Raw genomic sequence first — 57077 nt, 5'->3', positions numbered from 1 at the left:
ATCTGGATTCTAACTCAGACCTATAGGACTAGGAGCTTAAAGTCTTTTCTACCTCCCCTCCACCCCAAGATTTCTCCTGAAGGCAAAAGCCCAGACTCAGGCCCTCTGAGGCCACGTTGAGGACCACCTCACCCCTCACGGGGCTGGAACTGGACTCAGACCTGGTGGGGGGTTGGTTCTTGAGGGCAGGAGCTGGCCTCTGCTGAAGGATGGGAGGCCCTCATCTGTGGCTTTGTGGGGCCAAGGAGGAGGCGGATTTAGGATGAGGAGGGAGGAATGCAATGAGCTCTTCCTTGTGCCCCGTCCCCATCAGTCACAGAGGATGAACAGCGGGCAGGAGTCCAGCTGGGGCCCTTGCCCAGCAATAGGCCCCTGGGGGAAAAAGCTCAGCTCTGTCTGGAACTGATTGGCCCGAAGTGAGGGGAGGAGGGGGCTCTGGACCATTTCCTCAACATCCCTGGAGCAGCTGGGAGGACCCCAGGAGTGTCCTCGGCACCTCTTCCCACCTCCATGTGTCCACCCTGCAACGCCCCCTCCCAACCCTGACCTCTTCTCCTGTCCCTCTGCTTCGGCTAAAACTGACCTCCTTGCTTTCTTTCCAACCTGTCAAGCTCCTTCCCGCCTCAGGGCCTTTGTACTCAATGTTCCCTCCATCTGGATCCTTCTGCCTCCTGGACTTCCTAGGGCTGGCGTCTTATCATGCATCTCCAGAGTGATCCTTCCTGCACAAGTTGCCCTACTTAATGCCCTTCCTACCAGCCAGCACAAAGGAGCCAGATGGCCTGGGTTTGAATCTCGGCTCTGCTGCTTATTAGCTGGGTGGCACTGGGCAAGTTACTTAACCTTTCTGTGCCAGTTTCCTCAGCTATAAATGGGGCTGATAACAATAGTGCCTAGCTCATAGAGTTGTAGTAAGGATGATACTTTCTAAAAATGTGTTGCCCGTGTTAGATGCTTTATAAAAATGTGCTGTTATTCACAGAGCACTCATCCCATTCTGAAATTATCCCTATTACTGATTTACTTGTTACCCCAATTAGAATGTGAGCTCTGGACTTCCCCGGTGGTCCAGTAGTTGGGAGTCTGCCTGCCAATGCAGGAGACACGGGTTTGATCCCAGGTCCAGGAAGATTCCAGATGCCGCAGGTCGTGTGCGCCACAACTACTGAGCCCTTGCGCCCTAAAGCCTGAGCTCTGCAACAACAGAAGCCACTGCAAGGAGAAGCCCACGCACCTCAACTAGAGAGTAGCCTCGTTCGCCACAACCAGAGAAAGCTGGCCTGCAGCAACATGAAGATCCCACCCAACCAAAAATAAATAATAAAAATTTAAAAAACTATAAGAAAAAGAATGTGAGCCCTGCACATTGAATCTGTCTATGTTGGGTCACTGCTCTGCGCCCAGTAAGGGCCTGGTCCACGGTAATACATGTGGGTTGAATGAACTGAATGGACAAATAAGCCAGGCCTGCTAGATGATTCTGCTTGCAGCTCCCTGAACATGCCGTGCTCCCTCTCATTTCTCGACCTTGGTGTTTGCTGTTCCCTCTGCATGGAGCCATCCCCCAGAGGAAGGGAGCAGAGCAATGAAGAAAGACTGCCTTGCAGCCATCCAGGTTTCCCTCTTACCCTCTCCTCCACTGCCTTCTGCATGAGGCACCCACAAGAGAGCAGGGAGTGAGAATCTAGACTCTCTGGAACTAGAATCACCTCTTACTACCTTCTTGTTCTGGAGCTGGGGAAACTGGCCCAGAGAGGAGAAAGGACTGGGCCAAGGTCTTGCAGCCAGTTGAGGGCAACCTTCTCACCATTGGACGCCCTGGTATGTCACCTGGAGGTCCCTTCCAGTGTCCATGCTGGTCCCGCCTCCCTGCATGGGGCCGGAGACAGGTGGCGAGTGAGGGGCTTTGGCTACTGCCCTCTGCCCCGGGAAGGAGGGGCCAGGGCAGCTGGGCCTAGTGAAGGGACACACTTCTGACTCTTCTACTTCATAATCTTGTGGCCTTGGACTCTCTGAGCCTCAGTTTACACCCCTGGAAGATGAGGAGATGGAAACCCACCTTCTGGAGTCGCTGGGAATATTTGCATTAAAAGCCCTCATGCATCGAGCACGTATTTGCAACTACTCCTTGGGGAAGGAATGAATTTTATGCCCAGCTTCTGGATAAGGAAACCAAGGCTCAGAATGGGGGCAAAATGACTTGTCCAAGATCCCAGAGCCAGCAAGAAAGAGCGCAGGGATTCAAATCCAGCAGGCTGACTACAGAGCTCCCGTTCTCAGCTGGGCACTCCATCCTAGGCAGATGGTAGACATCCAACAGAGGGTAGTTACAGGTAGGTACCCCCTGATTGAGCTCCTAGGAAGACCTCGTTTGAGGCTGGCACCATCTTCGAGGACAAGAGCACTGCAAACCACATCTTTCCTTCATTTTCCTCCCCTCCAATCCCCACTTGGAGGGCTCTCACAACCTCTCTCTGATGAGATTTTCGGATTATCCCTTCCCTGATTAGTTTCAGAGTCTCCCAGCAGAGGCACAAGTTATTTTGGGGACTTGATTGCTCCCTCTGGCTGCCTCTGACCTCCCCTCACCACCCCCCGACAGTTGCAAACACCTCTGTCAGTTCGTTTAGGGTTCATTAGCTGCCTCCCCGCCGCTCACTTTCTGCCCCTGCGGCTCAGACTCTAGCCCAACACCTGCTCTCTGCTCCCCTCTCCCGCCCCACAGCCACTTCTATTTGGTAGGGGTGATGGAAGTCAACTCTCTCCTAATCCTTGGCCCCCCAAGACTTTGCCTCAGAGCGGTGACCCTCCCTCCAACTTCAGGGTTTTTCCAGCCAAACCTCACGCACCATTTGGATGCAAATAATTTTCTCCCTATTGAGTCCCCAGTGTCGTTCAGCACGTGGTGGGAATAGCTCAGAAATTTCCAAGGCTAAATTGTATGGTATGTATATTTTGCCACAATTTAAAAAATCCCCAAAGGGACGCAGGATGGGGGAGGGGGTTGCCCGTGTTATGTGGCAGAGCGCCGGGTCGGCGTCACAGGGGCGTGGTGTGGGTTCTGCTGTCGCTGTCTGTCCTCTCTGCTTCTTGCTCTCCTTTCCACCTCTGAGCTCTGCCAGGGCTGCCCGCAGGCCTTGCTTGCTTTTCAAAAATAACTCCGGAGTCTCTTCCTGAGGTGGGGGGCCTCTTCCTTGGTGTCCCAGGCTGTGAGTTAATCCTTTCAAGGCAAGACTTCCTGAAGCCAGCTCAGGTTGGGCCGGTTGGGGGGAAGGTCTTCGGTGGTCTGTCTGAAGTAGTTCAGATGCCAGCATCCGGGTCTAGCATCTTTTACCTTCAAGGAAGCAGGGTCCTCCCTGGTGCCCACCAGGTCATTCATTCATTCATTCAACAAGCATCATTAGTGCCCGCTGGCTGCAGAACTCACCTCTGGGTGGCCTCTATTCTTCCCTCCTTTGTTTTTGCTTCTCTTTGAATTCCCACTTCCTTCTCTAAAGTAGGGGATCTTAATTAGGGTGGCCAGTCGTCCCACAAGGAAACAGATGGCGTGCTCAAAATTGGGCAACTTGAGAAAGACCGAATAAAGGACAGTTTAGGTGTGAGCAGAGGGTAGGGAAATTGCTGCCACCTTGCTAGGAGCAGTTCTTCCCAGAAGGAGTTGTGTGCAGAGGGCCACCTTTCAGAGAAGCTGTGACCTTCTTTTGCAGGAGCAGCCAGCCTGAGGTGTCCTGCAGTTGGAGGTACAGATGAATAAGCATCCTGACTTCCTTTTCCCTTCCCATCTCCACCTCCTCCTGAGGGCTCCCCATTGGCCAAACCTGATTAGAAGCCAAAGGACATGGGAGATTGTTGAGTCTGAAGTGGTTGGTCTCCCTGGGCACAAAGCAGGTTGGGGGAAAGTGGAGCCTGCTCCTGGATGGATGGATGGACGGAGGGTCATCAACTTGATCACCATCTGGTAGTAAACAGTAGGAGTCACAGTAGGTCTCATGACACATGCTCAATAAATGTCAGCTACTATTATTAGTGCTCGTATTTAGTTATTTACTATTGTGTAACAAGTTACCCCAGAGGAGTCCCTGGTGGTCCAGTGGTTAGGACTCCACAATTTCCACTGCTGAGGCCCTGGGTTCGATTCCTGATCAGGGAACTAAGATCCTACAGGCTGCACAGTGTGGTGTGGCCAAAAAAAAAAAAACAAAAAACAAACCCAAAACGTTGTCTGATAATTTATACATGTGCATTTTTGCCCCACACAAACCTCCAAGTTACTGAAGAACTTAGTGGCTTAAAACGAATACATATTACCTCACATAGTTCCTATGGGTCAGCTGGAACAGCTTCGCTGGACGGTCCTGACTCTGTCTCTCCTGAGGTTACAGCCAAGCTGTCGGCCACTCATCTCAAGCAGTTCACTCCTGAGGCTAGCGAGGCGGTGCTGGCTGTTGGCAGGAGGCTTCAACTTCTTTGCCATCCAGATTTCTCCACAGGGCTGCTTGAGAGTCCTCATGGTGTGGTGGGTGGCTTGCTTCCCTCAGAAAGAATGAGCCAAGAGCACAATCCTCAAGATGTTTTCTGACCTTGTCTGGAAATCCACAGACCATCATTTCAACAATACCCTGTAGGTTTTACAGGTCAGCCTATTCAATATGGACAGGGGTGGGGTGCCAGGGAGGGGCAAGCAGGAAGAAATGCCAGGAGGCAGGAATCATTGCAAGCCTTCTTGGAGGTTGGCCACCACAGTTCCCAATACATTCACTCATTTAATCCCTTCCAAATCCCTGATGTGAAGAGCCGACTCATTGGAAAAGACCCTAATGCTGGGAAAGATAGAAGGCAGGAAGAGAAGAGGACAACAGAGGATGGACGGCATTATCGACTTGATGGTCATGAGTTTGAGCAAGCTCCAGGAGATGGTGAAGGACAGGGAAGTGTATAGTCTATGGGGTTGCAAAGGTTGGACACGACTGAGTGACTGAACAACAACAACAAAAGTCCTAGGAGGTTATCCAAAGAAAATGAAACAGAAACCCTCTGAATATTATTATTATTGTCACTTTTCTGTTGAGGAAACAGAGGCACAGAAAAGTGAAATAACTTGTCCAGAATTATACAGCTAATTATACAGCCAAGCCAGGAATCAAACCCACATGGAGTATTTTTTTTCAATCAATTTTATTCAGTTCAGTTCAGTCGCTCAGTCGTGTCTGACTCTTTGTGACCCCGTGGACTGCAGCATGCCAGGCTTCCCTGTCCATCACCAACTCCAGAAGCTTGCTCAAACTCATGTCCATCAAGTCGGTGATGCCATCCAACCATCTCAGCCTCTGTCATCCCCTTCCCCTCCTGCCTTCAATCTTTCCCAACATCAGGGTCTTTTCCAATAAGTCAGTTCTTTGCATCAAGTGGCCAAAGTATTGGAGTTTCAGCTTCAGCATCAGGCCTTCCAATGATTATTGGGCTACAGTAAAAACACTCCAATATAGATATAACCATTTTTGTTCCCCCAAATTTTGTCTCTTGCAGAAATTAACTCCCTTTGCAGTTAATCCTCCTGGGCCCTGCTCCAGGCAATCTCTGATCTGCTTTCTGTGACTATAGATTTTTGCTTTGTCTGTTCTAGGACTTCATATAAATAAAACCATACAGTATGTCCTTTTTTGTAACTTGCTTCTTTTTTGTTTATTTTTATTTTTTGCTGCACTGGGTCTTTGTTGCCGTATGCAGGCTTTCTCTGGTTGCAGTGAGCCGGGGGCTACTACTCTTCATTGTGATGGGCAGGCTTCTCACTGCGGTGGTTTCTCTTGCTGAAGAGCACAGGCTCTCTAGGGCACACAGGCTTAGTTGCTCTGCGGCATGTGAAATCTTCCCAGACTAGGGATGGAACCCGTGTCCGCCGCATTGGCAGGTGGATTCTTAACCACTGGACAACAAGGGAAGTCCAACTTGCTTCTTTTGTTGAACTAAATGTTTATGAGATACATCTACCTTGTTACATGTATTGGTAATTCTTTTTTAAATTGCTGAGTAGTATTCCACTGCATAGATATGATGTAAATCTTTTATCCAATTCTCCTGTTCAATGGCATTTGGGTTGTTTCCAGTTTGGGGCTATTATGAATAAAGGCGCTATGAACTTCATGTAAATGTCTTTATATGGACATATGTTTTTTGTTTATTTCAGGTAAATAGGTAGGAGTCTACTCCTATAGCCAAACCATATGGTAAGTTTATATTTAATGTCATAAGAAGCTGCCGAACTTTTCCAACGTAATTCTACCATCTTATACTCCCACCAGAAGTATATTGGAGTTCCAGTTACTCCATATTCTCACCAACATTTTGTACCATCGGTCATGTTAATTTTAGCCCTTCCGTCTGTGTGCAGTGTACCTTATTGTGGCTTAAGTTTGTACTTCCCTGTCAACCACTGAGCATCTTTTCACACGCATATTGGCCATTTGTTTGTCTTCTTTCAGAAAGTGTTTGTTTAATTCTTTTGCCTATGTTTTATTGGGTTATTTGTCTTCTCGTTATTTAGTTGTAAGATTTCTTTATATTTCTGGATAGAGAAGTCCTTGTGAGAGACACACACATAATTAATATTTTTGCTTAGTCTGTGGCTTACAGTTTCATTTTTTAATAGTCTTTTTTTGAAGAACAGAAGTTTGAAATTTTGATTAAATTCTACTTATCAATCAATTACTTTTATTGTTTACTCTTTTTTGTGTCCTAAGCAATTTTTGCCTACCCCTAGGTCACAAGTTTTTTCTTATGTTTTCTCCTAAAAGTTTTTATGTATGATATGATGCAGGGGTCATAGCTCTGTTTTTCCTTCTGTGTTGATATATTTCAAAACTAGCTTCCTTTTTCCACTGAATCATCGTGGTATTTCAGTAAAATAATCAATTGATTGTATGTATGTGGATTTACTTTTGGACTTTATTCTGTTTTGTTGATCTATATGTGTATTCTTATATTAATACTACATTGTCTTGGTTACTACAGATTTATAGTAATTCTCAAAATCGAGTAGCATTAACTGCTGCAAATTCATTCCTGTTTTCAAAAATTGTTTTGGCTACTCTTTATTTTCATATGTATTTTATAATCTACTTGATAATTTCTACAAAAAAAAAAAACTCTGCTGGAATTTTGATCAGGATTGTATTGAATCTGTAGATCAATATGGAGAGAATGACAGTTTACACATGAACGTGGTATATCTCTCCATTTATTTAGCTCTTTAATTTCTCTCAGGAAGGTTTTGTACTTTTCAGACTGCAGATCTTACATGTTATGTTAAATGTATCCCTAAATATTCTACATTTTTTCATGCTATTGGAAATGTTTTTATATATTTAACTTCTCAATTGTTTGTTACTAGTATAGTCTGCCCTCCTATATCTGCATGTTCTGCAGCTGCAAATAGGGAGAGCTGGCTGTATTATCTCATTTTTGTATAAGGGACCTGAGCATCTGTGGATTTCAGTATCCATGGGCAGGTGGTTCCCAGATCCAATCCCCCATGGATACCAAGGGATGACTATATAGAGAATTACATTTTTCTATAGTTACCTTATATCCTTTGATCTTATTAAATAAAATGATTAATTCTAGTTTTGTTTTGTAAGTTCTTTAGGGTTTTCTACACACATCATCATGTCATCTGCAAATAAAGATCATTTCACTTTACCCCTTCTCCCTTTTTTTTCTTGTCTTATTGTCTTGGCTAGGACCTCCCAGTGTTGCATGAAGTGGTAAGAGCAGATATTCTTGCCTTGTTCCCAATCTCAGGGAGGAAAAATGAAAGTGAAAGTCACTCAGTGGTGTCTAACTCTTTGTGACCCCATGGACTATACGGTCTATGGAATTCTCCAGGCCAGAATACTGCAGTGGGTAGCCTTTCCCTTCTCCAGGGGATCTTCCCAACCCAGGGATCGAACCCAGGTTTCCCGCATGGCAGGCGGATTCTTTACCAGCTGAGCCACCAGGGAGGCCCTCAGGGAGGAAAGTGTGTAGATTTTCAGCATTATATACGTGAGGTATTTTGCAATATGTTAAGGAAGTTCTCTTCTGACACCGCTCGTTTGTTTGTTTTTAAATAATGACTAGGCATTAACTTTTATCAAATGCTTTTCATATCAATACCATGTAGTCAGCCACTATGTGTGTGTATATATGTAAATTGAGATGAACATAAGATTAACACACAATTAATCTTTTATTTATATTTTTGGCTGCACCACACAGCATTCCAGATCTTTGTTTCCCAACCGGTATCAAACCTGTGGCCCCTGCAGTGGAAGCATGGAGTCCTAACCACTGGACTGCCAGGGAAGTCCCATACAATTAATAATTTTAAAGCAAACAATTCAGTGGCATTGCATGACCACCATCTCTCTCCAGTCTATAAAGACAAAATATCTTTAGTCAATACAAAAGGAAATCCTGCACCCAGTAAGTGATTATTATGCCCCATTCCGTCTCCCCAAGGATGTGGTAACCATCAATTTGCATTCTGTCTCTACGGGTTTGCCTATTCTGGAACTTCATATAAATGGAATGTTCGACCTTTCATGTCTGGCTTCTTTCCACTTAGTATATTTTTGAGGTCTATCCACATTGTAGCATGGTCAGTACTTCATTCCTTTTCATGGATGAATAATATTCCATTATATGGACCACCACAATTTTTTTAAATTGAAGTATAGCTGATTTATAATACTGTGTTAATTGCTTCTGTATAGCAAAGGGATTGAGTTATATATACATTCTTTTTTATATTCCTTCCATTATGGTTTATCATAGGATATTGAATATAGTTTCCTGGGCTGTATAATTGGAGAAGGCAATGGCACCCCACTCCAGTACTCTTGCCTGGAAAGTCCCATGGACGGAGGAGCCTGGAAGGCTGCAGTCCATGGGGTCGCTAAGAGTCGGGCACGACAGGGCGACTTCACTTTCACTTTTCACTTTCATGCATTGGAGAAATAAATGGCAACCCACTCCAGTGTATAGTAGGGTCTTGTTGTTTATCCATTCTATATATAAAAGCTTACACCCGCTAACCCCATCTTCCCACTCCAGCCCTCCCCTAGTATCTTCCCCCTTGGCAACTACCAGTCTGCTCTCTAAGTCCATGATTCTGTCCCTGTTTCATAGACAGGCTCATTTGTGTCATATTTAGATTCTGCATATATGTGACATCATATGATATTTGTCTTTTTCTTTCTGACTCACTTCACTTAGTATGATAATCTCTGGGGCCATCCTTGTTGCTGCAAATGCTATTATTTTGTTCTTTTTATGGCTAAGTAGTATTCCACTGTATATATGCACTACACCTTCTTTACCCATTCAGTTGTCAATGGACATTCAAGTTGTTTCTATGTCTTGGCTATTGTGAGCAGTGTTTCTGTAAACCTAGGGTTGCGTGGCCGCATCGAGTCTTAGTTGCAGCAATCAGGATCTCCGTTGGGTCGTGAGGGATCTTTCCCTGTAGTGCATAGACTGTCTAGTTATGGTGTACAAGTCTCTGTTGCTTCGTGGCATGTTGGATCTTAGATCTCTGACCAGGGGTTTAACCCATGTCCCCTGCATTGCAGGGTGGATTCTTAACCACTGGACCATCAGGGAAGCTCCTCCCAGGTAGATCCTTAACCACTATTCTATGCTATCTCTCAGTGTGCCAGGTGGTGTCTTTAGCTCTACAGATATAATGGGAAACCAAGGAAAACTGCTGCTGCTGCTGCTGCTGCTGCTAAGTCGCTTCAGTCGTGTCCAACTCTGTGCGACCCCATAGACAGCAGCCCACCAGACTCCCCCGTCCCTGGGATTCTCCAGGCAAGAATACTGGAGTGGGTTGCCATTTCCTTCTCCAATGCATGAAAGTGAAAACTACCTTTGCCCAAAGGGAGCTTAAGAATTTTTTGGAACTAAAACAAAAAAAAAGAATCTTCTGGAACTTAGTCCTCTCTGTGGCAATTATGTGTGTCCATCTTTGATCACACTGGGGGCCCCAAGTGTTCTTGCTCATTTGTCTCCATAGCCCCAGTGTCTAACCCAGTGCTGTCACCTGAAAAGACAAGTTTTAATCTGGGAAGGCTTCATGGAGGAAGCAGCTTTTGCGGGGAGTCTTAAAGTTTGAGGAGTTGAGAGGTTTCCTTCAGCCCACAGTGACTGATAATGACAGCCACTATTTGTGTGCCGGGCATGGTAATGAGCACATCAACCTCCCGGGGGGCAGCCAGCTCCTGAGGGGCAGAGGAGAGACTGGATGTGAACCCAGACCCCCACTCTTAATAAATGCCTTACACGGTCTTTCCAAGCCTGGCTCCAGATTAACGCTGGGGTCTTTCTTCTCCATATTCCGTCCCCTCGTCTTTTCTTCAGGGATACCTGGACGGGACTAGAGAGTGAGAGGATGATGGGCAAAGCCTGGACTTGGATCACCCCAAGTCCTGGGAAGAGTTCAGCTCCTACCCTTCCAGGTCCTTCGGACTTGGTGGAGACCCGGGCCCCCGGGAGACGGCACTGTCTGTCCCTCCCATGGCTCTTTCCTCTCCTACCCCTGTCCTCCTCCTTCCTTAGCCCCTCTAGCTCATCGGGCTGTGCCGGAATCTGTGGGGAAAGGAGCAGGATTTCAGCTAAATATAAACCAGGCTGTTCCAGTTTCCAAATAGAACAAAGGAGCAGGGTGTTAAGTTGATTTTTATAAATAAAGAGAGAGGGAGTGAGAGAATATTTTTTCAAGATGTTTAATAAAATCGCCTTGTGAGAGGCAGGAAAATCACTGGGCTGCGGTGGGAGGGTTTTTTTGGGGGGGAGGGATTGAGAAAGAGAACGGGGAATGCTTCCTCCTTCCTGCTGTGACACTTGCCAACTCCCGGTCCTTTTCCCGGGACCAGGAAGAGACGGTGGGGCAGAGGGGGGTAAGACGCAGGGGAAGAACATGAGGGTCCCTGGGAGGAGGAGGAGGAGGGCGAGGAACACTCATCATCGTGATAGTGACTGCATATTGAGCGCCCACTATATGCCAGGCTCTGTGCTAGATCTATGCATCATCTCCCCAAATGCAGACAAGCATGAGGAGTTGGGACACTCGTCACTGGGAGCTCTGCAGACTAGCCCCTGCCTACCTGTCTGACCTCACCTCCCTCTCTCCCCACCCTGGCTCACTCCAGTCCCACCACACAAGCTCCATATATCAAGCTTATTCCCTTCTCGAGGTCTCCCTGCCTCCTCTTTCCTTGCCTCTAGATCTCTCAGCTAGTCAGGTCTCTAGGTCTTCTCATCATTCAGGTCTCAGAATAAATGTCGCTTCCTGTCTGACCACGTTGCTAAATATGCATTAGCTAAATGATTGAGGCTCAGAGAGGTGAAGTGACTTGCCCAAGGTCACACAGCTAGGAAGTGACAGAGACAGGAGGGAGCCCAGATTTACCTCACTGCCAAATGTGTGCCCTTTCTACTATTTTATAAGGCTCCTAGCATGGTGGGGGCAGGGGAACAGGGACTTACGGAGATTTTTCTGGAACTTGGAAGTTTTGGAGGATGACCAGACAAAAAACCCTGGAGGATCAAAGCTGGGGGATGGTGTCAGGGAAGTCGGAATGTCACCATCACCTTCATCCTTAATGTATGTAACATATAAAAATTATTAAGCAGACAATCTTTTGGCAGCCGTTAGGCAGAGAGAGTTTTATTCAGTATCACCCAAAGGAGAGCTAGTCCAGACTTTAGGGAGGTGGCACAGAGAGGGCTTCTCATCTCAGGAGGTGGGAGGGATGGTTAGAGAAGCAGAGATATCTTGCACCCCTGCCCACCTGCCTCCCTTCTTTCCCTTGACCCCTCCACTTCCGCTCACTGGCACATCACGTGTGGGGTGGGCTAGGAGAGAGTGTCTGCACACGTCCCCAGAGTCAGAGGGGGCTGGCTAAGCCTTTCTGCTGACGTCAGATGTTGCCTCACCAGGGCCCGTGGGGCTTGGACAAGTCATCCAGCTCTCTCTGAGTCTCGGTTTCTTCCTGTGTGAATGGAGATGGTGAAATTTGCTTGGTTATGAAGATGAGAGATACAGCATTATATGTCAGGAACCCATACTACAAACACCTGGAAGATGCTCTGTAGACTAGATGAAAGCTGTCATTTTCTAACTTATTATTACCCTTCTCCAGATTAGAATCTAATTGAGCACAGCGACAGTCACTCCATTAATTGATGGCCACTACATGCCAGGCTCTGGGCTAAGCACTCTATGTGGAGTATCTTGTGAATTCCCAATATCAGTTCCATGAAGTAGGTGCCGTTATTATCATCTAATATCACAGTAGTATTATTACCATCATACTATTACTGTTATTATTCCTCATTATTGAATGAGGAATATGGGGCTCCCAGAGTGAAGTGACTTGCCAAAGGTCACACAGCCAGGAAGTAGCTGAGTTGGGCCTGGAATCCAGGTAAGCCCAAGTGCAGATCTTGAGCTTTTAAATATTATACAATCCTGCCTCCCAGAACTAATGAACCAGTGGGTCTTCTGGTGCTCCAGGGGGGTTGAGCCTGGGGTCAGGGGAGAGTGACAGGGTCAGAGAGAGTCATGGTAAAAAGCAGAGGCCAGGCCTTGATTAGGAGGTCAGCAGGGGAGCCCGGGATGGAATGGTGGGATTCAGTAGTGATGCTGCAGTTTGGGGGGCTCTGGCTCTGAGTCTCTGACTCATTCAGACTGAGCATCTTGACTCCCAGCCGCAGGAGATACTATTTATAACCTGCAGGTTCTAGCAGCCTCCAGATCACGGAGCCCTGCAGCTACCTGGGGCCCTTGGCCCTGGCCTGCAGGGCAGAGAGGGAAGGCAAGTGGTCGGGGAAGGCCATGGCCCGGCCTCCCTTCTCCTTGCTCTGGACTCTCCAGTCAGCACAAAATACACCCTCAAGTGCCCTGTGGTTCACTCTGGGGGTGTCTGGCTTGTCATCAGCAGAGTACCTGGTACCTAAGAAGCTTGAATGAATGAATTAACAAATGAGCGATCATCGCTTCAGACTTTTTTCTTGGGCCTGATGACGTCATTTCTCTGCCCCAGACTCTCCAGTGATTTTCCATCTCGTCTGGAGTAAAAGCCATAGGCCTTACCAGCAGCCTACAAAGCTCCTACCTGACGTGGCTCCTTTCCTTCTCCTGGGAGCGCGGGTGGAACATCCCTGTCTTGGGGTCTCGCTCTGCTTCCTCCTCCTGGGACCCTCTTCCCTAGATCCTGGCCCGTCTTCCTCCCTCACCTCCTTCAGGTCTTTGCTTCAATGCCAGCTTCTTAGTGCTGCTTTCCTTGACCCTTCGACTTCAAACTGCACCTACACAGAATACTCCTGATCCCCTCTCCTGTTTCATTTCTCTCCATGGTGGCTGCCATCATCCAACACATTACATACATTACTAATTTATCATTTTATTGTCTGTTTCCTTCCATTAGAACATCAGCTTCAGGGGAACAGAAATTTTTGTCCATTTTGATTACTGCCGTAACCCTAGTGCCTGGCACATATATGGCACTCAAAGAGTATTCGTTGGCAGCATGAATTCACTGGGATTTTTCACAGACTTGCTGTGTGACGTTGGACAGCTAATTTCACCCCTCTGGGCCTCAGTGGGCTCCCAGTTTGGATAGTCATTGGGCTCTATCCCATCATCCTGGTTCCTGTGATATACTTTTTTAAAAAACATGTGTGCCGAAAGGAGAGCTGGCCAAGGCCGGCTTGATATTTTTCTCCCAGACTAGGCTTCTCTCTGAAGAGCTCTGGGGCCTGGAAGCAGGCATATACCAACACTCTTGAACCTACATTAGGGACTTTGAGCAGATGCATCTGTGTGAATGAGCCTCTACATGTGTTCAGGCAGAGATGGGACATGGCAGCAAAATGTCAGCACACGCTGACATCTTCCTGCTTCTTTGTTCTCAATGGAGCAAAAATCAGACATTTCCAAGGGCATGGCAGACCCTTCTGCAATTCACTGATGGGAACACCCACTTCTCTGGAGATGCAAGGGAAGAGCTTGTTGGCTGTGAATCCTCATACCTGTAACAGGCTGTGGGTAGTTCCTGAGAGGAACCCACTGCAGCGCTGCCCACTGTTGGATGACGGAGGCCCACTGGCGCACGGCAGGCTTCACCGGGACGCCAGGCCCCATTTAGATCTCATCTGTTCTTAAGGGGAAATGGATCCAAACTTGCCCAGTTTTCTTCCCTCATCTCCTCAGGTTTTTTTTTTTTTTCTCAAATCCTGACATCTCAGGAGAGATCTAGCCCTGACCCTTCTACGTAAAATCTTACCCATGCAACACACTCCTTATTCCCTCTCCTTGCTTCATTTTTCTGCATGGTACTTGCTATCATCTAACTCACTACATATACTGGCAGAACCCTTTTTTAAAAAAATTTATTTTTGGTTGTTCTGGGTCTCCACTTTTGCACGGGCTTTTGCTCTAGTTGCAGCAAGCAGGAGCCACTCTAGTTGTGGTGTGCAGGCTTCTCACTGAGGTGGCTTCTCTTGCTGTGGAGCTCAGACTCTAGGGCACACAGGCTTCAGTAGTTGCAGCTCCCGGGTTCTAGAGCACTGACTCAGCAGTAGTTGTGCACATGGGCTTAGTTGCTCTGTGGCATGTGGGATCTTCCCAGATCAGGGATCAAACCTGTGTCTCCTGCATTGGCAGGTGGATTCTTCATTCACCAGGAAAGCCCCCTCCCATTTTTTTTTTTGGCTACAATTCAGTTCACTCAGTTGTGTCCGACTCTTTGCAACCCCATGGACTGCAGCATGTCAGGCTTCCCTGTCCATCACCATGCCTACTTCCCTGTCCATCACCATGTCCTACACCAATCCCCGAGCCTACTCAAACTCATGTCCATCGCGTTGGTGATGCCATTCAACCATTTCATCCTCTGTCGTTCCCTTCTCTTCCCACCTTCAATCTTTCCCAGCATCAGGGTCTTTTCAAATGAGTTAGTTCTTCCCATCAGGTGGCCAAAGTATTGGAGTTTCAGCTTCAGCATCAGTCCTTCCAAAAATATTACACCAAGGGGCATTCAGGAATCTGTTTCTTAACTAGGGATGAAACCTGCATTCCCTGCCGTGGAAGCATAGAGTCTTGATCACTAGACAGCTGAGGAAGTCCCAGAGCCCATTACATACATTACTAAAGGGCTTTGGAGTTTATTAGCCTGTTCATACACTATCTCATTTACTCACACGATCGCTTCTGTTTTTGCACACCCCGAAATTACCTAACACAGTACCTGGCATCTGGTGGGTAGAATTCATTTTTCTGAGTAGTGGAAGGCAGGCAGGAGTGTCATTTTATAACAATGATGAGGCTCAGTGGTGACATGACTAGTTCAAAGTCATACAGGTAAGACATGAACCAAGGCAGGCAGGCAGCTCTGCGTTACTAGGGAAGGAGAGCAGGAACTCCTGTCCAGTGATGACCACACTTCAGGAAAACAAACTTTACTTTTGAAGGAGGAACAAGGGCCTAAGAGAGCTTGGGTGTTGGGGATCTAGAGAAACTTGGGTTCAAATCCCAGGACTGTCATTACCGGTGGCTGTGGACAAGTCCCCCAAGCCACAGGAGCCTCATTTTCTCTATCTGTAAAACGGACACATTGGTCCCTACTACACAAAGTCCTTGAGGTCATTTAGTCCAATGCCTGTCACTGGGTGATGCTCACTACAGCCCAAGCCCGCCTCAGTGACCTTCTGAATCTCTCTCCCATTCCAACACTGCCTCCTGTTTTCAGTCGGACCAGGCTGAAATGTGCAGCTCCAACAACTGGCCGAGGGTGGAGAGATAACACGATAAATCATCCTCTCGCGCACGCGCAGCATCCACAAGCCATGGGGCCGGAAGCCAGACGAGTCCAAGGCGCCAAGCGGGAGGCACGTTATGCTCCCCCTGGGACACTGGGCACTGTCGTGTTCTCCCCTCATCTCAGATCTCGGAGTGCCTGGGTATACGCCTGAGGGGAAGAGAGAAAGCAGACGCCTTGTAGAACCTAGAGGTGCTTTTGACCTTTTTCATTATTGAGGGATGCTTTGCCGGGCCCCGGGGACCAAAGGAAACCTGGGTCCAAAAAATTGGTAGAGAAATGGCCATCACCGGGCAGGGCAGGCCTCCTGGGTTCAGTTAGGCAACAACTGAGCATTCAGCTCTTCACTGGTGTTCCGATCTGGGGGTGCAGTGACACCCCCAGCTGGGGAGACACACATTTCCTGGCAAGTGTCAGCCGAGTGGAAACCGGACGGATGCGTCTCAGTCTGGAGAAGAGGGGAGAGGGGGCCTGCTGACAGATATGGGAACAGAGCAGGGCCTTCGAGTGGGGAGAAGCCGGGATGGTTGAAAGAACTGAGGCGGAACGGTGGCACGCTGAAGAATTTTGGGCTTGATCCTATGAGCAGTGGGAAGCCATTCAGGTTGGGGAATAACGCAGTGTTATGGCCCTGCACTGGACAATATTTTTGCCTTGTTTTCTCATTTAAAAAAAAAAAGTGGATTTTTCAATTCCATACCTGCCAAAATAATTTTTTTTTCAGAAGGAGAAAATAAGGGAATGATAGAATATGCATTTACCTCCAGGATTAAATGTGCTAACAGATGCAAATTGCCTAGCATTCTATGTGGTCTATAAATGGTAGTTCCCTTATCTTTCCTCTGAATTCCATTTCACAAATTCTGCTATTCGGAGAGCACGGAAGGAGACCAAGTCTCCCTACAGACTAAAGATAAATTTCATTTGAAGTATTCTGGATGGATGAAAAAAGTGGAATTGGTTCATAAGATCAAAGGGTGATTATTTTACAAAATTGTTATTCAAATAGTGAGGTCCCCCTGATCCAACTTATTACTTGATTTATGGAAATACAGTCCCTATTCAACTTTTTAGGAACACATTTGTTGCATAAAACAAGACCACATTTCACCATGTCAGAGCCCATGGCGATGTTATTCCTCACTGTGAGATTTCCATCTTTCTGGCCATGTAGTAGACATTTGAGTACTTGCGTGGTTGATTTAAATACTGGAAAAAATCTGCTAAATCTCAAGTTGGGGGCATCAGTTCTATAGCTCTCTCTTTATAGTTGTTCACATGACTTTTGATGGCATGAAAAATCTTGTTCTCGATTTATATTTAGCTCATACAAACACTACTGCACAATTATGTTGTAAGGAGGAATTAGGTTTTATCTTTAAGTTGTTATTATAGCGTTGTGGAAAGGTGAACATTGAGAATAACTATAAAGTAGTAGCATATTGTATTATTCATTTGGATACTCTTAAAAAAAGAAACAACTGTGGTGCAGGGCCTGGAAGAGACCGACACGTGTGTAGGTGTATCAGTCAGGCTCTGTATAAGGAGCGGATGGCATGCTCAATTAGAAATTAGAGGAGGGCTTAACACAGGGACTATTTACAAAGGTTTGGGTAAAGTGTAGGGAAATCATAGGGGTAGTGCAGTGTCCATAAAGCTGAGCACCAAAAAACTGATCCTTTAGAACTGTGGTGTTGGAGAAGACTCTTGAGAGTCCCTTGGACTGCAAGGAGATCCAACTAGTCCATCCTAAAGGAGATCAGTCCTGAATATTCATTGGAAGGACTGATGCTGAAGCTGAAACTCTAATACTTTGGCTACCTGATGCGAAGAACTGACTCATTTGAAAAGACCCTGATGCTGGGAAAGACTGAGCGCAGGAGGAGAAGGGGATGACAGAGGATGAGATGGTTCGGTGGCATCACCGACTCAATGGACACAAGTTTGAGCAAGCTCCGGGAGTTGGTGATGGACAGGGAAGCCTGGCATGCTGCAGTCCATGGGGTCGCAAAGAGTTGGACAGTACTGAACTGAGTGCAGTATCCAGGGGGCTAGGAATAACTGGGGTCTTTACCATTCCTAGAGCTAAAAGTTGAAAGGGAGGGAGAAATTCCAGAACCCAGAAAAAGAGCTGTGTGGAAAGGGCTGCCTTGAGAGGGAGCAGTGACCTTTTATCAAAAGACATAACCAACCTGAGGCCACCTGGCAGAGAGGGAACCAGGGAAATAAATACAGCACCCTCAGTGTCCTTCTGCCCTCCAGTCTGCTGCTGCCACCTCCCACTGGCTGTACCCAAATGGAAGCTAGAATGTCAAGTCTATGGAGTCTGTACAGGGGAGCATCCCAGGTCAGACAGTAGAACAGGAAGGGCAAATGGAAAAATATCTGGTACAGCAGGCTTCATTTCCAAGCTGAATAAATACCTGACATTTAAATCTTGATGTCTTAGACAATGAAACCTTTAGGGATGGCCCCGTGGCAGGAGGTTCAAGGTTATCATGTGTTTATGCTTTGGATCTACTGAACATTCTATAAAAAGAATTAAGCTGGACATTTTGATAGAAGCCCAGCTTTGACAAAAGAATCCCAGAAATGCAAGGAATTCTTCTTCCCGATGCACGTATTTTTCAGAACACCTGCCCACCCTATCAAAGAAGCACTTGTTTAGAGCTTGGAATATACCTATGACCCTACTGGACGCAAAAGTAGATGCTGCTTCCCTCCCCAGAAGCGAGCGAGTTCAGTTCAGGCAAAGCGCCCAGGATCTGAATCTCGTGGCTGGCAATTGGCAATTATGTTCCTTGTGTGTTGGTACCTCTTAGGTAGTGGCTGAATAGTCATTTTTCAGGCCAGAGGACCAGAAGTGGGTTTGTCAGTGCAGTTCCGGAAACTGGACTTGCTCTTGTGAATGGAGTGCATCGTGGTCTCACATTTTCTGATTCTGTGAAATCATCCCCCTCTTTAATGAAGTCCTCTTAGAAGAGGAGGGAATGGGTCTCCTTTACTGACATGACTCTGACAAGCAAATCAATTCGTTCCATTTGTTTCCTCTTTGAAAACAGCAATCCTCGAGCATTACATAATCTAATCTTCATGCCTCGCTGGTTTGTTCTGTCCTCCTGAGGAATTGGCAGATGGTGCCAACGCGGAGACCCGCACACACGCCTCGCGAGCCTCATGGTAATGGGAGAGTTGCTCACGGTGTCTGTCTCTTTGCTGTGGGGTCCCTCGCTGGCATTTGTTTCCCTGGCTCAGTCTGCTCTTTAGCATTCCTCAGGCACTGCTGGCTTCTTGCCTGGGGCTCTCATTCCAAGATTAATTGGAAATACTGAAAGCAGATAAAAAGAGAACAGAAAGTGAAGTTGCCAGGGCAGAGAATTTGCCGCATCTCTTCTAAACGCCCTCCTCTGTTAAAGTCTGAAGCATCTTTGGCAATTTTAGCTCCAGACCTTCCTCACCCAGCCCGGTCCCCGGGACCATCCTTGTTGCCGGGTTACACATAGCCTGGGGATGGCGCTGGCTGTGTCAGAGTGGGGAGAGCAGAGATCTGCTTGTTAAGGTCTCTGAATTTCTTTCTCTCTCTCTCTTGCTCGTGTGAGTCACATACCTGCAGGAATGATTGTTCCCCAGATAGGGCAGTTGCCTGGATCCGCCTTCAGGTCAGTGATGTCATCTTTGCTTAAGGAAAATTATCTCAGCACTCTGTAAGGGAAGGAGCTTCCCAGCAAGGCCCTGTCAGTGAAACCACGGTGTTTAGGTGTCCAGGCAAAGATGCTGCCTATGTAACTCATCTAAAAGGTAACAAAGGCTTCTCCAGCAACCTGTGGTGGAGGCAGTTCTACTGATATTAATACTTAGGACCGGAAATGAGCTGATATGCTCCAGTTGTGAAAATACTGAAATACTTCCATATCAATTGGTAAACAGTTCCACCTTTGCGCTTCCAAGTGCCTCACATCCTTCTGCTAATTTTTAAGTCTGTTGAGAGGCTGTTATTTTAGGTGATCGCATGAGCAAGCTCTACCTTTCCATGCAGCACTGTGAGTGGCCATTGCTACTTAGTTTTCAACTGTGCAGAACCTGGAGGTCTGCTCGGGTGCCGAGCCAGGCTCGACTCCAAGTGCCGCAGATGTAACCGCCCTGCTCACAGACTGCACTGTTGGCTGGCTCGAATTTTGGATGGAACCTCCAGGCAATTAAAACATAGAACCCTCCTGCCTGTGGCAAAAACATGCCTGGTCCTTAAAAGGTCACAAGTACCTTTACGCTGGCTGGTCACTCAGGATCCGGGCTGCACATACAGAGGATAGACACGATCTGTCTGATGGGGGAAAACAAAGCAAACCACGTGGAATGTTCTTCAGTTCCATTTCCCCACCACTGAGTCCAAACAGAGGGAACTAATTTCTCTAAAAACAACAAATGTTTTGCTGCTTTCAATTTGTGACTCGTTCACTCAACGTCAGGTGAGCACCTACTGTGCTATTATGTGTCGGTCACCTTGCTAGATGCTGGATCTCCAGTAGTGAATAAAAGCCTGTCTCTGCTTTCATGGAACACACAGTCGAGTGGGGGAGATAGATTATAAAGGAGGCCAGCATGGTTGGAATGTCCTTAGGTCGTCTCAACATGGGTTGCATTTCAGCTGATGGAAACTGTATGGATGTAATAGTGATTTCCGGTGTGTTGTATATGGAGTGTATGTGTCTACGCAGTGTAGGGGTGTGCCAGGGGTGTGTGGCAATCGTATCAAAGGAATAACACATGGCAGGGCGAGGGTAGGGGGTGAGATCACTTCCTGTATCCAGCCAAGATCTGAGAGAGGCTGAGAACTGCTTTGGGTTAGGGGAAGACAAAGAGGAATGCTCTGAATAAGAATGATGGTGATGATATATTTAATACTTGGAGATCAGATAGGCTGTCCTTAAAAGAAAATGGTAACCTCTGACCAGTCATCTGTTCAGTTCAGTTCAGTTGCTCAGTCGTGTCAGACTCTTTGCGACCCCATGAATTTCCCTCATCTATGCTTTTTATCTCCTTTGCCCTTGAAACAAGGGAACAAGTAAACAAAGAATTTGCTAGCTAGGAGGAGGGGTACAAACTGCACCCCCAAAACCATGGATGGCTAATGGCCTACATAGGGATCAGTTGGTGAAAACCCTGGCCTCACCGTCAGAGCCTCTTCCAATGGAATTCAGTCCCCACTATTTTGAAAATCATAATTCATGTCCCTAAGACAGTCTGGTAGTTGGTTCTACTTGTCAGTGTTAATTATTTTTGTTCTGTCTGTCCTGCTTGCTTGATTTTTCTTTGTATTGAGTTATAATTTATACACAGCAGGAGGTCTAGTTTCAAACGTACAGTTCAGTGTTGACATCTGCATATATATTCTTATAATCCACATCCCTTTTCATTTTATTTTAAAAATCTTGGAATCCTCTTAAGTGATGAACATTTGGGTCCAAAGGCAGATATCTGAAAAGGAACCCCCTCTTCAGTTCACTGACTGTCCCCTCCCTGCCGCCCAACCACTTGAAAAAAAAATTCTCATCTAATCCTTTCTCGAGTTCCCCAATCACCACAGAGGACTTAAAGCCATAAGAACATTTTGTAATCCCAGCTTTCTGAAACCTAACAGAGAGATTTTGTCATCTGAAAACAAGGGAGAGATTAAGTACAAATTTGGTTCTGACAGTGGCAGAAAGGAGCCAGCTCGGCAGGAAACATAACGAGACTTAATCCGAGCACCGCTGTCCACCTTTTTCAAGACTCTGAACATGACATAAGTTCTGGTCAGGACACAACAGTTTTTAAAGGAGTTTGCTACAGGGACATGACATCATCAGACTGAGGCATTTTAAATGAGAGATCCGTGTACATTTTAAAACCTTTGCCCTTAATCCTGCTTTGCTCCTCTGAATGCATGCTGCTAGAAATGAGACACCAAGACAGCTAAACACACTGTTCTCTCTAGACTGATGTGGTCCCAGACCCATCTTCTCTTTTTAACTGTCCTTTTGTCTTTCCAGCACTCCACAACAGCTCTTCTTTTGATAACTTCCATCAAGGGTTATGCAGTCAAATAACACAACATATAATTAGTTAATAATTGCAATTTGTATAACATTTAAAGGCAAGTGAGAGGCTTTATGTGACAATGCTTTTAATGCTTTTAAAGCTATAAAAATATGTATAATCCAAAAGGATTATTTAAAAAATTATTTCTACATGGCAGGATACTTTGCAGTAACTATACCCCCATTAATGGCAAAAAACAGAGAGGCAAGCCATTCTTATTTTCTATATCCAGAACTTCCCATGGCTTAACAGCGACATTTCTGAAATATTTCCTGAATCTGACCCAGAGTCTACTTTTAGTCCTTATTACCTCCCCATCAGACTTACAATCCATAAAGAAAGGCACAGTGTTCCCATTATTACTGCTCTGTTTCCAATGCCTAGCACATGGTGGGGACTTGAGCATTTATGTTAAAGAAATGGACCTAATTTCCTGGTTGGTCCTGCCTTCAGTGTCCTTTTAGTCTATTCCACAATGCATCATCATTTTCTTCAAAAACACAACCGTCAAGGCATCTGTCTTGTCTGTAGACTAAAGGACAGATTCTTGACTATATCACATTCCAGAGCCTTCACAGTTTCGTCCAATCACCTTTCCAGGCCTGTCTTCCAGCCCTTACCCCTCCTCCCCACAAACCATAGATAGTTCCCAAAATCCCTCTGCAGGTTCACACTCTCAAGCCTTCACAGAAGCTGTCCCCCTTCCTTGGAATGACCTTCCTTTTACCTTCCTTATTCACCTGGTGGAATTTCACTTCTTCAAAACGCAGCTCAAATGTCACCTTCTCTGATGCTTCTCCAGCTCCCTTAAGGGTTCTGCTTGGTGCTCCCACATAACCTAGCTTGTCCTGCCCTTATTGCACATTTCCCATGATATTATAGCAGGGTTTATCCTTTTTTTTTGTTTTTGCTTTTGTGTGTGTGCAAATTCCTGGACAGCAGGAACAGAAGCTTACCGTGATTCTTTACGAATCTCCTGACTCTGACCGTCCCTTCCTGCCTCCCCCATTTTTGGCCTAGTCCAAGCCACCCTGCTCCCTCACCTGCTCCACGCAACAGCACCTGGCCAGCTCACACTGCCATGTCTCCATCCGGGCGACAGACTTGCTGTGAAGCCACCAATGCTCCTCGAGCAACCAGGTGCCTCGTCTCTACCACAGACCTGCTAGTGGTTTCCCCTTGATATTTAAAAACTCCCAAAGCCCTGGACTCTCTGGCCCCTGCCTTCCTCTCCAGTTTCATCTCTATCGCTCTCCTGCTTGCTCACCCCAGCCCCACTTGTCTCTTCTTCTCCGGGAATGTGCCAAGTCATTCCCTCTTTGGGACTTTCTTTCTTTCTTTCTTTTTAACTTTTTGGCCACATCATGAGGCATGTAAGATCTTAGTTCTCTGACCAGGGATCGAACTCTCACCCCTGCATTGGAAGCTTGAATCTTAACCACTGGACAACCAGGGAAGTCTCCCTTCTTGGGACCTTCGACCTGTCTCCTCTCTGCCAGAAAACTGCCGGCTCTGGATATATGCCTGGCTTGCTCCCTTACTTCACTTTGATCTCTGCTCAAACGTCCCCTCCTTAGAAACTGCCTTCCTAACTACAGTCAAAGGTAACACCCTCCATTAAGTCTTCCTCTCCTACCCGCTTTATATCTCTTCACTGCACTAAATGCCACCAGTTGGTCACCATTAATTATCTGTGCATCTCCAGTTGTCTATCTGTTGCTAGGGATACAGAGTTTTTGTTTACCACCATGTCCCTGGTACCTAACATGGTGCCTGGCAAACAGCAGGCACTCAAGTGTTTGTGGAATGAGTGGATGAATCTTTATATCCCAGGTGACTAACACAGCACCTGGTTCTAGAAGGATTTGTCAAGTCAATGTCCAAATTAACAAATTTTACAGATGAAATGGCATCTTGGTCTATATCCAGGATAATCTAGGATCTGAGGGCAAGTGTTTCATCCATCTGTCCTGTGAACATAATCTTAATTTGTTTTATTTAAGATCATAAGTGATGCAACCAGATTCTTCACTTTTTCAGAAACTGGTCACTAACAGAGGTCTTGCCCAAGAATATTGAGGGAATATCAGAAAGCTCATCAAGAGGGGGCACAGTGGGGATTTAGAATACCCTTCAGCCCACTGCTTTCAGGAGCTCTGGAAGGATTCGGATAAGGTACTTTATCTCCTGTGATTTATCCAGAATGGACATTGGTTTTTAATCCTGCCCAACACTGATTACTCTGAGGGCTGGAACAGGTAAGACACGGACTGACCTGGGACTCCGAGAGAGTGGACTTGGCAATGAGGCACCCGAGCCTGCCTCAGCATTTGTTCTCCAGGAACCTGATGGCTTTGATGTGGCAATTCAGGCCCTGAGAGTAGGCGAAAGTGAAGAGTGAAAGTGCTAGTCGCCCAGTCATGTCCCACTCTGCGACCCCATGGAACCCTGCCAGGTTCCTCTGTCAGTGGGATTGGCTGCGGGGAACAAAAGGAATTTCCCTTGTTCACTTTGGCTTCTGGGCAGCGGTTTCTCCCATCCTGTTTTTCTTAAAACCTTGCGTATGGAATGAGATGTTTGCACAGGCAGACAGTACAGAGAGGGGTGAACCCTCAGCAGGGGTGAAGTGTAGCTTATTGGCAATCTGTCCATCTGTCCTTCTGTGGAGTCGAAGCTGTGATCAGACTTGCCCTGTTTGCCTGCATGGATGGGTTTCCCTGGTGGCTCAGCTGGTAAAGAATCTGCCTGTAATGTGGGAGACCTGGGTTTGATCCCTGGGTTGGGAAGATCTCTTGGAGAAGGGAAAGGCTACCCACTCCAGTATTCTGGCCTAGAGAATTCCATGGACTATACAGTCGCAAAGAGTTGGACACGACTGAGAGACTTTCACACTTTCCTGCATGGATGGCATCATCCATGTGATTTGGAGAGACCAGAACAGGGAGAGCCTGGGAGGTTCACACCCCATCCTTTCAAGTCTCTGGTATCCCATTACTAAACAAGAGTAGGGGATGGGGCCTCATAAGGTGCAGAGGGAAGGGAACTTCCTGAACTGCACTTGCGGTCCTGCTGTGAACACTGGGCTAGGCCTTTATGTGATAGCGTCATCAGATGTTACCGAGAAATTAGTTATGATTATTATCTGCATTTTACAGAACAGGAAAAGAAGGTTCAGAGAGGCTGATGACATTTGCCCAAGATACCCAGATGGTAAGTGGCAGAGCTGGGGTCTGAGATTCAAACCAGGCCTACGGAACTTCCTGCCTGCCTACCAAGAGCAGAAATTTCTTTACCATCTATACGGGCAAGAGGGCAGGAGGAGGACAAGAGCTGGAGAGGCAGCAGATGGGTCCTACCTGAGACTTGAGCATCACCAGACCCTGCAAAGTCCAGGTTATGCGGGTGCCACCTGGCTTCTCTTCGGTTCTGAGAACTGTCATCCTGGTTCCATTCCAGGGTACTGGGAATGGGTGAAGCCCCCATAGAGGGGAGCCGTTCCTTCCAGCAGTATCCTTCCACGCCATTCTGGCTCCGGGGTTCAGGGTGACGGTGTCATACACAGCCTGCCTTCACCCTCCTTGCGTATCGAGTTTACTTCCTTCACTTCTCTCGTCATCTTTTCGAAAGTTGTATCCCCTGGACAGTGCACCCCGCCAGCATTTCTGGAGGTTCCGGAGGTTGTGGGTTATTTGGGAACCTCCGGGTGTGCTCCCGGGCACTGCCGGCGCCACCAAGGTCTGGGCGTCTTCGGGGCCCTTCGCCGAGCCCCTTCCCTCGCGCGTGCGACTCCGCCGCAGCGCCCCCTCCGCCGCCAGGGCCGCCCGGAAGCGGGGCTCCTCGAGCGCGGGGCGGGGCAAGGGGCGGGGCGCGGCGGTACCTGGGCCGCCGGGGAGCCGGGGGTGGACTCTTCGGGGACAGCCGGCGGCCCCCCCAGATTCGCACCGCCAGCCGCCGGGGAGCTCGGGGCTCCGGGCGTAGAGGCTGCGCTGTCACATGGGCGGCGGCGACGGGGCCGCATTTAAGCGGCCGGGGGACGGCGCCCGCCTCCAGCGCGTCCTCGGGCTCGGCTCCCGCCGGGCGCCCCGCTCTCTACCCGCCGGGGGCCCAGCGCCGCGCCGCACCGCGCCGCCCCCGCCGGGCCATGCGAGCGCGGGCCCCGCCGCGATGAGCTCGCACATCGCCAAAAGCGAGTCCAAGACGTCTCTGCTGAAGGCGGCGGCGGCGGCGGCGAGCGGGGGCAGCCGGGCTCCCCGCCACGGCCCTGCCCGGGAGCCAGTGCTGCCCAGTCGCCGGCTGCCCGGCCCCTGCCCTGGCACGCCGTCGCCGTCCGGGGACCCCAGTTCGCGGAGGCCCCTGTGCCGGCCGGCGCCGCGAGAGGAGGGCGCGCGGGGGAGCCGGCGCGGGCTCCCCCAGGCGCACTGCAGGCCCCGGGAGGCGCCGCCGGCCGCGGCGTCCCGACCTTCGCCGCCGTCGCCGCTGCCGCCGGCCCGCGGGCGGGATGGGGAGGAACGGGGTCTGTCCCCGGCGCTCGGCCTCCGGGGCTCACTGCGAGCCCCGGGTCGCGGGGACTCCGCTCCAGCCGCCGCGTCCGAGGCAGACCCGTTCCTCCACCAGCTGCGCCCCATGCTCAGCTCCGCCTTCGGCCAGGTAAGGGCCGCGCCTCCCACCCGCTCCCTGGAGAGGCGCTCGGGACCCTGCCGCGACTGCGAGCCCACAGCCCTCCTCCCGCTGCCCGCGGCCCCCCAGGTCACGCTCCTTTGGTCCTCCCGCCGCCTGGCGCCCTAGTCCGCGCGCCGCCTCCTCCCCCGTGCCTGATTCAGCACCCTGTGCGCTGTCCACGCTCCGGGCCTCTTCCGGGCCAGGCACCACCGCTTAGACTCCCTCCACCTGCCAGAACGGGCCAGTCTTGGAAAGGAGCGACCTCCACAAACCGCTTGGAAATTTGCAGGGGTCAAGGAGGGGTGCTCCGAGCAGGTGGCGCCAAACCCACTCTTTTGGCCTCTGACCGAGAAGACCAATGAATGAGCATGGAGTCTGGGGGTCAAGAGAGGGGACTTTGGGGTACACAGCCTTGTCAGGCGATGAGGGACCCTAGCCATTGCTTGTGGTGGCCCCAAAGACCTGGGAAAAGTTAGGAGAACTAAAAAATGTAAGAAAAGAGAAGTGTGTGGGTAGACATGGAGGGCTGTAAGAACTATGGCTCAAACTGGAACTTTGAGGGTATTTCAAGGAGGTTGTCATCTAGGAATGCCACAAGGATGGCCGCGGGCAGTTGTCGAGTTGTGAGACGTGGAAGAACACCCAGAGATCCCTAGTCTGAGTTAGTGTGCATTCTAGGGTCAGAAAGGTCGCTAAGGGGTCTCGAGTGGCTCATTTTGTTTCTTTTCTCTCAAGAGCCCCAAGCAGCTGGGCACCTGCCCTTTAGAAATGGCCCCGTAGTCATAATCCAGATCTACAGTTTGAGGCCGTGCTGCTGGGGAGAGAAGCTCAGCAGAAACGGACCTGTGAACTCCCGAGCGAAGCCAGGATTTTGTCTAGTTCCAAGTCCATAATTAAGTTGAACTCGTTGGCACGGCGTGGACACTGTTCTGCGGCAGCTGAGGAGGGGCGTAGTGCATAGATGTGATCAGAGTGTTTGCATGGTGTGTGGGGGATGGAGGGTGGGGGCGGGCCTGTGCGTTTCTGTGCTGGGATGTAGCGTAAAGAAGCCGTTTCAAGCTCCTGGCTTGCCAGGCTGGATCAGAACTCCAAGGAGGCCGTGTGTGTTTTGCTTCAGATGTGCACAGTTCCTTTTCAAAATACTACTCCGCTGCGGCTGATGCCAGTGAAGGTCTGACATGAAGGCGGCTGCACGTAGGCTCGGGTTGCGCGGGGCTGCGGTGGTGGTGTGATAGGGCAGCAGTCTGGCTTTGTTCCTACCAGGAGCCCTCGTTAGTTGAGGCAGTTGGAAACAGTTTCTCCAGAGTAGAGATGTGGATGCAGAGCTGTGACAGTGCAGCGCTGTGTTGACTGCGGTGGCATCTGTATGACTGAGGGGGTGTCAGGTGTTAGGGCAGGAGTGGGCTGGCTTGCGAAAGGGATACCGTGCCAGTTGAATCGGTGACAACTATCGGTTGCATTTATCAAATATTTTTTGATCACCTGCTTTGTCCAGGCGTTTGCTGGGCACTATGGAGATGAAAATAGAGAGGGTAGTGGGGTCCTGACTATTTTGGAGATTAGCAGTCTAGAAGCTTGGAAGGGTAGGTCATTGAGGATCACACACTTTCTGGTTATTTAGTTTGCCAGTGATCCGACTTCGTTCCTAGAAAAGGAGCCCTTTCTTTCCAGCCTTGCAGAATTTGTCTGCCTGGGCCCTTTGTGAGCACAGAGCATTTCAGCTCATGTGCTTTTCTTTCTTCTACTTTCTCAGTCATGAAATGAAGGCTGTTCTCCGTCCAGTGTTCTGAAATGTCACCAGGGTCACCTGAGTCAGGAGGAGCTGGAAGGTCCCATCAAATATTTACTACCTCCCCCTGGAAGCTCTTGCCTCTGGAGCTGCCGACTTTCTCTTTAAAGCTGGGCACATCCAGTCTGGGCTTCCTGCTGATGGCTCTAAGACATCTGCTCCAACGACAACGACAACAATAAAACCCAGCCTGGGACTTTGGATCAGAATCTCCAGTCTCCCGAAAGAATTAGTCTTTCTGTCCCTTCTCTCTGCATGGAGATTTCTGTCCTTAAGTCAGAACCAAGAGAAGGGAAATGAGGTTCTGAATATAGAAACTTTCAGATAGGATCTGCTTTGGGCAAAATATAGCCCTGGGGAAATATATTTTTCATGTCTCCCAAGTTCTTCTTTTTTTTAACCTTTGGTGAATCGCTCAACCTCAGTAAACCTATGTTTCCTTATCTGCATATTTGGAATAATCATAGTATCTAAGGTGGTGCAGTGGTAAAGAACCTGTCTGCCAATGCAGGAGACTTGGGTCCAATCTCTGGGTCGGGAAGATCCCCTGGAGAAGGAAATGATAACCTACTCCAGTATTCTTGCCTGGAAAATTCCATGAACAGAGGAGTCTGGCAGGTTACAATCCATAGGGTCCCAAAGAGTCAGACGTGACTGAGCATACACACACAGAGTATCTCAATGCGTTTGGGGGGGAATTAAAAGGGATGTGAAGATATACACAGAGCTTGGCCTAGAGCAAGGGTCTATGGATGTTATTATTGTTGTTGTTGATTCACTACCAAGGGCTGTGTCAGAACCTGTTTCCATTTGTAACAGAGTCAGGGAGGGCCAGGGGCCAAAGTGACACTGAGGGTATCAAGATAGACTCCCTCACGAGGGGGAATGGGAATTAGGGTTCTCCCAGTGACCTCACAGAGCATCCTTACTGCCTGCAGGGAGAGCATGTGGTTTTGAGGTTAAGGCATGGAATGGTGGGTTGGGAGATAGAGCTGAAGATTCCTATTCCAGCAATGTCACTTCCCACTGCTGTGACCTTGGGCCTGTTATTTTCTCTCTCTGGTCTGGGTTTCTTCATCCAGAAATGAGACTAACAACAACAACAAAAAGCTACCTTGCAGAACTCTCATGAGGGTTATACAAGGTTAAGGATGCCAAATGGCCTGGCTCAGAGTGGGTGCTGGAAGAGGGCTCAGGCTTCATTCATGTTATTATTATTATTAATAGAGTGATTGTCAAAATGAGGGCCTGCCTAAGGTAGTCTGAAAGCTGTCTCTGAGCCAAGTGAGGAAGGCCACTAAAGGAAGGAACTGAACGACCAAGGACCTTCCCTGGTATCCTCTTTGTGGCCAGCTAACGGCGCACCACCCAACTGCCTAGAGGGAAGATGTGGTACCAGGCAACTCTTGGCATTGGGTCTTGGAAAACTAATTAAAAAATTTTTTTGGCTGCACGGCATATGAGATTTTAGTTCCTTCACCAGGGATTGAACCTGCACCCCCTGCAATAGGAAGCACACAGTCTTAACCACTGAGCCATCAGGGAAGTCCAGAAAACTACCCAAAGGATAGTCTTTCTGTTCCTTATTTTAAGTTTGGGAAGAGAAACCTCTTTAGAGGAGGCAAATATGAATAAAACCCATAGATCCGTCCCATCCTTCCCCTTTCTCTAACTATAGGGACATCTCTTCTGATTTGAGTAGGCCAGCCCAATTCCTAAACTGCTTTGTGCATAACAGGATCAAAGATACTTAATGTATGAATGAATGAATGATGGGTGTCTCCAGCCTCTGGACTTTAGAGTTTCTTAGTTCCCATAGTTAAGATGAGGGAGACAGACCATGACAATTTGGGTCCTAACAGATTCAAGTGCACTAGGCCTGTGTGCCTAGGATGACGGCTCGGGTGTATTACTTACTCCTTCCCAGTCAGGTCACTTCCTACTGCTCTCTTAGAGGGCTGGGAGCCCCTGTGGCCTTTCTCTGGGGCCTGGGAAAGGGGAAGAGAAGGCCCGTTTGTGGTTGACATAGATTATAGATGATACTAGTGTCTTGGTGTCAGTTCGTAGGTTTTGCAGAAGCAGCATTGGCACTTTAGATCTCTGTCTAGAGCCCAGTAAGAAATGGACAAAGCCTCTTCTCATTATAAGCATCTTCTCATTATAAGCATCTTCTCATTATCTTATCTCCATAGCAAACTGAAATGTAGCATCATCTCCCCCCATTTTAGAGATGAAGAGACAGGCTCAAGAGAGGAGAAGTAGGTTGACCAAAGGTCCCAGAGTAAGTAAGAGGCAGGATTGTGACATGCTGTGTCTCTCTCCAGTCTGCCAGTGCCACACCATACTGGCTGGTAGAAAGTCACAGAAGTGTGTTTCCTGTTTGTCAGAAGTGTCCACAAAGCACCTCTCAGGTTACAACCCAGCTTTCCCCAAGTGTCTTAACACTGGGCTGCCATCCCAAGTTCAAATGCTGGCCTTAGGACTGCTCAGGGCCCAAAGCCAGCCTCCCTCCTAATCAGGAATAATCAGCAACGGGTTTATCCTTCTCATCCCTCTGATCCTATTATCCCATTCCAGAACTCTAAGTGTGGCTTCCGAAGGCCCAGGCCTGCTGCCACAGTGCATAGGGATGGGAAGGTGGGGGCCATGCGATGTGCTTTGCTCCTTAAGGAAGCCTCCACCATTCAGCCCTTTATAAAATTTTCTGCTGAAGGTCAAGCCATCTTCCTCGTCAAGATCAGTAGCTACTCCTGTCATGCAGAACCACCACCACCCCATCTGTCCAACCTAAAATAGCTTAAGCGAGCTCTGGGTTTGAATCCCAAATCCCTTTCTTCTGTTAAGCCCCAGGCTACTGTCGGCACCCCCTCTGCTAAAGAAGGATGGGATTTCTTCAAAGTAGGCAGATTTTTCCATAGGGGGAAAAGTCCTGTCTCCTGTCTCCAAGGACAGAAGCAAATTCCAAGGTTGACAAATAGGTGCTGTGTCCTGGACTGGCCTGCAGGGGGCAGGAGTCACCAGGTCTGACCTAGTGGGGGTCCTGCTAGACCAAGGCTGCTGGGCAGGGGACAGGGCACCTTCCAGGTGCTGGGCACTGTGCCAAGCCCTTTGCAGGTGTGATCTCATTAACTCCTCATAAGTCTTACAGGGAAGGGTTATTAGAGTACCCGTTTTATAAATAAAGAAACCGAGGCTCAGAAAGATGAACAAGTCCTCAAGGTCACATGGTTGGTAGGCAGCAGGGCAAGATTTGAACTCAGGTCTGTCCAACTCTGCATGCTGAACTCTTTACCTCTAGATCAGTGGTTCTCAACAGTGGCTGGAGGTTAGAATTACCTGGAGTATTAAACAACACCGGTGCCCGGGGCTCACCTACACCTATTCCATCAGCATCTTCGGGGAAGTTCCCCGGTGATTCTAGTCTGCAGCCAGCACTGAGAACGCTCCTGGTTCACCCTGTCCGGTCTTTTCATATATCCATCCATTTAGCTCATACAAATTGGGTTTGTACCTTACCTGGAGCCTAACTCATCTCCCCTCTGGGGTCTGTGGTAAGCCCCTAGCTTTTCAAAAGAGTCTGCAAGACTCTAGATTTTGTGTGCAAGTCTTTTTTTTTCCTGATCCCCCTACACTAAGATCCCTCTGGCTCATTCTCAGAGTGTTTGTGTTTCCCCTTCATGGTATTGACCTGAACTGTGATTCAGTAAGTTGATAGCTCTTTAGTATCTCCTGCCCCCCTGCTAGAATGTAAGCTCCCTGCAAGCAGTGAAAGTGAAAGTGTTAGTTGCTCAGCCGTGTCCTGACTCTTTGTGACCCCACAGACTGTAACCCTCCAGGCTGCTCTGTCCATGGAATTCGCCAGGTAAGAATACTGGAGTGAGTTGCCATTCCCTTCTCCAGGGGAACTTCTTGACCCAGGAATCAAATCTAAAAACAGGGACTGCGTGTATCTTGTTCCTACAACATTCCCAGAGCCAAGCACATGGGACAAATGATACTTCCTCCTTCCATGTTAATAATTCCTCATTCCAGTACCTGTTCTGCGTCACACACGTCTTATAACCAGCTGAGGGAACTGAGCCCTGCCAGGTGAATGTTCAGAAGCCGGCAGAGCCAGGACTCATCCTAGGCCTCCAGACCCTTCCCTTTCATCTGAGTTCATTGCTCTTCTCACAACCCTGCCTTCACGCTTTGCTTCCAAGAAACAGGTCTTTGAAGAAGGCATTTTTGTTGGCTCTTCCCATACCAGCTCTCCACGCCTCACCCTCCAAGTATCTTCACTCCCCTTTCCTACCCTTTAGACGTCAACAACCTCTCCCCCACCCCAGGCTTCTCCTTGTGTCCCCAGGGGGTGCCCCTCCTCCTCCACATCCCTCTCCGGAGGCCAAACCAGGCTGCTGAATGACTCCCCTGATTAAGCCATTCCATTGCCGTCACTGCTCGGTTGTCAAGAGCCACCCAGGGACCTGCCTTCCCAGTTTCCTGGGAGCTGGCCTGTGGCAGCTTCTGGTCAGTGTCCCCACCCATCTATCCCTAACGGGAGCTCTGATCAGCCACCCAAAACTGGACCAAAAAAAAAAAAAAAAATTCCTGCGAAAGGACCCTCTCCGGACTGAAACTCAGAGCAGTGCGCGGAAGGGTTTTTCCATCAGGGCCCGGAAGGAGCTTGAAGTTCCAGCCTGTCTCTGGTGCCCCCTGCTGAGAAAAGCAGGGGTGCAGGGAAACGTGGATACAGACTCTCCTGGGTCATCTGGCTCCGGGCTGTAGGTCTCGATGGTGACATCTGAGGCTTGAGATGAATTCACATCAAAGCTGGAACCCGGAGGGACGAGGACTTGCCGGCTACCTAAGAAGTTCCGTTCATGGGACTGTGACGATCCCTTTGCAAAGGGCGGCCTCTCTGCTTTGCGCCCCGAGGAAGCCGATGAAAGATGCTCTATCAGGGTCAGGCAGAGAGGGTTTGGGAGAAGGTTCATCGCCCTTGCTCGCTCACGCCTGCTGGGCCAGCACTGCCTCCGTCAGGACCCCCTCAGGGCCGGCTCTTGATTTCCCCTGGGTCGGAAAGACCGCACACGGTGAAGGGAGCCAGCGGAAGGAGCTGCTTTTGGCTCAACTGTGCTTCCAGCCCCGAAGCCTCATCCCATTTCAGTGAGGAGGCAAGTGTGAAAAATGGAGCGTGATGGAGAGTCGTCACAAGATCTCCAGGGCCTCGACTGGAGCCGCCATCTCTCGATCTAGCTGCGATGGCCGGGGGTGATTAAGATGCCTGTTCGTCCCTGGGTGCGTGTGTGTGTGTGTGTGTGTGTGTGAGAGAGAGAGAGAGAGAGAGAGAGAGAGAGAGAGAGAGAGAGAGAGAGAGAGAGAGAGACTGCACACACAAGGCTGGGAGCTGCGAAGCCCCGTGGATTTGGGGGCCCAAACTAGCCTGCTTCCCCTTCTGGGTCTGCTGGCCTAATTCCCAGCTGCAGCTGCCATTCTGGGCTCCCCTCCCCGAGGCAAGCTCCCCGCAGATTTGACAGCGGGAGGGGAGGGGCCGAGGGAAGGGGAGTGAACCGGGAGAGGACTCGGCTGTAATCTCATGTAGCTGATCCCGCAGCCTTCTCCAGCTCGGCTGGCCTCTGCCATCAGCTCTTCAGGCGGTTTTCTCTGTGCCTGCACTCTCCCCTCCTGCCTTCATCTCCTTAAGAAAGTGTCCAGAAAGTTAAACCCACACACACGAACACACACACAATCCACCAAAAAAAAAAAAAAAAAAAAAAATCAGGGAGCAGGAACAGGCAGACGAGTAAGAGAGCACGCGCGCAGGAGAGAGGGCTCAGCCGGTCTTGGAGGAAGCACGGCGCAGGCAGAGGGAGGCTGGGGTTGGCAGGGACCGGGACTCAGGTCTCTTAGCCTCCGGGAGCCTCCTTCATGGACCCAGGGATCCTGAAAGGGGCTGCCTCAGCTTAGGATGGGCAACTGTGTCAAGTCTCCACTGAGAAATCTCTCAAGGAAGGTATGTTTCTGGAGTTCTTAAGACCTGGGGTGGGAGATTGGGGCATCCTGCCACCTGTCCCAGAGGTTGGGGGCGGAGAGGGTGGTTCTGTCTTGGGCCGCTTCCCTGTTCCTGCCTCTGCATTCCTTCCTATCACAGTTGTCTGTGTCCCGGGGCTCTGAGCTGAAGTTGGGATTTAGAGATGCATGGGGGCCTGTGATTGGGAATTTGCATAAGATTTAGGAAAGAAACCATGTAGGGTCCTTAGGATGTGCGTGGACAGAATGCCTCGGGATACACAGGATGAGAAGAGGGTTAAGCTGGACTTTGACCCTGCTGCTGGTGGTTCTTTCCCAGCGGTGGAGGAGGGGTTCGTTCACCTCCTCTGAGGGACTCTGACCCTCTCTGGTGGTCTCTAAGGTCTTCAGAGTTGTGGGTTTTGAAGTAGATCCCATTGTTACTGAGAGGAAACAAGCTGGACATCCCCTTCTACCCTTGAGAATTCTTGAGTCAGGTCAGAGACTCACAAATAGGGCCAGTCTGGCTCAGGGCCCCAGGCTTGTTTCCATTGAGAAATGGAGTATACAGCAAAGGTGTCTGTCAATTGCGTTCTGCAGTGGATGCATTGCTTATACACCAGGATAATATCCTTTTGCAAGAATCCCTTTTGGAAAGCAAATAATCATCTTCCTGCAAGCCTGGGCTTACGTCTGAAGGATCTTGCTTTAGGTGGGCTCTGCCTGTATTTCTGGCCCTCTGTAGTCAGGCCGTAGAAGAAATCCACAGATATTTCGTAAAGGAACAAGAAATATGAGGGATGGTTTCCTCCAATTCTTTCATTTTGCAGAGAAGGAACTTGATTGCCACTCAGGTTAAGTGACTTATCCAAGGTCTCAGGTTAGCTAATGGCTCCTCCACCCCCAACCCGTTCCTACCCCCTCTGTTAGTTTGACAGCCTCTCAATTTAGGACATTTCAGGCTTTTCTGCTCATCTTCTTCCTCATTTAGCTAAGCTGCTCACATCAAATTCCTTTTAATCTTCGCTGTTCCTTGGATCTTTCCGAGGGTTGACTGTTTCTTCTGTGCACACCCCCCACCCCCAGTCATCTGTCATCTTAAAGGAGAGTCCATTGCATCAGACGTGGCCTCCACACTGTTGCAGAGAAGTAGAAATGGATCTGAATTAGTCTAGAGGACCATCGGGCGAATGCCCTTTCCCTGAGTTCTGTCCAGACCTTCAAGAGGTGAACTCAAAGAACAAGAGCTGTCCTTCTGTCCTACCCCACCCATGACTCAGACTTCTTAGGTCTCCTCTTTCTAGCCATGTGACCTTGGGTAAGTTATTTGACCCCTGCTGGGTCTCAGTTCCCTGGTCTATCAAGTGGAAATACTAACATCTACCTCCTAAGGTGATTATGGGGCCTAAAGAAAGAGCTGGGATCACTGTCTGGGATGCAGTACTCAGTATATGTTAGCTGGTGTTAATAGCATTAGAATCATAATTTTATGATTCACAATCATAAAATCATATCATCACAATCATAATCATAAATTTTCTGAGAAGGGAGATGAGGAAAAGGAAATAGGAGAGGTTTTGAGTCCATGGAATAAGGCACAAGATCATAGTAGATATTACATTCAATTTCATTAAAAAAATAATAGTAAACATTGCTTTTTCCTGAATATCTACAAGATCTCCAACATCTGTTATCTCATTTGCTCTTTTCCACCGAGTGGTTCTCTTGCCTATTTTCTAGAGAAAGGAACGAGACTCAAAGATAAGAGTGTTCCTGAGATGCCATCGCTGACTGGAAGCAGGGCTGAGATGTAAACCCTGATCTGTGTGAATCTAGAGGCGGGGTTTTGTTTTTAATTTTGCCTCTCTCTTTTTCTCCTGCTGTCAGAGATGTTATTCATAGATTCATGAACCTGACCGTACAGATCATCTTAGTCCAAATTCCCACTTGCTGGGCAATGCCCTCTCCCACCACATCAAGTGCTTCCTTACTCATCTCCTCCTCCTGTGAATACCTTCGATGAGAGGGAGCACAGTCTTGGCTAGCTTGTGTTGTTAGAAAGCTGTTAGGTCAGGAGGCCCGCTGGTTCCTCCTGTTGCCCTGCCACACTCAGGACATGTCCCCCTGGTGCCAGGAAACATTGTCATCCCATAGGCTGCTGCCCAGTTGGCTTCCTGTGTGGTGACTGGGAATTGGTGATGGAGAGAGGTGGCCTCCTCCAGGCTCTGAGCTGGGCAGAACTGGGCTGTCAGGTACCATCACTGGCCAGGGAAGAACAGCTGCCTTCCGGGGCAACTGGGTGCCAGACTGGGTTAAGATCAAGAGATTCAGTGGAAATTCCCCAGCCATCGCTGGTTCTTGCTTCGTGGGAGCAAATTTTTCTCTGTCCTCCTCACTTCTTTCCTGATTGGCAAATATTCTCCCACTTCTTCTGTAGCCAGAAGTAAATGCCTTCTGGCGCCCAGCATCTCTCAAGTTGCATCATCATCATCGTCGTCATCATCATTGTCATCATCATTGTCATCACCATGGCAACTCCACATATTCGGCTCTTGCCATGCTCTAGGCACTGCGCAACAGCTCAGTTGCCTCTCACAGAATCCTGTGAGTGGCCCTGATCATCCCCCGCTGGACAGAGAAGGAAACCAGAGCCCAGAGAGGTGAAGTGACCTGCCCAAGGTCACACAGGAGCAAGTGGCAGAGCCAGAATTTGTCCCCAAGACTGTCTGAGTCCAAAGCCAGTTATACTCAATCTCCTCTCTGAGTTCCCTGCGGCCTGCTGCCTCCTCCTCCTGGGTGTGCTCATCTGAGCCAAGTGAGTGAGAGTGAGCCAGAAACAAAAAGGCTGATTCTCTGCAAAAATCTCTTCTGAGATTATAACTGGGGCTTAACCACAGTTGACTCCCTGGCTCCCTCTGTCCAGAAGGTCTCTCTGGTCCTGCCCTCATTCTAGCCAGGTCCCTGTAGCCTGTGAGAGTGGCCGAGGCTCTGAACCTCTTTTGGTCATCAAACCAGAATGGACCCTGATCACCCCTCAAGTTCTAAGACTACCCAGGGTGACCCTTATTGCACTCCCTGAACTCGGGCCTTGCACTGAGGTCCCGTACCTTGGGTCTGTGTGGCTGCTTGCCCTTAGAGGAACCAGAAAATGGCTCCTTCCTCTCTAGGCCTGGAAGAAGTTTAGAAGTTGGACATGAGTCTAGACTGCAGTCCCACACTGTGGGGCTTTGAGGAGAAGGAGCATGAGGACAGGGCGAGATGTGGGAGACTGCTCTGCTTGTCCACCTGGGAGGCCAGGTTACCCCTTGGGTCTTAGCGTCTTCTCCTGAGTGTGACCTTCTTGGAGCTGGAGGAAACTGACAGGAAGAGGATGCAGCAGAATGGATGTGTGGGACATGCAACTCTGGGGTCCCTGGACAGAGGCAGCCCTCTTAAGTTTTCACTGCTCTTTCCTTGGAAGGTTTGGCTCCAGCTCCTTACTCTGGGGGTGGAGGCATGCGAGCTGGGGGCTGAAGGCAGACCACCCCGACCTAGGGGGACGCTGGGCATCCTGGCGGGGAGGCTGGGCTAGGAGAGAATGTTGTGTCTGGACGCTGCTGTTGTCCTAAGAGGACGGTCTGTGGGCAGTGCTGACTTTTTATAGCTGCATGGGAACCATCAGGGAGGAGGATGGGTTGGCCGGGGCCAGGGAGCACGGCTATATTTGGTCAGTACAGAGGGCCTCTGCCTCAGCCTCCAGAGGTCTCTGGACCAGGCACGGAGCCAGCAAAGGAGGGAGGGACGAGGAGGATTGCTGATGGGAGACAGCGTCTAGTCTTGAGGCCACAAGCTGGGTGGAAGCTGACCGACAGAAGTGCTTTGTTTACCCCACCCAGTGCTTTAAATCGGAAGGTCTGGCAAAACCAGGCTGGAGTTACGTCATGCTGTCCCTTCAGAGGGGATGCAGAGCATCCATCTTACCCCAGGCCCCGCCTCTCACACCTGCCTGCTTTATTTCTGTTTGCCATGGCCCCTGTGTCCAGCTGTCACGCTCTGCTGCCAGCTCTGATGGTCCTCGCTACCCTCCAGTGGGTTCCAGCAGGGGTAGGATCAGAGGTCCATTGGGGAGCTTAGCCCTGAGGATTGTGCTGGGATGTTGGGAGTATCTTAGGAAAGGACATTATTCCCTGAATGAACAGAAGCCTCCCTCTGCCTGCTCCTCTCTCTGAGCCTCTGTTTGCACACAAGGGTGTGTTTCTATGCATGTGTGAGTATGTGTGTGTGTGTGTGTGTCTGCAGGTGTGCCACACAGTGGGTATCACACCCAGCTCTTCCTGGAGCATCTATTTTGGCCAAAGATCCGGGACTCCGTCTGTCGGACCAGTTTGCCGCCTGCCCCCCGTGCATCCTGAGGGCTCTTTGCACCCTGGTGTTTGCCTCTCAAGGTCTTCTCTTGAGAAGGGCCCCTTCTAGGACTGGGAGCCAGGCTGGGGCCCGGAGGACTCAGCTAGGCCAGAGAGGTGACACCTTGCCTCTGTTTTGTATTTGCTTGGTGCTGGCTGAAGATGCGCCAGGAGGAGACCAGCTACACGGTGGTGCAGACAAGCGAGGAGGGCCTGGCGGCCAGCGGCGAGCTCCCTGGACCACTCCTGATGCTGGCTCAGAACTGCGCGGTCATGCACAACCTGCTGGGCCCGGCCTGCATCTTCCTGCGTAAGGGCTTCGCGGAGAACAGGCAGCCTGTACGTAAGTTGGCCCCGGTGGAGCCGTGTTCGACTTGGCTTCACGGGGCATGAGGAAGGAGGTGCTGAGAAGAAGAGGGGCTCTGTACACAGTGGTGTGCATCCCCTGGCAGACGCACCTCACACCCTCAACTTGTGAACCTGACCCCCAGAGTTTCCCACTCATGGCTGCAGAGCCCTGGTGAGTCCACATCCACCAGCAAAAAAATAATAGTAGAAGCTATAGTTGGGGTTTGGGTTTTTTTTTTTTTTTTTTTTTGAGCACTTAATATGTGCCAGGCACTGTGCTCAGTGCTTTGGTGCTTAAGCCTCAGAGCAACCCCAGGAGGTAGGTACTATTATCCTCCCCATCTGCAGATGAAGAAATTGAGTTGGAGAGTGTAACATGCTCAAAGTAACAGCTGGTGGGCATTAGCGGTAGGATTCAGACTCAGGGAGCCTGCCTCAAGGGCCCCCTGTCTTCTGAACAACAGTACTGAATACACGGCACCAACCACTAGAACTTTCTATGATGATAGAAACATTTTCCTAATTAGTACGGCCCTCTACAGTAGCCACTAGCTCTTGAAATGTGGCTAGTGCAACTGAGGAAGTAGATTATTAATTTTCTTTGATTCCAATTCCAATTTAAATTGTCACACGTGGCCACTGCCTTGAAGGGCCTCTCGTACGTATCTGAACAGTCACAGAGAGGAGGGTATTGATGATGTTATAGATTCAAACATCGGTAGGTTTATTGAATGGTGGTGGTTGAGTTGCTAAGTTGTGTCCGACTCTTGCGACCTGATGGACTGTAGCCCACCAGGCTCCTCTGTCCATGGAATTTCCCAGGGAAGAATGTTGGAGTGAGTTGTCATTTCCTTCTCCGGGGTTTATTGAATGCCACCTGCTAAACACTTTACGTATCTTGCCTCACAGATGCTAACAAAGACCCTGTAAGGTGGTTTCTGGTATTAACCCATTTTACAGATGAGGAATCTGTGGCTCATACAGTGGAAATGACCTGTCCAACGTCCTACATCTAGGAAGCAGCAGATCCGGGCTTTGTCCTTGAGTCCATCTGACTTTAGAGGCCAAACTCATCCCTCGACTGCATAAGTTGGGGAGTGAGGGCCATGGTGGGCTCTGTTCCCACCTGACCCCCTGAATCGGTGTTCATGGTTTCCCTGTCATGTCAGTGAGCATCCCTGGCTCTGTTCCACATCCCCCGCCACTCTGCCCTGGGGAGCGTGTGATTCAGGGACCAGCCACCAGGACTCAGCCGGACCAGCTCTGGCCACAGGCACATGGCAAAGGGGTACTGGCTTTTCTGCACCCTGGTTCTGGGTTTATAAGAAGCAGAGAGGGGGCTGCAGAGCTGATCCTGGAGATGTGAGAGGCTGCAGGGTGGGAAGGGACTTGTCGCCTCTCCTAGTGAGCATACCCTGCATGTGTGTGTACATGCATATTCTCGCTGATGCTTTCACTTATGGGGGGTACCAGGCATTGAGAAAAACACCTTTTGTGGTCACTCAAGATCCCAGTCTGACTAAGAACAGCTAGTAGGGATAGAGGTAGGAATGGGTAGGTGTTAGAGAGAGTGACAACCCCTCCCTGTGCATGGTGACAGGCTTTTTAAGTGGAAGTCCTTTCAGTCATCTCACAGAGACAGACAGCTTCAGCTAGAAATGCTGCTGGCAGGACCTGGGAGCCTGCAGACTACTCATGCCAAGTTCATGTACACTCTCAGCATGGTCCTGCCATGTATGGCCCCTTCCAAGAGCCGAGTCCTTCCTGTGCAGTTGGTGGTCCTGCAAAATGTTGCTCAACAGCCCCTTTCTAGAAGATTCCCGGGTTTTCTGGCATTGGGATCCCTTGCCCTGGGGCCAGTTTGGAGCAGGTGGGCAGCAACTTCTCACCTGCCCTGGCCCAGTGGGCTAGAACAGCCTGTGTGCACAGCTATGGCACGCCCACATGTCTGTTTCCCTGAATGGTTTACCCACACCAGGTGTGCGCTTCCTCAGGACGGGCACACCCTGCCCCTTTGGGCAGGGAGCTATGACATATGGGCAGGATGAGCACTGTGGACCAGTTTTGGAGCCTGCTAAGCATGTCCAGCTGGGCACCGCATCCATTTCATGCCAGTCTGTTTCTCTCCTGGGCAGGCCTGGGGCAGCTGGCACGTCACCAGCCGGAGCCTGCCCTCTGCTCCCTCCGGGCCCGCTCTTTGGAGACTTCTCTGCCATCTGTTCGGATGCCTCACCCTGGGGCTTCCTTGACTCCCCAAGGAGACCTGGGCACTGCTTGAGGCTGGAGACGTGTACTTTGGACCCTGGCAGCCGCCAGAGGCACTGGCAGCCCCCAGGGTCCTATGCTGTGTCCTGTGACGGGGCAAGGTCTGCGATGGGAGCCCAACTGGAGAAGGTGGGGCGGTGCCCAGGAAGCAGGGCGCAGCCCTAATCCTGCCTCCACTCCTGCTCCTTCTCTTCCTCCCTCTTGTGCGCCTGTCTGGACCCCACTCTCCCTCTCCCAGCCTCTTGCTTCTCCCATTGCGCCCCCTCAGCCCCTCTTCTCCCCCACTCTTCCTGGTTTCACTGGGCATGTGTGTGTGCATGCTCAATCATGTCCGACTCTTTGCGACCCCATGGACTGTAGCCCTCAAGGTCCTCTGACTATAGAATTTTCCAGGCAAGAATACTGGAGTGGGTTGCCATTTCCTTCTCCAGGGGATCTTCCCAACCCAAGGATTGAACCAGCGTCTCATGTCCCTGCACTGGCAGGCGGGTTCTTTACCAACTGAGCCACTGGGGAAGCCTTTGGTTTTATTGGGTAGAGCCCTCTTCTGCCTGTTGGAATCCTCCCAATAACCCTATTTTATTTACAGGTTTTGGCCTCCAGATCAGCTCTGTTCCTTGACCACATGCTTGTGTCTGGAATAAGGGGTTAGGGGTGCAGAGGTTCTGGGCCGTGGAAGGGGCTTCTGGCTCCCTGGACTCTCCCATGTGTGTTGGACAAGTGGGGCTGCACTTTTCCCCTCCAGGACATGGTCCAGGCACACCTCCGCTGCTGCCCATCACCTCCCAGCCAGTGCCTGCTGCCACTGGGATGGCCCTCAGCTGGGCACTGGATGACTTCCGGGCCCCTCCCGGCTGCTAATGGCACATGTTCTTTTGTTTCAGGACAGATCTCTGCGGCCAGAGGAGATTGAAGGTGAGACCTGGCCTCTTAGAGGAGGGTGTTGCTCAGCCATCCAGGAAGATGAGGGGAGGGAGGTGGGTGGGAAGAGGGGCAGAGACGTCTTGGCTTCCTGTGAACAGGGTCTGGTGCAGGGCCAGGCATCCTCTGGGGAGCCGGGCGTTGGAGGAATGCATGAGTCGATGGGTCCCTCGGGGCCGCCTCTGCCCTGGAGGCTCTGCGGGTCCTCCCCCCGCACCACGTTCACCTTCCTTCTCTTCCCCAGAGCTCAGGGAGGCCTTCAGAGAATTTGACAAGGACAAAGATGGCTACATCAACTGCCGGGACCTGGGTAACTGTATGCGCACCATGGGCTACATGCCCACCGAGATGGAGCTCATCGAGCTGTCTCAGCAGATCAACATGAACCGTGAGTCCCTCCGCCAGGCACCCCCTTCCCTCCCCAGCCTCGCCCTTGCTGTCCTCTGCCTGGGTTCAAGTTCTGAGCTCCCCCTTCTTCCTAGCTCTGTGACCTGCAGGCAAACCACTTACCCTCCCTGTGCCTGCCTCAGTTTCTTCACCTGTAAAATGAGGGGTGGAATGGGGAGTTAACTGGGGGTATGTTTATTTATTTATTGTTTTTTCTTGGCTTATTTATTCATTCATTTTTTTGGGAAACAGCTTTATCGAGATATTCATATATCATACAGTTGACTCACTTAAAGCCTTCCCTTCAGGGACTTCTGTGGTGGTCCAGTGGTTAGGACTCCTTATTCTCACTGCAGGGGGCATGGGTTTGATCCCTGGTTGGGGAATTAAAGTATAGAATTCAGTGTCTTTTAGTATATTCAGAGTTGTGCAACCATCACCCCAATCAACTTTAAAATATTTTCATGCCCCCTCCACCAAAGAAGTCCTATACCACTCTGCCATCACCCCCAAGTCCCTCCCCAGCCCTGGGCAAGCACTAAGCAGATTTGCCTATTCCGGGCATTTCTTTTTTTGAGTTGAAGTGTGGTTGATTTACAGTATTACATTCAGGTGTACAGCATAGTGATTCCAAATTTTTATAGATTATACTGTATTTAAAGCTATTGTAGAATATTGGCTCTATTCCCTGTGCTGTACAATATACTCCTATGGCTTTTTTATTTTCCACAGAGTAGTTGACATCTCTTAATCCCCAGCCTCTATGTTGCCCCTCCCCCAACCCCCCTTTCTCACTGGTGACTGCTGGTTTGTTTTCTGTATCTGTGAGCCTGTTTCTCTTTAGGGGACATATTTTATTTTTTAAAAAATTATTTATTTATCTTGGCTGTGTTGGGTCTTTGTTGCTACGTGCAGACTCTCTCCAGTGCGTTGAGCAGGGGCTACTTTCTGGTTGCGGTGTGTGGGCTTCTCGTTGCGGTGGCTTCTCTTGTTGCAGAGCATGGGCTCTAGAGCGCGAGCTTCAGTAGTTGCGGTGCACGGGCTCAGCTGCCCCATGGCAGGTGGGACCTGCCCAGACCAGGGATCATGTCCCCTGGATCGGCCGGTGGGACTCCCAACCACTGGACCACCAGGAAAGAAGTCCCTAGGCACTGTTGAGCTGTAATATTCTAAACAGCCCAATAATCAATAGCTGGCACTCAGTAAGACTTGAACAGAGGACGCTATCGTTATTGTGTTTTTCTCTGTCTCCCTTTGGGTTCTCCCAGGAGCAGACCAGGAGACAAGGGTTTGAGTGTGCAGTTTACTTAGTAGGGGCAGGACAGAGTTGATAGAGAGTAGGGAGGCAGGAGGGTGAAGACAGGGCACCAAGGCAGAAGGCACTCGAGGAGCTGCCACTGTGGGTGATCGAGCTCAGGGTGCTGGTGTCGAAGGCCCACGTGGAGCTGTCTCTCGGGCTGGGTATTTATCCCCCAAGCTCAGTCACCGGCTGAAAGTGTTGTGAGCAGGCCCCAGGGGCAGGTCTCCTGTATTTCCACCCTCTGAAGGCTGGTTGGAAGGTGAGTTCCACTTGCACAGTGAGGGAGAGAGGGGGGCAAGTGCGCCAGGCGCTCACGACTCCTGCTTCCCTCTCAGTCTTTCTGTGTGTTTGTCTCTGTCTCTCTCCTGCTCTGAAATTCTTTGCCTATCTCTGTGACCTCATGTTTCTTTCTCCCCTCTGTACCCCTGTCCAGTTCCTGACTTGTTCCTTTAGTTAGCCCCCGGCCACTCCTCTGAGCTCTTTTGCGATAACCCCCCTGTCCATGGTCACTTCTCTGTCCTCATTTGGCCTCTGCTTTTACCCTGGGCCTGTCGCTGGGAAGGTCAGGGAGGGCTGAAAGCTCCCCTGGTTGTCTAGTTGGAGGTGGGCGGTAGTTAGATGGATGACCTAGCCTGTTCCTCTGTCCCCAGTGGGTGGCCACGTGGATTTTGATGACTTTGTAGAGCTAATGGGACCTAAACTCCTGGCGGAAACGGCAGATATGATTGGAGTAAAGGAACTGCGAGATGCCTTCCGAGAGGTAAGTGGTGGACAGTGGACAGGCAGGGCAGGGGGACTTGTTAGAATTCCCAACCTGAAAGGAAACTGGACCTCTGGATCCCACCCCAGGGGAAGAAGCTTGGACAGAGAGGCACTCTGGGGAAAGGGTTGGTGGGGGGACAATGATGCTGAAGAGGGGGTTCAACCTTGGGATCTGCTTCTGACAGACTTCCTGTTGTAGCAACTCTTCCCTCCTTCATGCCCTCTCTAGTTTGACACCAATGGTGATGGGGAGATAAGCACCAGTGAGTTACGAGAGGCCATGAGGAAACTCCTGGGTCATCAGGTGGGACATCGAGACATAGAAGAGATTATCCGGGACGTGGACCTCAATGGGGATGGACGAGTGGACTTTGAAGGTAGGCGGGTCTTGAGAGTGAAAGAAGAACCAAGACAGGAGTGGGCATCCACAGAGAGCACCCCTCCACATGTGAGTCCACCATGCAGTCATCGATCTGCCCCAACTTCTCACCCCCTTACCCTTCCATCCTTCCACCCCTCTAATCCATTGCCTGTTCCTACACCCACCCATCCATCCGTCCATCTTTCCAGATCTCTCCTTCCATGTGTCCATCCATCTGTCTCTTTTTCTGTCCAGGTGCCTATTTATCCACTAATGGATCTCCAAACAATTACCCATAGAATCCTTTACCTGCGGCCTTACCCAGCCACCCAGGCGTCTATTCATTCTGTGCATTCACCCATGCCTCCATCTACCCGTATACCTCCTCCCATCTATCCATGCATCAACGTCCATTCACACATTTATTCTCTACCCGTCCGCCGGTATCTCCACCCGTACTCCCATGGACCTGTTGGTTGTGTGCACAGGCCTTTCCCCATCTGTATCCATCGAATCACCCATCTATCCACTCCTGTGTCCCTCTGCCCCCACCCATCTCATTCCATGTCTACTGGCCCACCTTCTCCTGTATCCATCCATGGAGGTATTTTCTGAACCCACATTCCTCAACCTGACACTCAGACCCCTTAAGATCTATCCACAACTCACCTCTCTGGCCACAGCTTTCACCATTCCTTCGCTCACACTCCACCTTAAAACCACAGGTGATCCAAAAGCCTGCCAAGCTCTCATTTGATTACACTATTCTTTTTGTCAGGATGCCTTGTATTCTATTCTTCCCTGGGGTTAAAGTCTATTCCATCTTTAAGACCCAGCAGTGGGGCCACTTCCCTCCGTCCCCAGACTGAGCTTCCTCTTTTCTGGGCTTTCACAGCACCTCAGGCTTACCCTCGTTCTTCACACTGGCCCCTAAGCGCTAGTTATATCTCCACTGAATTCTGAACTTTTGGAGAAAAGAGGAACCCTACTTACTTTATCTCTGAGATTCCCACAGAACTCAGTACCTGACACATAGCGAATGCTCAGTAAAAGTGTTTTTAAAATAGTAATAATCATAATTAGTGATCATCTCTAACTGTACATGCTCTATACAGTCAGCAAAAACAAGACTGGGAGCTGACTGTGGCTCAGATCATGAACTCCTTATTGCAAAATTCAGACTTACATTGAAGAAAGTAGAGTAAACTACTAGACCAGGTATGATGTAAATCAGATCCCTTACGATTATATAGTGGATGTGACAAATAGATTCAAGGGATTAGATCAGATAGAGTGCCTGAAGAACTATGGACAGAGGTTCATGACATTGTACAGGAGGCACTGATCAAGACCATTCTCAAGAAAAAGAAATGCAAAAAAGCAAAATAGTTGTCTGAGGAGGCCTTACAAATAACTGTGAAAAGAGAAGCAAAAGGCAAAGGAGAAAAGGAAAGATACACCCATTTGAATGCAGAGTTCCAAAGAATAGCAAGGAGAGATAAGAAAGCCTTTCTCAGTGATCAATGCAAAGAAATAGAGGAAAATAATAGAATGGGAAACACTAGAGATCTCTTAAAGAAAATTAGAGATCCCAAGGGAACATTTCATGCAAAGATGGACACAATAAAGGACAGAAATGGTATGGATCTAACAGAAGCAGGAGATATTAAGAAGAGGTGGCAAGAATACACAGAAGAACTATATAAAAAAGGTCTCCATGACCCAGATAACCACAATGGTGTGATCATTCACTTACAGCCAGACATCCTGGTGTGTGAAGTCAAGTTGGCCTTAGGAAGCATCACTGTGAACAAAACTAGTGGAGGTGATGGAATTCCAGCTGAGCTATTCCAAATCCTAAAAGATGATGCTGTGAAAGTGCTGCACTCAACATGCCAGCAAATCTGGAAAACTCAGCGGTGGCCACAGGACTGGAAAAGATCAATTTTCATTCCAATCCCAAAGAAAGATAATTCCAAAGAATGTTCAAACTACCACACAATTACACTCATCTCACACGCTAGCAAAGTAATGCTCAAAATTCTCCAAGCCAGGCTTCAACAATACATGAACCATGAACTTCTAGATGTTCAAGCTGGATTTAGAAAAGGCAGAGGAACCAGAGATCAAATTGCCCACATCTGTTGGATCATGGAAAAAGCAAGAGAGTTCCAGAAAAACATCTATTTCTGCTTTATTGACTATGCTAAAGGCTTTGACTGTGTGGATTACAACAAACTGTGAAAATTTCTTAAAGAGATGGGAATACCAGACCACCTGACCTGCCTCCTGAGAAATCTGTATGCAAGTCAACAAGCAAGAGTTAGAGCCAGACATGGAACAACAGATTGGTTCCAAATTGGGGAAAGAGTACATCAAGGCTGTATATTGTCACCCTGTTTATTTAACTTCTAAGCAGAGTGCATCATGCAAAATGCCAGGCTGGATAAAGTTCAAGCTGGAATCAAGATTTCCAGGAGAATTATCAAATACCTCAGATACGCAGATGATGCCATCCTTATGGCAGAAACTAAAGAGCCTCTTGATGAAAGTGAAAGAGGAGAGTGAAAAAGTTGGCTTAAAGCTCAACATTCAAACAACGAAGATCATGGCATCCGGTCCCATCACTTCATGGCAAATAGATGGGGAAACAATGGAAACAGTGACAGACTTTCTTTTCTTGGGCTCCAAAATCACTGCAGATGGTTACTGTAGCCTTGAAATTAAAAGACGCTTGCTCCCTGGAAGGAAAGTTACGACCAACCTAGACAGCATATTAAAAAGCAGAGACATTACTTTGCCTACAAAAGTCCATCTATTCAAAGCTATGGATTTTCCAGTAGTCATATATGGATGTGAGAGTTGGATCATAAAGAAAGCTGAGCGCCAAAGAATTGATGCTTTTGAACTGTGGTGTTGGAAAAGACTCTTGAGAGTCCCTTGGACTGCAAGGAGATCCAACCAGTCCATCCTAAAGGAGATCGGTCCTCAATATTCATTGGAAGTACTGATGCTGAAGCTGAAATTCCAATACTTTGGCCACCTGATGTGAAGAACTGACTCACTGGAAAAGACCCTGATGTTGGGAAAGGTTGAAGGCAGGAGAAAAGGATGACAGAGGATGAGATGGCTGGATGGCATCACTGACTCAATGGACGTGAGTTTGAGTGAACTCTGGGAGTTGGTGATGGACAGGGAGGCCTGGCGTGCTTCGATTCATGGGGTTGCAAAGAGTTGGACACGACTGAGCGACTGAACTGAACTGAACTGAACATTTATTATGTACCAGTCACTGTACTAAGTACCTTTACATGTATTATCCCATTTAATTTTTACAATGACTCCAGGGACTGCACTATTATTACCTCATGTTACAATTGAGTAAACTGAGCCTCAAAGAAGTAAGATAACTTGCTTCTCTTACAGAGAAGCAGAGCTGGGTCATGAACTCAGGCCTGGAATCTCAGCCATTCCATACATTATACTGTTCATGACAGCATCCAAGGCACCATGGGATACAGGGGGAAAAAAAACACAGCAAAACACTGATTCTAAACTCCATGAACTTGCATGCTGAGCAGAAAGGCAAGATAAACATGAGCTAGACTGTGAATATGTCCAGAACACAAAGGCTGGGAGGCCTTTTCTGAGGCCTTCAAGGTCCCAGATCTTCATCTTGATCTTCAAGGTCAGGAGAGTGTGGCAATGGAGAGGCTTGGCTACCAAAGGCTTGGCTACCACCAGAGCTGAACATTTCAGGTACCCTGCGTCCAGGCAGTGACCGCCATAGATGACAGCTCTTCCCTGAAAGCCCAGTATCTCCCATTAATTCTACCAGCATGTGTTGTACATCAGCTGTGTGCCAAGACCTGATCCCCACCTTGAGGAGCCCATGACCAGCAAGGAAAAGGGAAGCCGGCAGTACAGTCCATGCCATTTGGGGGAAAGTACAGCAGGCTGTTGCATACAGTGGGGGCACCTTTGCCAAAGTGGCAAGGATTAAGGAAGGCTTCCTGGAGGAGGCTGTAAGTAAGCAGAGCCCTAAGAGACAAGTAGGAGTCACCAGGTGAAAAAGAAGGAAGAGATATTTGCCTTATGGAATTGAAAACTCATATCTACACAAAAACCTACAAACAGATTTACTGTTTATAGCAGCCTTACTTATAATTGCCAAAATTTGGAAACAACCAACATGCCCTTCACTAGGTGAATACATAAATAAAACTATGGTATACCCAGGCAATGGAATATTATGCAGCGTTGGAAAAGAAATGTGCTATCAAGTGATGAAAAGACATGGAAGAAACTTAAATGCACAGTTAGCGAAAGAAAATCTGAAAAGGTTGCATACTCTGTGATTCCAACGATATGACATTCAGGAAAAGGCAGAACTATGGAGACCGGAGACAATGAAAAGATCAGTGGTTGCCAGGAGTTGTTCGTGGCAGGAGGGATGAATAGGGGGAACACAGAGGATTTTTAGGCAAGTAAAACTATTCTGTGTGATACTGTAATAGGGATACATGTCATTATACATTTGTCCAAACCCATAGAGCCTCCAGGCCTTCCCAGGTGGTGCTCGTGGTAAAGAACCTGCTCGCTGATGCAGCAGACTCAGAGAGGCGGGTTTGATGCCTGGTTGGGGAAGATCCCCTGGAGGAGGGCATGGCAACCCGCTCCAGTATTCTTGCCTGGAGAATCCTCATGGACAGAGAAGCCTGGGGGACTACAGTCCATAGGGTCATACAGAGTTGGACACGACTGAAGCGACTTAGCACATGCATACGCACAGAGAGTCTCCAACACCAAGGATAAATCCTAATGTAACCATGGACATGGGGTAATAATGATGAGTCAAGATAGGTTCATCTGTAAGCAACATCCTACTCTGCTCAGGGATGTTGGTGATGGAGGAGGCTGTGTATGTGTGTGTGTGTGTGTGTGTGTGTGTATAGAGGCAGGGGGTAGATGGAAAAATCTGGACTTCCTGCTCAATTTTGCTGTGAACCTAAAACTGCTCTAAAAAACAAAGTCTAGTTAAAAGAGAAGGGAGCGGGACAGGTTGCAGGAAAGCTAAGACGGGAGGGGAGGGGGAAGTCAGCTCCACCTCCATGGAGTTGAACTTCGTGGTGGGAGGTGAGTAGTGACAGGTGAGGCTGGAGCTGTCAGCTGGGGCCAGAACAGGAAGGCCTTGGGGTTGTGCCCGTTGTCCTGTGGGGACCATGAGAGGTTTGAAAGGGGTCACACGTACAGATAGAAAGATCCTGCTGGCTGCTGCAAAGAAGAGGGATTGGAAGATGCTGGATGGGGGACCTCCCTGGTGGTTGGGGCAGCTAGGATTCCATGCTCCCACTGCAGGGAGCCTGGGTTCAATCCCTGGTCAGGGAACTAAGATCCTGCATGCCACGTGGTGGGTGAGACCAAAAAGAAAAAATTCCGGATCGACACTGGGGACCAGCACGGGTCAGAGATGGTGGCCACAGACCGGGAGGGAGGCATCAATCTGAGGAAGGTGAGGCGCAGTGTCCTGGACCCTGACTGCTGCTTTCTCCCCACCCCCGCCCATCCCACCCGCCCCCACCGCAGAGTTTGTCCGGATGATGTCCCGCTGAGGCCGCCAGGGCCCCTCCAGGACCGCCAAACTCCGCGGGGCGGGAGAAGAAGAGCCTGAGCTCGCCTCACCCTGCCGCCGCCGCCACCGCCGCCGCCGCCGCCGCCGCCCAGAGCCCAGGATGTACTGGCGGACGGGGCCTGCCTGCACCCCGGGGAGGTGCCCACCCCGGACCCCCACCCCTCCGCACTGTGAAAAAGACTCACGACTTTTGCAACTGGAAAGGGGGGGGCGCCCGCCAACGAGGAGGCCACCATGCCAGGCCGGCAGAGGTCAGGCCGGGCGCCGAGTGCCAGGGACCAAGCCGCTGCTGGCTGGGGTCGGGGGGCCCACACAGCATGTCTGCCCCAGGGCAGAGCCTCTCACCACCTTCCTTAGCTCTGTGCCCGTTCCAGCTCGCCTCAGCCCTGTTATCTCAGAACCAATAAAAATATTTCCAAGAGGAAGGTGGCTCTGGGGGGTTCTTTGCTTCTCCTGCCTGGTTAGATGGGTACATGCATTTCCTGAGTACCAGCTGCACACAGGGAACTGGCTGAAAAACTTCCCTGCCCTCGCCTTGTGTTGAGTTCCATGAGGTCCCCAGCCTCTTCCACACTCATCTCAGAAGCCAGAACCTGGTACCTTTAACTGAAAGGGAGACTGGGGCATATACAGATGTAGCTGAATGCACCACTGCCCCAAACAGTCAAGTTCTGTAAGGAAAGGAGAATGGATACGGCTTGTGCAAGCCCTGGAACGGGGTCTGCCTCACTTCCCACCTCCCTGGAGCTTTCACACTGGTTGGGGAGACCGACAGGAGTTAATCACATCCATATGTGATTATAAATTGTGATCCTGCTTTTAAGGAAAAATGCGGGGACCTTTGGTGGGGTAGAATAAGGAGGTCTGGACTACTCTCCCGGGAGGTCAGGAGAGGCTTTCCTGAGGAAGTGATAACACGGTTTTTGCCCAGGAGGAAATCCCAGAGTGTGTGAAGAGACAGATGTAGAATCAGCCTTCATTCTCTCCGCTGAGCGAGAAGCAGGATAGTGTTGGGTCCTGGATTTATTATGCTCATTGTGTGACTTTGGGCCAGCCACATCCCCTCTCTGAACCTCAGTTTCCTCATGTGCATTAAGGGGATAATAAAGTCCACTGTAAATGATCTTGGGGTATTGCAGTGCCCACCTCCAGAGGCCTCGAAATAGTGCAAGGTGGCATTACTAAACAGGATCCATTGTAATCACTGTTATTAATTTCTATAATTGAAGGCTTAAAGAAGTCTGAAGGAGAAGTTTGTGGGCAGAAGTTGCCCAGAATCTTTTGATAGGCTTGAGGCATAATCTGATTGGTGTGTGGGATGGACCCATGGACTCCAAGCCAGGGGTTCTCAAACTTGAGTTTGCGCATCAGGAGTACCTGGAGGGTTTATTAGGCACCCCCATCCCAATGATTCAGATCCAGTGTTTGGGACAGACTTTGTGAATTTGCATCTCTCACAAGCTACCAGGGGATGCTGATGCTTTCAGGACCTCAATGGGAATAACACAGTTGAACATCCCAGACACACGGGACGTAGCTAGTGGAGGCTGTGGGCTGCAGGCTGGAAGCGGGAGGTAAGTAGACACTCCCCTGCCTTTCTGTAGCCACTGAGAGAGGATCCGTGTTATCAGATCCATTAGAGGATGGTGGGCTCCCCCACCTCGGCTCCACCCCCTAGAGGCTTGGGTAATCCCCAAATCCCCAGAGCCAGAGGGGCTGGGAGCTCCAAATTCACTGGAATAATCCAATTCGGAGACTAAGCCCTTGGCTTTGTGCCCTGGTGGGCAGATCTGCAGCCTTGCCTGCTCCTGTACCTAGCTCTGCCCAGAGACTCCAGATCCACACTGTTTCAGAAATCCAATGGCCCAGAGCCACTTGTAGAAAGAGCGTGTCTGGGGGGCATCCCTGTCAGCTGACAGGGATGAGCCCTTGAGGGCACCACAGGGAGAAAATAGAGTTAGGGTGTCAACTGAGGGCACCACAGGGAGAAAATAGAGTTAGGGTGTCAACTGAGGACACTGTCCTCAGTTCTGTGGTTTGCTAGAGTCACAGACATAGCGGCTATGATAAACGGACTTGAGAAGGTGTCAGACCACTGTTCAGAGGAGCCCTCATGCCCAGGACCAGGGGAAGCCCAGAGGTGGGGCTTCTGCCTCCTCCAGTGCTGAAACCCCTTGAACTTGTTGTATATCTAGGCATTCCTAATAAGATCATTTGAAGAAGAGGTTCTCTTCCTTTCCAAGAACCGAGGCTCACTTTCCTAGATGAACCCTATCCCAGGCAGGAACTCTTTCTATATGTTCTTCCCAGGCAGGTTTGTCGTCTTAGAAGAGTTCTCATTGTCTGTGAGGTCTGAAACTGAGCCTGGATTTGCCTCCTTGGACCTGTAAAGTCCAATACATTCACTCATTCAAGCATGCATTCAACTGATTTTTATTGAGCACCTAGTCTGCACCAGGTCCTCTGCCTGAGTCCCTGTCTCCTAGAAGCTCAGACTCTAGTAGAGGAAACGAATAAGAAGGCAGACAAGGCTAATGTACTGGTAGAAGTGCTATTTACCAGCTTACTTATGAGGTTAGCCTAGGAGAAGTGAGTGTACTAGAATCTACCCACCAATCTGGTGGGGTGGAAGGGACAGGTGTGCTAGGACCTGAAGAATCAGCTGTGCCCAGTCAGAGGAATTGAGGTGAGGAGCGGAGTGTTTCTAGTTAAGGGAACAGCAGAAGCAAAGGCCCAGGGATAAGAGAGAGTGTGGCTTCTTCGGGAAATGAAGCAGAATTCCACTTGGCTGGTGTACAGGGCTGGAGGAAGGAGCAGAGATGATGCTGGTCAGAGAGGAAAGGCCTGATCCCACCCAGACCTTGGAGGGTGGAGCTTGATTGGGACGGGGCTCAGGGGGGACTTATGAGGGGCAGCATCCTTGTGTGAGCCAGGCCCACGGCAACAGAATACCTGGTGCTTAGCTTAGAAAGGGCCCATATTTAACAGATAGGTCCAGAGCATGGAACAAATTCACAGGGCAGCTCGGGGGCAGCCAGGGGCTGCCAGGAAGTATCCTTATAGCAGCATGGTTGAGAGTCTGGTTCTGACCAAAAGACAGAGAAAAACAGGCATCCCGTGCCCTTAATAGAAGAACACACCCCTTGGGGGTGTTGCTGAGAGGAAAGAACCCTAGCCGGAGCCGAGCTGAGCCGGAGTGTGCCTCTAGCTCCAGCAGGCAAGTGGCAGGAAATTCGGAGTATGGAAAAACACGTTGAGACATACCGTGAGTATTCCGTCAGCAAAATTCAGACCTGGGAAGCTTCACAGGTCAAAGGGCTCAAAAGCTTCAGCATATAAATGACAAGAAAAAGAAAGGGATGGACGGAGGACTTGTAGATGAAAAGAGACTTAAAAAGTGTCAAGTTTTTGGTTTTTTTAAGTGGGCCTAAATAAATGACAGTTTTAGAGATGTGCACTTGAGTTGGAAAAAAAAAAAACATAAATAGAAGAGAATTATTCTTGTAAAAGTCTGAATAGTGGTTCCTTTTAGGGCGAGAGAGAGGGAGGGGACTGTGATCGAGCTTCCTTGGTGGGTCAGACAGTGAAGAATCCGCCTGCAATGCAGGAGATGTGGGTTCAATCCCTGGGTGGGGAAGATCCCTCGGAAAAGGAAATGGCAACCCACTCCAGTATTCTTGCCTGGGAAATTCCATGGGCAGAGGAGCCTAGAGGGGTCCTAGCAGAGTCCATGGGGTTGCAAAGATTCGGACACAATTGCCCAATTAACACACTTAGCAAGAGAGAGGGAAGGGACTGTGATTGGGACAACGCACAGAGAGGGGCTTCTGGGGAGTCTGACAAACTTCTGTTTTTTCAAAAATACTTATTTATTTATTTGGTTGCTCTGGGTCCTAGCTGCAGCATGAGGGATCTAGTTCCCCGACCAGGGATCAAACCCGGACACGCATTGGGCACAAGGAGTCTCAGCCATGGACCACCAGAGAAGTCTGCAAAGTTCTATTTCTTGATCCATATGGTAGTTACAAGGTTGTTTGTCTCTCACTTAGTTGTACATTTATGCCAGGGTATTTTTCAGTTTTTCTTATTTTACGATAAAAGTTTGGTGTTTTTTTTTTAAGTGTGAGCTCAGAAGTCAGCCACTAGTTTTCAAATCTCAGCTCTGCCACTTACAAGCTGTGTCATTTTGGGTAAGTTATAAGATCCTCTGGGGATTTCCCCGGTGGTCCAGTGGTTAAGAATGAATCTGAATAAATTAAAAAAAAAAAGAATAAATTTGCACTTCCACTGCAGGGGACATGGGTTCCATCCCTGATGAGGGAACTAAGATCCCACAGGCCTCAAGATGTGGCTGAAAAAAAAAAAAACCACGCTGGGCCACAGTTTCCTCATCTGCAAAATGGGGATGATGTTACAGTGTTGTTCTGAAGATAAAACACACTACTGTACTCGAAGCCCTTGGAACAGTGCCTGGCACACAGGAAGTCTGGTACATGTTCATGCTATTTTTGTTACTATTGTGTTGTTATTCCTTTTTCCCCTATCCCTCTCTCCCATGTGTCTTCATGCCTCCGTGATTCCCTCTCAAGGAAAGGGGAATGGAGAACTAGCCTTGGCATGCCTTAATGGCTGTGGCTGAACCTCTCTCGTTGACAGTGACAAGCTAATCACAGCAGAAGTCTGGGATCTGGCTCTATGACCAGGCAGTGACAATCTGCATGGTGTGGACCTGCAAAGCGATCCTGATGCTCTTGGCTGTGCTTGCGGCTTAGGCTGAGGGGCCAGGATATCCCTTCACCCCTCTGGAGGTATCTGCCACCTGCTCCCATGATCTTGCTGATGTCTGTCTTTCCTAGAAGAAGGACAAAGGGGCTGAGGTTCATGATCAAGGCATGGGCTTTGATAATATGAACTTGCTTAACCCATCTCTGCCACTTAACCAAGTTAAGGGATATAGGTGTTAAGGGAGTCCCTCTTCCTCTTTGAGCCTTGTTGCTGCTGCTGCTGCTAAGTCGCTTCGGTCGTGTCCAACTCTGTGCGACCCCATAGACAGCAGCCCACCAGGCTCCCCCGTCCCTGGGATTCTCCAGGCAAGAACACTGGAGTGGGTTGCCATTTCCTTCTCCAATACATGGAAGTGAAAAGTGAAAGTAAAGTCGCTCAGTCGTGCTCGACTCTTAGCGACCCCCATGGACTGCAGCCTACCAGGCTCCTCCATCCATCGGATTTTCCAGGCAAGAGTACTGGAGTGGGGTGTCATTGCCTTCTCTGTGAGCCTTGTTATCCATTAGTTATGATAATAAGTGCATGTACCTGGGTGGGGGGGTGATTTGGAGAAATACCCCATGCATAGTGCTTAATAGAGGGCCAGGCTCAGGGCCTTCGCATATGCTGTTCCCTTTGCCTAGAATGCTTTTCCCTACATTCATTGAGTGGCTGGATCTTTCTCATTTCTTGGGGTTGGGCTTAAATAGTTCCTTGGCTTCCCTTCTAAAGGAAGAAAGGAAGCCACTGCGACATCTCGTTCATATTCTTTAGAGCATATGTGACATTTCTGGCCTGACATACTTTATTAGATTACAATATATTCTTCCTTTCATTCTTTGACACCCCCTGCCCCTCACTAGAATTGAGAATCTCCATGTTGGCAGGGACCACCTCTACCTTGTTCACTGCAGTATCTCCAGTGTCTAGTAGGTACCTGACAATTATTTACTGAAAAAATGAAAAAAACCCACAAATCTATAAATATGCATTATTCGCTTCTCTGTGGTCTGTCTTCTCTGACTGGTTTGTGAGGGACATAAGCACAAGCCTTGTCAGGCTTGTTCTCTGCTGTGTCTCCTGAGCCCCTTGCCCTGGTCAGTGTGCACTGCATGACCTGTAAATACTTGGCAGGGGAACATGGCCGGCGGTGTAGAGGGCGGCAGTCGTCTGTGAGCACTGCTCTCAGGCGCAGGAAGCACTCCAGGCCCTGTCCCTGGTGGCCTCTTGACTCAGGCCACACTCTGTTCCAATGCTGCATTTTTGCGGACCATTTCTTTGTGCTGCAGGCCCCTCAAAGTGATAGGCAGTGCCCTATATTGGGAAACAGACAGAGGATTGGGAGTTTGGGCAGACCTAGACACTAGTCTCTGATGATCAATCACTAACAGTCTCTGGGACCTTGAGTCAGTTGCTGAAGCTTCAGTTTTCTCATCTGTAACATTGTCCAATAGGGTGTGGCTATTTAAGTGAAGGCAAACTCAGTAAAAATTTACTTCCCTAGGTGTACTAGCCACATCTCATGTGTTCAATAGCCGCGTGTGGCAGGGGTTCGCTGGGTTAGATGGTGCAGATATGGTA

At 49.3% G+C, this 57077-nt stretch overlaps 1 protein-coding gene across 3 annotated transcripts; it reads left to right on the top strand.

Moving 5' to 3' along the window:
* The first annotated feature begins 25928 nt into the window (after positions 1 to 25928).
* On the top strand, positions 25929 to 51124 carry CABP1 (calcium binding protein 1). 3 transcript variants are annotated; one of them, XM_070386019.1, is made up of 7 exons: positions 33139 to 33636; positions 38919 to 39095; positions 42254 to 42284; positions 42535 to 42678; positions 44628 to 44737; positions 44969 to 45116; positions 50687 to 51124. In XM_070386019.1, exons 2-7 carry the CDS (start codon positions 38919 to 38921, stop codon positions 50710 to 50712), a joined length of 636 nt encoding a protein of 211 aa, XP_070242120.1. In that variant the 5' UTR covers positions 33139 to 33636; the 3' UTR covers positions 50713 to 51124. The 3 variants fall into 3 exon arrangements, with proteins under 3 accessions (XP_070242117.1, XP_070242120.1, XP_070242118.1); XM_070386017.1 differs by lacking the exon at positions 33139 to 33636 and adding an exon at positions 33857 to 34378; XM_070386016.1 differs by lacking the exons at positions 33139 to 33636; positions 38919 to 39095 and adding an exon at positions 25929 to 26582.
* The last annotated feature ends 5953 nt before the right edge of the window (positions 51125 to 57077 follow it).

Source organism: Bos mutus, chromosome 17 (assembly GCF_027580195.1).
Source record: "Bos mutus isolate GX-2022 chromosome 17, NWIPB_WYAK_1.1, whole genome shotgun sequence".
NCBI classification, from domain to species: domain Eukaryota; kingdom Metazoa; phylum Chordata; class Mammalia; order Artiodactyla; family Bovidae; genus Bos; species Bos mutus.
Note: the sequence above shows the minus strand (reverse complement) of the source record. Positions and strands in the feature narration are given on the sequence as shown.

What these genes read in the sequence shown, in the direction of transcription:
- CABP1 (XM_070386016.1), top strand. Translation starts at nt 25,929, where the DNA reads ATGGGCGGCGGCGACGGGGCCGCATTTAAGCGGCCGGGGGACGGCGCC. An exon ending in TCAGCTCCGCCTTCGGCCAG is followed by an intron (nt 26,583 to 42,253) that starts GTAAGGGCCGCG and finishes CTTTTGTTTCAG; the next exon opens with GACAGATCTCTGCGGCCAGA. An exon ending in TGCGAGATGCCTTCCGAGAG is followed by an intron (nt 44,738 to 44,968) that starts GTAAGTGGTGGA and finishes TGCCCTCTCTAG; the next exon opens with TTTGACACCAATGGTGATGG.